This window comes from Cryptomeria japonica, chromosome 10 (assembly GCF_030272615.1).
Source record: "Cryptomeria japonica chromosome 10, Sugi_1.0, whole genome shotgun sequence".
NCBI lineage: Eukaryota > Viridiplantae > Streptophyta > Pinopsida > Cupressales > Cupressaceae > Cryptomeria > Cryptomeria japonica.
This window is the reverse complement of record NC_081414.1, coordinates 322,995,653-323,067,741: the sequence shown is the minus strand read 5'-3', so window position 1 is coordinate 323,067,741 and position 72,089 is coordinate 322,995,653. Positions and strand designations below refer to the sequence as shown.

General features: G+C 34.0%; 1 protein-coding gene across 1 annotated transcript; it reads right to left on the bottom strand.

Moving 5' to 3' along the window:
- Window positions 1-29,590: 29,590 nt before the first annotated feature.
- LOC131076094 (subtilisin-like protease SBT1.8) lies at window positions 29,591-31,883 on the bottom strand. Its single transcript, XM_058013141.2, has one exon. The coding sequence runs from the start codon at window positions 31,856-31,858 to the stop codon at window positions 29,657-29,659; it is 2,202 nt and encodes a 733-aa protein (XP_057869124.2). The 5' UTR covers window positions 31,859-31,883; the 3' UTR covers window positions 29,591-29,656.
- Window positions 31,884-72,089: the final 40,206 nt, after the last annotated feature.

The following is a 72,089-nucleotide window of genomic DNA, read 5'->3' as shown; positions in this document are numbered from 1 at the left end:
TCCATGCACGATGCTCACCTAACCATGGCTAAGGCAAGACGAGAGTTAAATGACCACTAAATCCGAATTCAACAGATGAAGGAGCATACTCAACCTTGCAAATTCCAAAGGAGATGAACCTTGCCCTAAGCAGTGTTGAACCTGCAATTTCCTGCACTCATGAATTCATACAAGCATGCATATACAAATACATATTCAATGAAGGCATTAGCTCAAGATTTATCACAAGGGTTAGGAACAATTACATTTATCCGAGAATCGATGCAAAAGCACAATAATAAGTATGCACAATTTATTTATATTATCTAAACTACACATTGCATATCGGTTAATCTACCATTCAAGAATGCCACATAGGAAGTCAATCAAGGTTAAACGGGTTTTAAAAGTCTGACTAGGGTGTGGGCATTACATTCTCCCCCCCTAGGTTCCGACTTACTCCTGGAAGTCGCAAAGTAAAACGGAAGTCCTACAACACTTATTAGTCCTTAAACTCAATTAACAATTATCAATTTGCACAAACAACTATTTTGTCAACAATTTAAAACATTATTCTTCTATAAAAATGCATCTAACATCATTCACACCTTCAAATATTCTATAATTTACACTCAATCATAGCAAGGATAACGAGACTTTTCCCTTTTTATTTCACCAAATTTAAAGCAATTAAAATATATAAGCACAGTTTTCATACTCATCTATCAAACATGGCAAGGAAATGTGCTCTCAAGGTCAATTTCTTTCACCAATCCATCTCTTTCACAAAATTTTATCGCATAAAACTAGCTTCAATAAAACAATTTCTACGACCAAGTTAACTTCTCAACAAATAAGAACAACGTAAGAACTCAATTGTTTACATTTTTCAGACATACAAGAACCTTTCCAATGACTATGCCCCATAACATAGTAACAAGTTAATACCATTTAATCCATGATTTCACATAATATCCATCCACAAAACTGGTTTGCACAACACAATAGGCCACATGTGAGCATGTCTAATGCTCGGTCAAAGGTAACATATATGATCCACATCTCTATGTCTGCTCTCAGAATAAATACATGATCAACAAATGTCCATCATCTCACTCAAGGGCTTGATGGTGCTAGGGTACACCATAGCGGTGCCACCTTCCATACAAGTCCCTCGTGAATATCCCTTGTTGTGTAAGGTGTTTAGCCTCCAAGAGATAGTCACCACTCATAGGTAGGTAGTGGATCCTAGCTGTTTTCATAGCCTCACATACCTCCATCCTCAAGGTTCCTTGCGTCTACTTCCTTGTATACACTCATCCAAGCCCGTCTCCTACGTTCTTGGAGAGGAATTCACATTACAACACAAGACCAGCATACGAAAACAACAAGGATAAACCGGTTTAGCCACTAAAGTACAAAAGATTAAAGGTAATAATTGTCAATTCCAACAATAAAACAAGAAAATAATTTCCGGATTTGCAACATCAAATCAAGTAAGATCAAAATTGCAAGATCGTGGCTAAACTGTCAAGGTCAAAGTAAAATAAATTGCTGGTCCACAAGGAAATAAAGAGATAAATAAAAGAAATTCATAAGTGCACATTACATCACTACGTGACTAATAGCTAGCCACCAACAAGGAAGGAAGGAACAATCGTCTAGCTATCCTAGTAGCTCATCATGTGGTGTGGCCAAGCCACACATCCACATGGCATAGCAGTGTGCACCTCGGCATCACCCCCCATCACGTCGTCACGTGGCATGGCTCTACCCTATACCTATCGGTAGGCCGCATGGAAATGTCTACTACATCCCGCATCGTGTCTCAGAACGGCATGGCAATACTCCAAGCGGACAAGGCACGCAATGGACGTATCCCGCATGGCAGTGTACCCCGCGGATAAGGCACGCGCTGGTCACACTCCGCATAGCGATGTTCCTCTCAGGATACTCGCCGTAAGCCAGAGGTATACATGGCTAAGGTCTACCCACAAGTCTACCAACACTAGTTAGTTGGCAACTTATGTAAGAAAGTACCACGCCTCTCATGAAGACAAGGCAACAAATGCTCCAATATGTAAGAAAGTACCACGCCTCTCAAGAAGACAAGGCAACAAATGCTCCAATGGTATCCAACAATATGCTCAAGATAAAGGATAGGAATAAGGCTGGCACACATGAACCTCATAAATCGGTTCATCACAAGGGGAAGTATTGAGTACACCTATGTTATAGTTTTGTTACAAAACCATACTTTTCCTCAAAATAGGGAAGCTAAAGTCGCTTCGCGTCGACATTACTCGTACGCTGTTCATACTATTCAAGGAATGGTGACTTCTACTACTACCCCTTCACATACTGACTTATCAACAACCCGTGGGTTGGCACTCAGTAAGGAAACAAATAAGCAACATCACATAGATAGGTATGGTTTTCCCATACTCATAAACAAACATTTTCCCCATGGTTGATTACTTCACCATCCCATGGGCACACAAAGCAAGTACGGGTTTTCTCACAACACACACAGAATAGCACCATTACTGGTTTAGTCACATTTACAGGGAGTACTTTACATTATGCTAACATATACTTAACGGAAGTTTTAATTATGCTTTACACATGAATCACCAACAAAGTTTACTCTAGATCCACGTACTGAAATTTTCAACATTTCAAATTTACACAACGAGATAACATCATTCTAATATCTTTCTCAATCTTCCCTAAGCATTTTCATTCACATTATTAACTATGCAATTTCCCTTTTCAAGATGAAAAACTTTCCCCTTTCAATTAGAAGCCCAAAGCAACATAAAATTTCACATGCATTATAGCAAAACTTCTTCTTAAATCATTGCATTCTAAATAGTGTTTCAAAAACAACAATTCCTATATTTTAAACGAGAGGAGGAAGAGAGTTGGAAAATCAACTATTTCCTACGAATACACAAGAATTTCAAAATCACACCATATGCTCGGACATAAGTTTATCATTTGAGTTGCACGGTTTTCATTTTGCTTTCTTTTAGGAAGGTGTCAAGCATCCTAACATGACATTTCTAATCATTACTGCTGCACTATAATGTTCTAGTTTTCCGAACAAGAATTCAAAATGACCAAATTTTCTTTTTGTAATACAAGTCTTCTAGAGCACAATCACTATTCGTAATACAATACAATACAATAATACATCAAATCTAACATTGGAAATTCATAATATAACAAGGAGGTAAATGAAGAGCTATCTCCTAGATTTTTTTTACACATTTAGTGCATACAAATCAGCAAGTCTTTTATTTACTCATTTCGAAACATAATTAAGACAATTACCCATATCCAAAGTAAGTTAAAAGTGCGCCACTTAATAGGTCCTAATCACACTAGTTGAGTAAGAACATAAAACAATCTTTTGAGGAGCACATCAATTTACTCTTGAAGCTACTACAACATGTCCCCTTTTGGTTTTCCTTCCACATCAAGCAATTTTCACAAAATCAACTTTACGCATTTTGAAGCACCTTACTTAAGATGAAATTTAATTATATTACTCCTACCAAGCACATGGAGCACCCTTTAATGCAACCATACAATTTTCTATCATTAACCAGAAATTAACTCCTAAATCAATCCTTTTCACAATCTAAAGCACAAAAACGTTATGAAGCTCACACAAGGCTCAAGAAATATCATCCTTTCTCTTGCAATTAGAAACTTAACTAAGAGGTAACTACACATATCAATTCATTTTAATTTACTTAGAGAAAGAGAAAAGAAGATGAGTCATAATCACTCAATGTACTACATGATAAGCATTAACATTTGTCATACTAGTCTTTCAAGTGGACAATCATTAAAATAGATCAAAACCATAAACAAGCACAATTCGTACTTTTAGGTTCAAGATATTAACAATCAACTTAGATGGATTAGTCACAGAGTAAAACAAGGCAAGAATGAAGGTACATATGACTCCTTTTTCAAGTAAGAAAGATCGTAGACCAAGACCTCATTAAGCAGACAAAACACCCATAATTATTCCCAAAACACCCACACCAGTAAGGTGAAAACAGGGTGTGAACACACACGTTACACACAAGTAGGGTTTGTTAAATCGCACCCTCGCAACAAGGTGGGCAAGCATACAACATAAGGTAGACACACACACACCAACTAAGAGCACAAGTCAAACCAGAGATCCCAGTGTTGCAACATGGGCTCTGATACCAAGTGTAATGCCCCGCCAGGAAACCCCTAAGGGTTTAAGTTAAAAACACTCAATTAGAGTGTAAAATTTTTTTTTTTTTTTTAAATAGTAATTAAGAGCGTTAATGCAAAGTTACAACATTAAGATAGTTGAAGTTAACTCAATTCATAATTAGACACGACATTAAAATACAATGGAGATTATCTGTCAACTTAGATATCACAGCGGAAGGCTCAACCAATCCTAAGGAGTTTCCCAACGCGATTACATAACCTTACACCTAACTCAACCTGCGTCATTAGATTCATTAAACTGGATATCTTATTTACGAGATATTACATAGATCTTGATTATGTAAGTGTTCAACAGTCTGACCTCTTATAATTTTAGGAAGCATTCATTTACTTTGGTGGTTAGGAGGCCTTTGGTAAATTATTTATTTCAATGCACTTAAATTCATAATTTCTTTTAGAGGTCTCCAATTGGTTCCAAGCGTTTAATATAATGAGGTTCTTTCAGTAGGTCTTAAGATAACCATCCACCCTTGACGTCATCCTTTAATGCTATAAATATGCCTAATGAGATTCATTCGTTTAGGGTTAAACTACGATTAGTAAAACGAGGATTCCATCATTTGATTCTAAAGTATTCACTCACATTTGATATATAGTTTTTTTTTTTAAATATTAAAAGGTATGGTTAATAGGAAGAATTCGTTCCTTAAGGATTATCTACTATTAATAGAGTGAGGTCCCTTTATTTGATTTCGTGCATAGCCAGCTAATGAGTTGTAGTTCTTATATGATAGGTATGATGTGAGTAGTCATGGAATTTCATTTGATGTTTTAAGAAATGCAATAAATGGACTAACTTCATTAAGATGGATATGCAATAGGGCAAACGGAAGCATCCTTGAAATTAGAGTATCGTTAACTAGATGACATTCACCATTTCAAGATTAGAGTAATGAGATCATAATAAAGTCCTTCTATTAGGATTAAATTGCAATTATCTTATTGCATATCTTTTTTTTGTTAAATGAAAATAATATGAGAGGGATTCTTTTATTAGGTTTAATGTATAAACAACAAATCAATTTATTTTTCCAATTTAGATTAACTTTAGCAATCACGAGGGATTCCTTTTTATAAGGGATTAAAAATGTGGATATCTAATTGAGTTCACCCAATTATAAAATAAATCTGGTGAGGATTATTGATATTAGTTACAACATAAATTACTAAGTGTATTCATCCAATATACAACATGAATTACCTAATTGAGTCCACACGATTGTCAAATTACTCTGGTGAGGATTATAGTTAAGGTTAAAGCGTGAAATAACTTAGCAACCCATCCAATGCAATGAAGCATAATTAACAAGGCGTGGATTTCATTCACTAAGGTAAAAGATAGATGTTTATATGATATGCATCCTTTAGATTTCAATCTAGGAATTGTGACATAAATTTTAACTTTGTTTCCCTCTTACATTCATTCCATTAACATGCTTATTAACGACCTCATCCAATGAAGAATTCTAGCAGGATTCTCTCCACCATTACAATTTAATTTAACATTATCAAATTCCTTCTTCCACAACTTTAATTGCATTATTTTAAATACTTGCCATAATCATGATTCACAATGTTTTATGAACTTAAATAACTACATTAATCCAGATGCTTAATGTTATGCACTTAAATTTGAATTCATTAAATTTTCACCATACACTTATGAAGGAATACAATCATTCATGATAATTTTAAAACATAAAACAAAGCACGATATAAACATCGCATAACACAGATATGATCTCGGAGTTCACCCCGGATGGGCTACATCTCCGGGTCTGCTAAACTGCAAGACCCCTTTGGTATTATATTGTTAGGAATACATAATTTATAAGTCTTTTACATCTTGCCACTTAGGCGAATACAATCAATATACAACAGACACCTCGGACGTTACTTACATAATGATCCCTTTGTAATGGATCCTACTAAATACATCAAGTAAAAGGGACAAGGTTTTCTTAACAGTTGGTACCTTAAATGGAGACTAGATCGACGTTGGACAGACCGAGGCAATCAGATGACGGGGACCCAACAAATCTTCCAAAATAATAAGTCATGCACAAGCGTTAACGAGAAAATTCAACACTTTCTCAGGTTGACATATACGTCTAACCAAAATAATTAACCCTTAGATCCCCACTAATGATAAGATGGTTTTACAAGATACTCTAGCCCCCTTTTAACTACACAAGGATTACCTTGTTACTACATAAGAACAAAATAAATAAAAAGTAAGTAAAGAAATGGGAAAAACCGTTTCCGAGCTAAATTAGCTTTTATCGCATGCATAAAAACAAATTAAGGACTAACACCACCATTTCGATTTACTCATTAACACCTAACCGCGAGTCCTATCATTTCCCACTTAAGAGAATTATAGCCTAAATGCACTTTTCAACATTTGCAAAGATGATGAAACTCATTTCCACATTAAATTTCAACAAGACAAAATCAATATAGGTCATCTCAATATATATATATACAAATTAGATGATTAACACATATTTTTACGTATCTATCTATATATTTCTTATTTTTTTAAACTTTTTTTACATTTAAAATAAACATCCCTTACTTATTAGATGTTCATCTCAACTCAAATCTTAATATAACGTATTGCTTTAAATATACTTATTTAAATAAGCACCCTTTTGTTTTTTTGATAGAATAAAATAACACATCATAAAAACCATTTTAAAAAAAAAAAAAAAACTTACTTAAGAAAGAACTAACCAACATTTAATAAACCATGGCAAAACGAAAATAACAATTTTCATGTTTGCATCGGCCAAACCCTAGCCGAGTCAAGCCGAGCCCTAATGCAGGGTTTCCATGTGGCGGCGCCACTGCGGTGCCCGCAGGTCCACGGCGCCCTGCGGCCACCGCAGTCACTGGCCAACCACACACGCGGGCGGGGTGAAAACAAACAGAAAACGCAACGGGAAACGGATGGGGATGCGAGCGGGGAAGGGGAGGGGAGGAGGAGCGGGTGGAGCTCCGCTCCCCGCCCTCCAACCCCAAACCGAGGGTTATAAAACGCGCACAGTCCCGCTTTCGGACAGAAAAATAACGCATCGTCCAATATCAAATTTTTGTAAATTTTTTTTTTTTAGAAAACACAGTTTGATAAATAACAAACAATAAACCCATTTCAAGTTTGGATAAAGAATTTCGGTTTGAATAGAATCCGATTTTCAATGATTATGTTTTTTTTTTTTTGGTATGAAGTTTTCCCTGATGATAATCACCCATTCCAAACACAAAAAAAAAGGGTTTTCAAGCACCCAAATAGCAATGAGGATTAACATAAAATGCATATACAGTCACAGCCATCACTTCTCCATTTTTTGTTTCTTTTCAGAATAACCAAAATATCAAAATGGGGAAAGATTTCAAATTAACAGTTCAAGGTTTTCTTCCGAACACATTTCTTATGGTTTTAAATGCAAATACAAGATGCACAAGAGACCTACCTCCATTAGCATTCCTGGCATGAATTTGAGGAAGAGCTCCACCTGCAACTCCCAACAAGAAGGAAAAAACTCCATTTTCTCCCACCTTTTCCCCCAAAAAGAGAACCCCCAAAATGTCTCCAAAACTAGGTTAAAAAGTGAAACCCTAATTTTGCCCTAATTTTCAATTTCGAAATTAGGCATTTATTTTAAAAATAAAATAGATGAAAATCAAAATGGGAGTCATTCATTTCCTCTTTATTCATTTTTCTTTTAAAATTTAAAAGCTTCCATTCCTTATTCAACTCTAATATTTTTTAAATTTTCTTCATATCACTTTAGCCAACACTTAATACTTTGATTAATTTAATTTTCTAAAAATCAAACTTTTATACTTTATCCACTTGACAAGTAAAATGGAGCTAATTTCTTTAAACAATAATAATTTACCCTTTTTCTCTTCCAAATGCGAATATGATTAATTTATTCCCATCTCCCAAATGACTTTGAATTTTTCCTTTCCAAAACGCATAACTCAGTAAATTCATTATTTTAAATTAGCTGTTAATTTAACTCGCTATCATAATAAGACGACATTTTTAAATAAATGACTAATCTAATGCAAGAGTCTTATTTATTCTAATTTCTCAACTACAAATGCGTAAATGTTGCAAATGCGTAAATGTGCACTCTAACCCCAGTTAAATACCTTAAGCTTGCTACAATAACAATTTAAAGCAATCTCTTAAATTAATGATTAATCATATAGAAGAAACTACCTATTTAAATTTCTAAATTACTAATGTGCTCGTCTACTCATAAATTTGAATTTAATACTTAGGATAACAAACCTCACTTACCTCGTGCAAGGCACGCAAATCGAGGGAGTCCTCCAAATCTCTCGACACGCATCCCAATGAAAAGCAAGCTCCACGAATCCACGCACGATGCTCACCTAACCATGGCTAAGGCAAGACGAGAGTTAAATGACCACTAAATCCGAATTCAACAGATGAAGGAGCATACTCAACCTTGCAAATTCCAAAGGAGATGAACCTTGCCCTAAGCAGTGTTGAACCTGCAATCTCCTGCACTCATGAATTCATACAAGCATGCATATACAAATACATATTCAATGAAGGCATTAGCTCAAGATTTATCACAAGGGTTAGGAACAATTACATTTATCCGAGAATCGATGCAAAAGCACAATAATAAGTATGCACAATTTATTTATATTATCTAAACTACACATTGCATATCGGTTAATCTACCATTCAAGAATGCCACATAGGAAGTCAATCAAGGTTAAACGGGTTTTAAAAGTCCGACTAGGGTGTGGGCATTACACCCCTTAGGACACAATACGACCCATAACAACACAATTTCATCTGTTAAGGGGTTATATGGTGTCCTAGGGGGTCGTACAAGACAATAGGACCCCTAAGGACAACATAGGACCCATAATGACCCAATATGGTGTCATAAGGGGTTATATGTTGTACTTATGGGTCATTTGGTGTCCCTTGACACCTTAGGACACCATATGGTGTCATAAGGGGTCATATGACCCATAATGACATCTTATAAATTCATAAAGGGTCATATTGTGTTCTAAGGGGTCATACCATGTCTTTAAGGGGTCATATGACACAATATGGCCCCTTAGGACACAATACGACCTATAACGACACAATTTGGTGTCTTAAGGGGTTATATGGTGTCCTAAGGGGTTGTAGGACATAATATGACCCCTAAGGACAATATAGGACCCATAACAACCCAGTATGGTGTCATAAGGGATCATATGTTATTCTTAGGGGTCATAGGGTGTCCCATGACCCCTTAGGATATGATATAACCCCTAATGGTGTCATAAGGGTTCATATGATCCATAACGACACCATTGTAAAGGGTCATATTATGTCATAAGGGGTTATATGGTATTTTAAAGGGGTCATATGACACCATATGGCCCCTTAGGACACAATAGACCCATAACGACACAATTTGGTGTCTTAAGGGGTTATATGGTGTCCTAAGGGGTCATGGGACACAATATGACCCTTGAGGACACCATAGGACCCATAACAACCCAATATGGTATCATAAGGGGTCATATGTTGTCCTTAGGGGTCATATGGTGCCTCATGACCCCTTAGGACACCATAAATATGGTGTCATAAGGGGTTATATGACCTATAATGACACCATATAGAGTCGTAAAGGGTTATATTGTGTTCTAAGGGGTCATATGGTGTCTTAAAGGGGTCATATGACACAATATGACCCATAATGACATAACTTAGTGTCTTTAGAGGTCATATGGTTCCCTAAGGGGGTGTAGGACACAATATGATCCCTAAGGACAACATAGGACCCATAACAACCGAATATGGTGTCATAAGGGGTCATATGTTGTCCTTAGGGGTCATATGGTGTCCCATGACCACTTAGGACACCATATGACCACTAACGACACCATATGGTGTCTTAAGGGGTCATATGACCCATAATGACACCACATAGAGTCATAAAGGGTCATACTATGTCGTAAGGAGTCATATGGTTTCTTAAAGGGGTCATATTGTTTGTGTAAATAATTATTTATGTTGGATATTATTACACCTTACTTAAGTTTACTTAGGTACATGCATTTCATAGTAGTTTTGGTATGAGACACTTGGGTGCTTGTGACACATTTGGATAGTGTGTATAGGAGAATTTCCACCTTTTATGGTGTTAATCTTGTTACTACTCTATCATAACCACTTATTGTGGAGTGATAATTCCACCTTCAGTCAGTGATCCACCTCATGTGGAATATTATATTGTTTCTCCTACCTACGATACCTATTTCCTACCTAACCTTGTTTGTTTCTTATTGAGCCACATGTCATGTTTGTGTGCTCACATATCCATATAGCTTTTCCTATATAAGAAGGCTCATATTCATTGTATGTAACGCTTGATGATCCAATTGATCAATATTTTCTCTTGATAGAATACAATTTATTCCTATCAACATTTTCTTCTCTTTTATTTGTGCTTTTCATTGCCGCTTGATCTTGGCAAAATATCACATGGTATCAGAGCCATTAGAGTGTCATTGGTTTTCCAATTGAGAGAAATTTGATGGTATTTGGGGTTGTGTATTTTGGAGATTTCTATTGCAGGTTATTATTGAAGCTTGATGGGTCAAATCTGAGGTTACCATTGGATTGAGGAGGTCCAAGAATGTCAAATTTTCCTTTTGTTTCATCCAAATTGGACTTTGGAGGCCAAATCTAGAGGGATTTGAAGTTTGAAGCTACGACGGAATTTTCCAGAAATTATAATTTTGCAGACAATTTTCAAATAGTGATATCTCACTCATCTAGACTCCTTGTTTCCAACAATTTTTTTTTGTTTTGGGGTAGAATTTCATGATCTGTACAGTGGTGTAGGATTTTTTGGATTTTTGGATACAGGTTTATTAGAAATCATGAAATCCCAATTTTTACAACTTTGGAGGCTTTATTGGGCTCATATGGACTCCTTTTCAGGTGCTATTTTTTTTTAAAGTGCATAATTTTTTGTCTACTTTCATAATCTGCCATTAGTTTGTAGTGATTTTGAGTGGATATTGTACTTTCACTATTTGGTCATTTTTTGGCCTATTTGGTACTTGTATTTTGCTTGGATCTCACTTTAGATCACTAGCAGTATTGGTTGAAGTCTCTTATATCTTATTTTGAGAAGTTTTAAGATTGAAATCAGAAGCCCACCTTGCCTTGTTTTGCAAGTGGCCCATTGTATATGCACTAAGTATAAAGTGCCAAATCACCATTTTAGGGGGGGTTTCTTGATTGAGTAATTTGGGGGGGTGTCTTGTGTGATTGTGTCTCTCTCTATATTGTGTTTTCTTCATTTTGGTGCTATGGGTTCTCCTAAATTTCCACTTTTAACTCCTCATAATTATGCCTCATGAAGATTAAGTCTTGGAGTAAACTAATGGAAAAAGGACTCATTCATTATGTAAATAGAACTATTACAACACCACTTGATCCTAAAGTTCACCTTGAATGGCTCACTAAGAATGCTATGGCACTTGGAACATTAAGGAAGTATGTATTAGATGACCTCATTTTTCAAATTGATAAGTGTACTACAATTAAAGAGGCTTGGGATATTTTTGAGAAATTGTATGGTCAAGTTGATGAGATTAAGGTCTACAAGCTTGATAGTGAACTCACAACTTTGGATCCCAAGGATTTTGATACAATCTAGGATTATGTCATAAAAGTAATTAAGCTAAGAGAAAAGCTAAAGGATTGTGGAATTGACAAAAAGGATGCTCAATTGGTTTATAACTTGTTGGACAAGCTTCCTTCAGAGTATGAAACCTTTGTATCTAGCTTTCAAACCCATAGGTTAGCTCAAGGTTCCTCTCCCTCATTTGATTCATTCAAAAAGATGTTGATACTTGAGCAATCTAAGTTGACCAAGATGGGGATTGTCAAATCTTCAAAGTCACAAGCTTTGGTGGCTAACAAAGGGAATCAAAGAAATCAAGGAGAAGACAAGAATCAAAAGCAACCTAAGTCAAAGCCACAACAATATGGAGCACAATCTTCCTCTCTACAACAAGATGATTTCTCACCTAAGAGGAAATCATATAAGGACAATCTTTTTTCTTGATATTGCAAGAAGTTGGGATAGGATGAACATCATTTTTACAAGAAGGATATTGATGAGTTGAAGAATCTTCTTGAGAATAAAAAAATCAACCTACCTTCTAGAACATCTACATCGGCTTCTTCCAAGGATAAGGATAAAGGAAATGATCACTCTTTTAGGATAGATAAAGGAAAGGGACAATCTCTTTGTGCTACTACAAGTCATGATTCAGGGAGATGGATTCTAGTTTTAGGGGCTTCTCATAATATGACATCTTCGGAGTCTATGTTCTCTTCATTTGAGCCTTGCACCATGCCGCAAATTTTGATGGGAAATCATACATGCATGGATGTGATTGGGAAATGATCTATTTCCATTGGGGATAACTCCTTCAATGATGTGTTGTGTGTACCCCACTTGACAAATAATCTTCTTTCCATCTATCAAATCACACATGGCGCAACTAGGAACACTATGGAGTTCAAACCTGATTTAGTTATCATTAGAGACTTGGAGGATAGAGCTATCATTGTGACTAGGCTGGTTGATCATGTATCTCAGATGTACTCCTTTTCACATTTTGGTCCTATTGATGAGGTTGATTCTTCCTATGTTGATGATTCAGATTTTGAGGAGAACTTTAGGTACTTGAACTTGGGGATTCTCACATGTGACCCCATTCTTGAGCCTTCCATTGTATCTCCTCCTATTGATATCACATCACCTATTGCACCTGATGATGCATCTAGTGGGACAATTTTTCCTTCTTGTGATTTAGTGCAGCAGGATATTTCATGTCTTCTAGCTTCAGTTCATTGGGATGCCTACTTGACAGACATTGCAGGTTTGTTTGTGGAGTCCTAAATTCCATATTTGGGAGACTTCATTGATGACATTCATCTTCTCTTTGATGAAGATGTTCCTTCTTTGATTGTTGCGAGGGAATACTCTAACCCTCTTGTACATTCTCTACACGATCATTCTTTAGAGGTTGACATGATTGTGGATTGTTTTATACAACAATTGGAGGAGGTCTCTTTATCCTTAGAGGAGACATGTGATTCTTTGGATATTGTTCTACATTCTTCTCCACTAGATCTTGGAGTTCTTTTTTCAGCAGTGTGGAGCAGTTCACCACCTTTGGAGGTGGTATCTTTCAACATTGACATGGGGACACTTGAGTAGTTTTCATAGATTTCATTAATCATGAGTATTTTTCCTACATCTTCTCTTCATGATTGGGGAGACTTCATGGATAAACCTTTGGTTTTGTTTCTTCCTAAGGGGAGGAACATTGTTTGATGTTCATGGACCAGTTTCTTCATACATCTTCGAGCTTCTATCATTGGTGTTGATTCTACACAGAGCGGGACTACCTAGTCTCTCTTCTTCTCTCATATTGGGTGGAATTTTTCCTCACATGGCGTTTTGTTCCTCACATGCTTCTATGAGAGTTCTCTTGTATATTTTTCATGTCTCTTTTGGGGGAGGGTTTATTCCCATTGGGTTTTTCTTTCTTTCCCCACTTTGTGAGAGATTTCATTGCATTAGTTTGCATGCATTTGCATTTGTACATGGGTACCTAAAATGGCCTTGTAGTCGAGACCCATCTTGCATTGCTTAGTTGCATTGCAGACTTAAGTGCATTCCCCTTAGTTGCACTTAAGGGAGGGTGTTGATGTAAATAATTATTCATGTTGGATATTATTACACCTTACTTAAGTTTACTTAGGTACATGCATTTCATAGTAGATTGGGTATGAGACACTTGGGTGTTTGTGCCACATTTGGATAGTGTGTGTAGGATAATTTCCACATTTTATGGTGTTGATCTTGTTACTACTCTATAATATCCACTTATTGTGGAGTGATAATTCCACCTTTAGTGGGTGATCCAGCTCATGTGGAATATTATATTGTTTCTCCTACCTACCACACCTATTTCCTATCTACCCTTGTTTGTTTCTTATTGAGACACATTTCATGTTTGTGTGCTCACATATCCATATAGCCTTGCCTATATAAGAAGGCTCATATTCATTGTATGTAACACTTGATGATTAGTTGATCAGTGTTTTCTCTTTGTTGGTGTAAATAATTATTCATCTTGGATATTATTATACTATACTTAAGTTTACCTAGGTACATGTATTTAATAGTAGTTTGGGTATGAGACACTTGGGTGTTTGTGACACATTGAGATAGTGTGTGTAGGTGAATTTACACCTTTTATAGTGTTGATCTTATCTTGTCATTACATTCTACCTCATGTGAAAGATTATATTGTTTCTCCTACCCACCCATACCTATTTCCTACCTACCCTTGTTTCTTATTGAGCCACATGTCATGTTTGGGTGCTCACATATCCATAAGCCTTACCTATAAGTAGGCTCGTCTACATTGTTTGTATGGGCAATCAATCAACATCTTGTAATGATCTAGTTGATCATATTTTCATCTTGATAGAATATAGTTCATTCTTATAATATATTTTGTCTCTCTTATTTGTGCTTTCCATTGCCTCTATATCTTGGCAAAATCTCACATGGTATCATGGCTAGGTCTAGGATAGGAGCCCCAAACACACGAGAGGTGTGGCTTAAGGGGTGGTGTTGGTGTTGGAAATAAGCCACATTCGAACTGATGATGGACTGGTCCAAGAGCGGCTAGTAGCTTAGTGGTAGATCACTCCAGCAGCATATGGAAGGTCCTAGGTTCGAGTTCTAGCTGGTCCATGTCTCAACACTCTTGATAGAATATAGTTTATTCCTATCAACATTTTGTTCTCTCTTATTTGTGCTTTCCATTGCCTCTTGATCTAGGCAAAATCTCACACATATGACACAATATGGCCCCTTAGGACACAATATGACTCATAGTGACACAATTTGGTGTCTTGAGGGGTTATATGGTGTCCTAAGTGCTCATAGGACACAATATTACCCCTTAGGACACCAAAAGACCCATAATGACCCAATATGGTGTCATAAGGGGTCATATGTTGTCCTTAGGGGTCATATGGTGTCCCATGACCCCTTAGGACACCATATGACCCCTAACGACACCATATGGTGTCATAAGGGATCATATGAGCCATAACAACACCATATAGAGTCATAAAGGGTCAGATTGTGTCCTAAGGGGTCATATGGTGTCTTAAAGGGGTCATATGACACAATATGACCCCTTAGGACACACTATGACCCATAACAATACAATTTGGTGTCTTAAGGGGTTATATGGTGTCCTAAGAGGTTGTAGGATACAATATGACCCCTTAGAACACCATAAGACCTATAACAACACCATATGGTGTCATAAGGGGTCATATGATCCATAACAACACCATATAGTCATAAAGGGTCATATTGTGTCCTAAGGGGTCATATGGTGTCATAAATGGGTCATATGACACAATATGACCCATAATGACACAATTTGGTGTCATAAGGGGTCATATGGTGTCCTAAGAGTTGTAGGACACAATATGACCCCTTAGGACACCATAGGATTCATAATTACCCAATATAGTGTCATAAGGGGTCATATGGTATCCCATGACCCATTAGGACACCATATGACCTCTAACGACACCATATGGTTTCATGAGGGGTCATAGTGTGTCATAAGCTGGCAAGATGAACCATTATTGCAATATAAAAAGCAGTACCAATTTTGCTTACAAAAAAAATGACACCTAAGGGGTCATATGGTGTCCTAATGGGTCATAGGACACAATATGACCCTTTCCCCCTCCCTCTCTCTCTCCCCCTCCCCCCTCCCCCCTAATCTCTCTCTCTCTCTCTCTCTCTCTCTCCCCCCCCTAGTCTCTATATATCCCCCCTCTCTCTCTCCCCTAATCTCTCTCTCTCTCTTTCTCTCTCTCTCTCCCTCTCCCCTAATCTCTCTATCTCTCTTTATCTCTCTCCCTTTCCTCTCCCCATCTCCCCCTCTCTCTCTCTCTCTCTCTCTCTCTCTCTCTCTCTCTCTCTCTCTCTCTCTCTCTCTCTCTCTCTCTTTCTCTCTCCCACACTCCCCCCTCTCCCTCTCCCTAATATCATATACTAATTTATTTATAAATTTTTATATTGTATATTAATACATTAATAAACAATAGATTAATTATGTGCAAATTTAGTTATTGAACGAACTTATTAAAATTAGATATCCGACTTTTGTTATACAAATTTCAAATTTGAAATTTTGGCTCGGGAATGCTTTGGGATTTGGCTTGGAAGTGACAAGCCTGGAAAGTCAATTGAAAAAATGTGGGTTTTAGTATTCCTTTATTTTCTAGACTTTACACTGGTGGCTGATGAGTTTTTTTATAGCCAAAAATGATAAAACGAAAAGGGTTTTTTAAGGATGTTCTCAGCTTTCCAACAATATAAGGCTTGTCTTATTTTGACTTTAATAAATAATTATTATTTATTTTCTAATTGAATTCTAACAAAAGTCCTGATTGATAGACTGATTGAAATTTACTCATAACTTTTGAACGGTATAACGTTTTTTGAATTTGAAACATGCATCACATCCTATGCTTTGTCTACTATATGTAAAAATAAAAAAAATTAAATTTTTTGATCAAGTTAAGGTGGTCAGATGTAGGAGTTTCTGAATTTTTGAAAAGCTGTAGTAAAAAATTCATAAATAATTATTTACTTTATAAAAAAATTGAAAAATATGTGTCACATTCAGACATGACTCTAATAATTATATTATAAATATTATAAAAAACATTATTATTTGATTTTGATTAGGGTGGTCAGACATAAGCCTACTTCTTATCTTATTCTTGAAATTTTAGTACCACTACATTGAAATTTGAAATTTTCATCAAATACGATTTTTTTTACAAAAAACAACTAGTAGATTAGAAACTACATTCAATTTTCTATAGATTTTCTTATTACATATTTTAAAAATAATGTTCACAACTTATTCAAATTTTCATGTCAAGTTGCATTTAACTCTGATTTGCTGAAATTTCATTGCCACTTAAGGGCCTGTTTTGGCACACCATGATCCTGCACATACCCATCTCCATCTTTGTTTCTTATCCTGGGACCCGTTTCTCTGATTCTTTTATCTCTCTGGCATAAGAATTACTTTGAATTTCATTCCTTTCTTATCCTAGAGAAAAGATTTATCCTTCTTTATTTATTCTCACTAAAACCCAAAATCAAGCCGCCACTATGCCTTGTGTTTCCTCGGGATAAGATTTTCACTTTATCTTCCTTTTCTATTTTTATCCCAGAGCTTCAAAGGATGCACCTCCTAGCCCCTCGGGATAAGCCTTCTATTGTATTTATTTTTTCCTTTTTATCTTAGTTCTCTTTTCTTTGACCTTTGCGACCCTCCAGGATTAAGATTCATTGCTCATTAACTAATTTTTTAATCCCGGAGCCCAAGTATCTATGTGCATATTCTCACTGAAACCCAAAGTATCACTCCATATATGGTCTTTATTCCTCCGAGATAACTTTTTCTTTGATCCATCTTTCTTCCTTATCCCGGGACCACAAGAAATGCTTTGCTAACCACCATGGGATAATATTTTCTCTCTCCACAACCTTATATTGTTATCCCGAGACCCAACCTTTATTATTGATAAGTCACCCAAGGAAAAGAAAACCCTCTCCGTTTCTTTCTAAAATTATCTCAGGGCCCATTTCTCTATCCCCTTTTTACCTGGAGAGTAAAATTCCCTTCATTGATGATTTTTTATCCCAGAGCATGGACCGCCAAAGCTGATTCACTTAAGACCCGAAATAAGAATGTAAGGAAACCTTGAGAGTTTAAGACTATGGTGCGGGTCCACTCCTTAGGACCTCGTGAATAATTAGACATTAATTAAATACCATAACCAAGACAAAGGGTTTTCAAGGGAAACCGACTCGACAAAAGGTTCTAACACTCGGGGTTAGTAAAAGAACTACACAGACCCCTTAACATGGAAACTTAAAAATTGGGAACCGTCATAAGTAGGTCAACATAAAATTAAAACAACACCCAAAGGGTAAACAAAGACTTTGAAACAAGGAAAAACCCATGTCCTTAAACCCTAAACCTTAGGATTTTCAAAGTTCTTATAGGCTATCCAAGGAGGGAAAAAACCATTCCAACACCAAGGACACAAGAATAATCCCCAAATCTAAAGGAGAACACTCCCTCTCCATAGGAGTCACACAAAGAAGGAACAACGGCATAGAAACACCATCTCACAAAGGAGAAACGAGAATAAAAAGGGCACTAATAGAATTGAGCACAACCACAAAAACAATAAGACACTAAAAAAAAAATAGGGAGAACAAGAAGCCAGGTTATGCCCTTGAAAATTAGTAGCAATAATCTGACCAAAATAGAAAACTAAGGGACCACAACAAAAGACCCCACACAGAAAGGACCAGCAAACCAAAAGACATAGAAAAAAACAAAAAGGGAGCCACCTGAGAGAAATCCACAAAGGAAAAACCAAGGCCTAAACATAGTCACGACCGAACGAGAGAAGGGAGACAAAGACAATAGAAGAACATACACATTAAGAAGGAACAAAAGAGCACAAGAGAAAAAAAGATCAAACATGGGTTACAATATAACAACTGAGGAAAAGCAAAGCCACAACATCATTGACAAAAAATAAAAGTGGATAAACCCAAAAGCAAAAAATTGAGACCATAGAAAAGAAGGAACACAACAAAAGAAAAAGGGGCAGAGCCCTCCCAACCTCGTCAGGGTCATCTTCATTGGCAACATCAACCTTTTCACCTATAGCTACACTCCCTACTCCTCCAGTGTTTAAAACCCTAGCACCCGTACAAATGGTCTTGGTGCTAATCCTATTTTTCATTGGTCCCTCACTGGTTCTCTATTTTTGTCTTTTTTTTTGTTAATCAATCTTACTCCTTGTTGTATTGTTTAATTTTCCTTGGTGTCAAATAGGTAAGGGTTCCAAGCCCTTTCCCATGCTAATCTAATCAAAATAAGAGACAAGCTAAAATATACCTATATGTAAGATATGTTGGTATTTTGGTATGGTTTTGTCATTGATGTCAACACCTACTAAAACACTAGCACTTTGGAGATCCAGCAACATTCACCGACAAGCAAGTAACTATTGCATAGTTATTGGTATATGGTTCACCGATAGGATATAATGATCACCGACACTTGGAATGATATGGAAGACACTTGGTAATGTTGAAGACATCATGTGGATAATTTGTTTTGAAGAGTTAATCATTGGTATATTCATATTTTCATATTTTCTTTTACTAGCAAATAGCTCCAGGGTTACCTAGGGTTACACCGGCAGGTTTATCTTTTCTAGATCAGTATGGCACACTATGGAGATGATTAATTATTGTTGTAAATGCTTTAAGCCGACATGTTTAATCGGTTATTGCATCGGATATTATATTATTTGTAAAATGTTTTATTGTAATATCTTGTAGAGTCGACCTACTAAAATTGGTCTTAAGTTATGGTATAAATGTAAGATCTTATTTGTAAGATCGAATGTGGAATGCAAAAAAGAATTGTGAGAAGGTATATGCGAGATTAAGCAGAGCTATACATGAAGACATCATTTGAAGGTGAAGCTAGGATTTTGTGGAAGCATATCAGCATTACATCAGTACTAAATCTAGCATATGAAGATGCCATTTTGTGCAATACATTCCTATTGGATTTAACCATCCAACTATAGTCAGTGTGACTCCCTTTTTGTGATTGAGCAGTGAGCTCTAGGCTGTTGGCCTTTCTGCATGTGCAAACCCCATTTATGTACACTTACTATCTGCAGTAGTATCATTTGATTGTGGGTAAGGTTTCCCACCGTGGTTTTTCCCCTTATAGGGTTTCCACGTACAAATATTAGTGTTATGTGTTGTGGATGACTTTGTGTTTATGTTTCATGCATTAATCTTTATTGATATAGCAATTAACTGTTAATACTGTCTACTGACATACTTATCTAGTTTACTGGTATGAAGCATTAATTTGGTTAAGTAGTTTTTGGTTTGAATTTATTAAACAACTGATTCACCCCCCCCTCTCAGTTGTCACTGGGACTTAACAATTGGCATCAAAGCTTAATCCTCCTTTTGCAGAAGTTTAACAACTTGAGGAGATCCAATGTCTACTAATTATTTCAGGAAGGACAGTCCTAAACATGATGGAACCAATATGGAATACGGAAGATCAAAATGGAGACACATCTAAATTGCATTGGTAAAGACATCTGGGAAGTTACATAGAAAGGTTATACTGCTGCTGTAGCTGGTCAGCCTAGTCCAACTACGTTAGCTAAAGATGAGGAGAATGATTGCAAAGCAAGAGAAGCACTTTTGAGTGCATTATCAGATCAACAAATCATGGGATTATCAGATAGGTCTACTGCTAAAGCTATTTTGGATCATTTGGAAACACTGAATGAAGGAGATTCCACAGTCAAGATTGCAAAACTTGAAAGCTTCCGAGTCAAGTATGAACATGTGAAAATGAAAGAAGATGAAAGGATTTCTGCTTTTATGGAAAGAGTAAATGAAATTGTTTTGGGTATTAAATGTTGTGGAGGAACCTTGAGTGGGGATGAAATTGTTTCAAAAATTTTAAGAGGATTGCCACCGGCATATAAAATAAAGGTTACTACTATAAATGAGTTGAGAACAATGCCTAATACATCAGTAACTAGGGATACATTGATTGGAAAAGTTTCAGCTTTTGAAATTGAGGAATTTGGTCCTATTGCTACTATAAAGATAGATTTGGCCTTTAATGCATCAACATCATCTGCTCCATCATTTGACAAATCAGATTGGAAAGCCTTTTATGCAAGAGAGCTTGAAGAAACTAGGAAGGAGAATAAAGAACATGAAGAACTTGAAGCACTATTTGCAAGGAAAATGCCTAAAGGTCCAGTTGGAAGTAAGTATGAAGGTAAAGCACCCTTTAAATGTTTTAACTACAATAAGATTGGTCATATGACTTTGAGATGCCCTGATAGACATGCTAGACTAAGAGAAGAAGCTAGAAGAACAGACAAGCCTAATCCTGAATATCAGAGATACAGATTTAAGAAGAAAAAACACAAATCTTTTTACATTGCTGATGAAGGTGTGACTGATGATTCTGATGAGGATCCAGTAGACAATGGATGGGTTTTTTTTGTTATAACAGAAGATCAACCAACACCTACTGCTCAACTGGTAAAACAAGCCCTAGCAGCTAAAGTTGAAGTAAAGGATGAATGGATCATTGACTCAGGATGCTCACATCATATGACATGAGACAAAGGTAAATTCTTGAACTTTCAAGAGTACAATGGAGGTTTAGTAAGATTTGGAGATGACAAAGCTTGTTCAATCAAAGGTAAGGGTACAATATCTCTTGATGGTAAGCATAACACTGACAATGTCTACTATGTTGAAGGATTAAAGCATAATCTTTTAAGTGTTGGTCAATTGGTTGAGAAAGGATTTCAGTTACAATTTAAGAATGGAAAATGCAAAATCATGAATAGAACTGGTTTAGAAATTGCAACCGGTAATCAGACTAGAGGTAATATCTTTCATTTGAATAATAGTGAAAAGGCATGCTTGATTGCACATATAGATGAAAGTTGGTTATGGCATAAGAGACTCTATCATGTAAACTTTGATTGCATGGTTAAGATCAATACTTCTAAGGCAGATAGAAATCTACCTAAAATTGTCAAACCTTAGAATACAATTTGTAAGGAATGTCAATTTGGAAAACAAGTTAGAGCTAGTTTCAAAAGTATTCCAGAAAAATCCAATAATGCTCTTGATTTGGTTCACACTAATTTATGTGGTCCAGCTAGAACTAAAAGCTTACAAGGTGATAGATATTTCATGCTAATTATTGATGATTATTCTAAAATGTGTTGGGTTACTTTTCTCAGAGAAAAATGAGAAGCACTTTGAAAGTTCAAACTGTTCAAAGCAATGGTTGAAAATGAAACTGGTAAGAAAATCAAATGTTTAAGATCAGATCAAGGAGGAGAATTCACATCTAAGGACTTAAATACATTCTGTGAAGTGAATGGAATTAGAAGACAACTATCAACACGTTGGACACCACAGCAGAATGGAGTTGTTGAAAGGAAAAACAAAACTATCTTGGATGCAGCAAGAAGTATGTTATCTGAAGCAAATTTACCACATGTGTATTGGAGAGAAGCAGTCAGCATAGCGGTCTATACATTCAACAAAGTTCACATCAAAGGTGAAACCGGTAAGACCCCTCATGAACTATGGTTTGGTAATACTCCTACTCTTAAGTATTTCAGAATTTTTGGAAGTAAATGTTATATTAGAAGAGATGAGTATATTAGCAAATTTGATCCTAGAAGTGATGAAGGAATATTTCTTGGTTATTCATCTAAGAGCAAGGCATATAGATATTTTAACAAGAGATTGTAGAAAATTGTTGAGAGTACAAATGTAAAAATTGATGAACAATTCAGAGGAACTTCAAGGTATATAGACTATGAACTCGCAATAGAAATTGTGACAAATGAACCTACACTAAATCCATCGGTACAAAATGAAGATCCAATTACCCCGGTATCATCTGAGGATTCCACAGTAATTGAAGAACAACAGAAAACTAAGACACCCCAATATGTAAGATTGAATCATTCTAAAAATCAGATAATTGGAAACAAATTTAAAGGAGTTATGACAAGAGGAAGATTGGAAAATAAAGAGTTATGTCTTATTTCTCAAATTGAACCATCATCTGTTAATGAGACATGTGAAGATAAATTTTGGATTAAAGCTATGGAAGAAGAATTAGAACAAATTAAGAAAAATAATACTTGGACATTAGTTCCCCGACCTAAAGATAAAAATGCAATTGGAACAAAATGGGTATTCAGAAACAAACTTAATGAAGATGGTAAGGTTGTCAAAAATAAAGCAAGACTAGTGTGTAAGGGATATTCTCAGAAAGAAGGAGTTGATTACAATGAAACCTTTGCACCGGTAGCTAGAATTGAGGCAGTCAGATTATTCTTGGCTTTTGCAGCTCACAAGAACTACAAAGTTTATCAGATGGATATTAAATGTGCATTTTTGAATGGAGATATTGAAGAGGAAGTATACATTGAACAACCTGATGGATTTTCTTTGACAGATGACAATGATATCGTTTGCAAGTTAAGAAAAGCTCTGTATGGACTGAAACAAGCCCCAAGAGCTTGGTATGCAGGATTGGATAAGTATCTTTTAAAGATTGGTTTTACTAAAGGAAATGAAGACAACAATTTATATTACAAAATAACTAATGACGACATCTTGATTATAGAAGTATTTGTTGATGATATAATCTTTAGAGGAGAAGATGGTTTATGTAAGGAATTTTTTATTAAAATGCACCAAAAATTTGAAATGTCTATGATTGGAGAAATAAAATTCTTTTTAGGATTGCAAATTTCACAGACTGACAAAGGTATATTTTTGAGTCAATCCAAGTACTTAAAAGAGTTACTAAAGAAACTTGGGATGGAGAACTCTAAATCAGTAAGCACACCTATGACTACAAATGACAAATTATCTCAAAGGGATGAATCTACACCTGTTAATCCAACTAGATACAAATCTATGATAGGAGGTTTACTATATTTGACACAAACCAGACCTGATATTATGAATGCAGTATGTATTGTTTCTAGATTTCAAAGTAATCCAAGAGAAAATCATGAATCAACTGTAAAAAGAATTTTTTGGTACTTACAAGGCACTACAAATCTTGGATTATGGTATCTTAGAGATAAAATTTTTGATCTATGTGCATACACAGATGCAAATTGGGCAGGAGATGTAGATGATAGAAAAAGCACCACTGACAGAGCATTCTTTCTTGGAAAGAGATTAGTTTCTTGGTTGAGTAAGAAACAGAGTTGTACATCTTTATCAATAGCAAAATCAAAATATATTGTAGCAACAACTAACTATACACAGGTACTATGGCTTAAGCAAATGTTGAAAGACATAAAGGTAAAATGCAAGGAACCTATTACTATATATTGTGATAACACTGCAGCAATTGATATATCTAAGAATCTAGTATTACATTCTAAAACAAAACATGTTTCTATCAAACTAAATTTTTCTAAGGGAAAAAGTTGAAGAAAAAGAGATAAAACTGGTTTATGTGAATACTAAAGAACAACTTGCAGATATTTTCACAAAACCTTTGCCTAAGGAGACTTTTGAATATCTCAGAGATCATCTTGGAGTCATACCATCACCCATAGAGAGTTAGACAATTGATGATTGTCATCAACTGGTAGAATTTACAGAGAAATCTTTTACTCCAATCTTTGAAGAGGAAGCTACTTCTCAAGGGGAGAAGTTGGTACATTGAATTGATTGGTATTTTTAATATGAACTTGATTTTATTATTGTAACTTTGGCATTTGATGTCAAAGGGGGAGAGATATCTATGGAAAAACACATTATCCTTTTAATGAGAGATTGGTATTGAAAAAATTTGGATAACACATGTTGCTCCCAGGGGGAGAGATTGTTGTTTAGGGGAGATTGTTGGTTTTTGGTATTTGGCATTTTTGTTTTGGCACTTTGATGGTTTTTCCATCTTGTGTTAGTATTTTGGTATGGTTTTTTCATTGATGTCAACACCTACTAAAACACTAGCACTTTGGAGGGCCAATAGCATTCACCGGCAAGCAAGTAACTATTGCACAGTTACTGGTATATGGTTCACCGGTAGGATATAATGATCACCGGCACTTGGAATGATATGGAAGACACTTGGTGATGTCGAAGACATCGTGTGGACAATTTGTTTTGAAGAATTAATCATTGGTATATTCATATTTGCATATTTGCTTTTACTGGCAAATAGGTCTAGGGTTACCTAGGGTTACACTGGCAGGTTTATCTTTTCCAGATCAGCATCGCATGCTATGGAGATGATTAATTATTGTTGTAAATGCTTTAAGCCAACATGTTTAATCGGTTATTGCATCAGATATTATATTGTTTGTAAAATGTTTTATTGTAATATCTTGTAGAGCCGACCTACTAAAATTGGTCATAGGTTATGGTATAAATGTAAGATCTTATTTGTAAGATCGAATGTGGAATGTGAAAAATAATTGTGAGAAGGTATATGCGAGATTAAGCAGAGCTATACATGAAGACATCATTTGAAGGTGAAGCTAGGTTTTTGTTGAAGAATATCAGCATTACACCAGTACTGAATCCAGCATATGAAGAAACTATTTTGTGTAGTACATTCGTATTGGATTTAACCATCCAAATGTAGTCAATGTGACTCCCTTTTTGTGATTGAGCAGTGAGCTCTAGGTTGTTGGCCTTTCTGCAAGTGCAGACCCCATTTATGTACACTTATTATCTGTAGTAGTATCATCTGATTGTGGGTAAGGTTTCCCACCGTGATTTTTTGCCTTACAGTGTTTCCACATACAAATATTGGTGTTATGTGTTGTGGATGACTTTGTGTTTATGTTTTGAACATGCATTAATCTTTACCGGTATAGCAATTAACTATTAACACTGTCTACCGGTATTAAGCATTAAGTTGGTTAAGTAGTTTTTGGTTTGAATTTATTAAACAACTGATTCACCCCCCCCCCCACCTCTCAGTTGTCACTAGGACCTAACAAGATAAACATAAACTAATTTGTAAGTTTATCTTCTTGTGGTTGGCACTTCTAGTTTTGTTTTGATAATTCTTTGTGCGCTAGGTTCCTTTGGTTGAGGATAAGATGAAGGTCTACCCTTGTACTACAATTTTTTATGTGTATTCTTTGATTCTTTTGTTAGTAGATATGTTATTTTAGAGGTTGGAGATTAAATACATAGAATTTGCATCCTCTCTTGATTAATTATTAGAATGCATCCTTTAATCCTTCAAAAAAATCTAGTTAGGTATGCTTACTTGGATGTTATTACCTTATCTCCCCTTAGAGGTCTAGTGTATATTTTCCTATGAGGTGATTGGTAGTTCTTTGTATATATTTCTGAAGGTATATTCTGCTATTACAAATTTCTATAGCACACCATTTTCATGTATATTGGTGGAGGTTTATCTATTGAATGCTCTTACAAGTGAGATTGTATTTTAGGTGAGAATGTTTCTTTTCTATGAGAAATTTAGCCTCTAGTTTTCAATGTGGTTCTCACAAGTCCTATTCATCATCTTGGTGGACTAGTTATCTTCCCCAACATCTTAATATGTATAAATATGATTCAAGTGATGTTTTAGAGGATTATAAGCCATTGTATTTTATTCTTGCTCTAGTTCCCTTGGGTCCTAACATTGCCCATTTTGACCCAGTTGTTAATGTTGTTGGAACTCATCTTACTATTTCCCTTCTTGAGGCCGGTGTATTGAGGGTTGAGATTGACTCAATATATGGTCATGATTTAGTATTAGTTTAGATTTGGATACATGATATTTTATAGTTAGTGGGTAGGATATAGTTTATTGAATTGCTTATTAGGAATCTAGATTATCTTTATTTTGGATTTAATGATTTAGATTAAAGATTGTTACTAATTTTTTTGGTAGTTGGAAATATATGGTAAAGATTTATTGAATAATTAAGGTGGCTAGGATTTAAGGTTAGTTCCATTAGAAATTTTAGAGATTTTTAAATTGGAAAATATAGATGACGTGGAATTTAGATTTTATAGTAAGCATAATTTTTTTTAAAAGAATAGGGGAAATAATTGATACTTGATTATGACATTAGATTTGATTGAAGAAATATAATTTTTTAATTAACTTCTACAGGAAAGGTAACCCAATTAATTAAATAGTTTATTTAATTAATAAGTGCTTCAGACAACATATAATTAAAGATGAGAATTAGTAAAAATATAGGGAATGGTTCTAGATGATTACAATTTTATTTTCCTTGAGATATTTATATGGCTAAGAGAAGTGTCATCATGTAAAAAAAAAAAGAGAAAAATATAAGTTCTTACTAAGGTGGTAGAATGCCATAATTATACAAGGAAGGCTAGAATTTATCAATAGATAGGTGATGTTCTCTTTCAAGAGTAAGAAAGAAAACTAGTATCAATAGTCTCTCAAAAAAGGTTTAAATACTTAAACAGGTGAAAATAATAGAGAAAAACAATGTAAATAGGTAAGAAAAGTACTAAATAATTTAAAGCGATGAAAAATGATGAAGGTAAAAAATTTAAAAAATGGTGAAGTGAGATAAATAAATAATCCTACGGGATAGAATATTTTATTTTAACTTTATTTAGTAGTAAAATTATGTGTGGTAAGAGTATCAAATAAATTAACAATGGAATGCATACTATTCCACAAGCATTATTGTGAGCACATGGGGGTCTATAATTGGGAGACAAGGTGAGGTAGTATGATAATTATTTAAAAATATATTTTTATGAGCATTTTGAAATTCACTAGATATGGGTAGATAAATATTGTGAAATGCATCATCCAAGATAAGATTTAAACTAGAGTGCGTGCTAATGTGCATGTGTTGTTAGACGTTATGATGACTAGATCTATATAGATGTATGGGGATTGTAGATGACTTAATCCTTGCGGTCATGACACTTGTCCATGGAATTTTCTACACAACAAGGGAGGCAAATATATATTTTTACCACATTAGTAGATCATGTTATAGATATGATAGAGGATAAGACCATTGTTGCTTGGTATCCTCACAACGTAACTATAAATGGACCTAGAGAGTATAGTGCTATAACAAGAGGGTGCCTATGTGTTTCAAGAGGATGGAGAGATATACATGTCTAGTTGTGAAATGTGTTAGAGCCAAAATCAACTAGTCAAGTGATGGAAATTGGTGGAGCTACAAAAGTCATGCAATAGTTAAAAAATGAGAGCATGCAATAGATGAAATAAATAGCTCAACGAAATGAATAGAGGTGTGTATGTAATATATAAAGTAGCCTTATATAGAGGAAAGGTAGTAGTGGTAGGCATGTCAAACATAATGAATTCAACTAACCTTCAAAAGATGGAACACTTGTGAACTAACTTGACAAGTGTTCTAGTGAGTTGAAGTGTGTATGGTGAGGTGTCTTACAAAATGAGAACAAATTAAATACATAATTAATCACCAAATTAAATGTCAGGAATTGAAAAGGTTGAGACACTTGAATCCCAATAGACAGTGAAAGGGTCAAACTCTAGTTCACTACTAGTTTTGGTGCTAGTTCTAATAATTTTCATGAGGCTATAGTCATTTAACAAATTATTCTAGAAGCTAAACTAGGGTATCTTACTAATCTCATTTTAGAATTTGACTTTAAAATCTTGCTTGATCATTTCAAAAGAAATTATTCCTCTAATTTGTGTAACTTACATTTAAATGAATGCAAAGATGACATCAACATCCTTATTTATGTTCTAAATGTTAAGAAGAATCATACTAGAATAGTGAGAAATTGGGTTATGATTTTATTTTAAATCAAATTTTAATTGAAATGACATCAATTTTAATTTTGGAAATAACGAAGATTGCCTTGTCTAAAGCCACTCTAAAGTATGACTAAAGACTTTGGATTTTGTGGAAGGACTGAATTTTTTGTGAATGCTAACTATAATTATCTTTGAATTCTTTATTCACATTTTTTGTTTTTCTTTGTTTTCTTTCAAAATAAGAATGAAGATTACTTCTAATACCCAAAGCATATACAACCTTAGGAGAATAAGTGTTGATGCATTGACTATGATGTTCATAAGATTTTTCCTTCCTTATTGATTGTCCATTTACCATTCATTTATATTTCTAGATTCTCTAAAATCGATGTATGACATACGAACTTTATAATTACTTATTGTTTTAAAATTTTATGTACATTTAGAAATACTTTTCAATTTTTTTCCCACATATTAATAAAAATACTATTCATATCACACAAGTTATCGCTAATTTATTCCAATTAGTAAAGAAAAGTTTATTTGATTCAACCATTAAAATTTATTAACCTATATAAAAGTCAAATAAAAATCAATTTGAATGATACCATATCGTCTCTTGGAAACAAGGATGCACATTTGATCATATATTTTAACTAATTAAAAACTAAAATGTAACATACTTCATATTTTCAATTAATTAATAAATACAATTTAATGTGTATCCTGATAGACATGCCCTACGATTCAGCATGGTAAAGGCGTAGCAACTAGCAGGTTTTAGACAATGGTATTTGGATTGGGATCGATGCTTCTTACAAGAATGAAAATGTTATGATAGTTCATACCAGATGATTGATATGGGGCTTCTAACCTGGTAAACAGGAGAGGTGGTATTGGAAACCCATGTAAGAGAACCTTGGACAAATGAATGCGCTGCTAGAGTTGGTACCGTGAATGTGATGTTGTAACTCTGCCTTTCCATAACTTCTGTGAAGATTAAAACGGGCGGACTAACATTAACCTCCACTCCAGGGGGCGCCTCGATGCTAGCCGTGTATGTTGATTCCGGCGACCCAACATTAGTTACTGTTCGCTTGAAGGAAGTTGAGACCGGCGCTAATGTTGTGTCGAAAAGAACAGAGAAAGACGGGTAATTTAAATTTCCTGGGCGAGTGCTTTCAGGGTCAGTAGGGCAAGTCACACTTGTACCCACGATAACCCGAATCTGGCTAGTCGTGTAGTTTAGGCCGCAAAGGTAAGGAATGTAGTCGGCCGGTGTGAGGTCATAGACAAGCCCTGGGTTTGCTGCTTTTTCCGGATTTACATGTCCTGCTCCGGTAGCGAAAACGTTTGCTGTAGTGTTGGTTGCACTGTCAAGGATCGGCAGGCTGTTCTTATCGATAACGCCTGCCGTAGTCATGAGGGCAGATTTGATGGCAGCCGGGCTCCAGTCTGGATGAGCTGCTTTGATCAAAGCGGCGAGACCGCTTACATGGGGACAGGACATGGAGGTCCCCGAAACTATATTGAACTTGACCAGCCTGTGGTCCTCGGGGAGGCCCGTGGGGTTGAGGTCGAAAGGCCATGCTGCAAGGACATCAACTCCAGGGCCAATCACGTCCGGCTTCAGGATCTCCGGATTCACAGAGCTCGGACCCCTCGACGTAAAGGATGCCACAGCAGGCGCTTCTAAACTGCCGAACAGGGTACCCAGGAAATTTATGGCTGCAGTCGGTGCTTTGGTTGAGGCGGCGTAAGCTTTAACCGTTAGTCCATCTTTGTAACCGACGAAGGTTGCTGGCAAAACATGAGCATCTGCTATGGTTGCCTCCCCAAACGAATTGTCCGCGACCAGTATCATACCTGCGCCTCCCGCTGCTCGAACCACTTCACCCTTCGCCAGCCGCGCATTGTTGCCCTGTTCACACACCACAATCTTTCCGGCAATATCACTGGAGCTCAAGCTCCCGTTGAGACACAAGTTTCCGCTCTCTGTGGTAAAATGGACAAGCGGCAGGGATTCCGAAAGGCCGTTACCCGGGTACAGAGATTCTCCATAGAAAACCCTCCCGTCCCCCAGTTGGACATTTGCGACGAAATTTCTGTCCATGGTGCTCGCGCCGACAGTCATGATCCAGGGTGCCTCGTTTGAAAGAGTAGAAAAAGCCGGCCCGCTGTTGCCTGCGGAGCAGCTGACGAAAATGCCTTTCTGTATTGCAGTGAAGGCACCCACGGCAGTGGGATTCATGTACAAGGGCTTCGTATTTGATTCAATCGAGAGCGATAACACGTCGACCCCGTCGGCCACGGCTTGGTCCATGCCTGCCAGAACATCTGATTGCCGACACGAAAGGCCCCCACAGACCTTATACATGGCTACATGAGCACCCGAAGCCATGCCCCTGGCCGTTCCAGCGGCATATCCAAAGAGGCTCGCATTGGCAACGCGGCTACCGGCGGCAGTGGATGAAGTATGACTGCCGTGACCTTCTGCGTCGCGAGGACTTGGATTACGCTCTCCGCTGCCTTGGAGGAAAGTTCTGGCTCCGATTAGCTTGTTGTTACAGTTCGATGAGTTGAAATCCGGGACACTTTCGCACATACCCTTCCACTTGGCCGGCGGGGAAGGCATGCCGGTGTCGTCGAAGGAAGGACTCTCTGGCCACACGCCCGTGTCCAACACCCCAATTATAACGCCCTTGCCGAAGTCAGTCGCCGGCCACAGTCCTTGACTGGTAGAGAGGCCCATAAATTGAGCGGAATACGAGGTATGTAATGGCAGGAGAGTGTCTGGATACGACGCAATAAAGCCTGGCATCTCTCGCATTGCTACCACTTCTGCTTCCGTCAACCGAGCAGCGAATCCATTGAATACATTCTCGTAAGCATACATCACAACTTTTTCTTGGCGTACAAACGACGAGTACCATTTCTTGCGATCATACAAAGTAGTTAAAGCCGTCTCTGGCTGCTCAAGATGAACAATATACGTTGTTTCCTCTGGATGAACACTTCCAGCCAACAGGGCCATTGTGAAGAGCAAAATGTTGGCAACATTATTTCGATTCACAGTTTTCATAGTTTCGTAGAGCAATAGAAATAAAATGCTTGCATTCAGTTTAAGCTGACCTGTGTAGTTGTACAAATCTCACACTTACATATCTTCCAATATAGAATACCGGCTCGCGTTGAAAACACTGTGAAATTGATTCCAAGGTCTGGTGATACAATGCTTCAGGATTGCAGTCCTGTTGTTCTTCTATAAAACAAATGAATGACGAAACGGCCAAAGCAATAAATAATATTTGGCTTGTTTATGTGCGTATGTCCATTTTCTAAACGACGTGATGCCATTTCGTTTCCAGTTATGGTAAAATTGGTATAATCGCCAAAAATATTTAAAATTTCCGAAGGATTGAAAAGTCGAACTCGGTCCCTCTAAGATGGAATAGAAACAACTGCTAAACCTAAATTTTTTTATAGGATTCAATTTACAGATGTTATTGTTGTATTTTACACTAAAATCAAGCATCCTGCCGTTTAATCAACCCCTCATACTAATTCATATTTATTAGACAAAGTCACTCAAGTAGAAGTTTCATGCTTTTATTTAAGAAGACCAATTTCCCAATCGATATAGAAAATTGTTAACATATTTGATATTTAACATTTTATATGTTGTTAGTTTTATATAGATTATTTTAACGTTTTCATTTAAATAGTTAATAGACATTATATTAATTTTTATGATTAAAATAATTTATTTTAACTATTAATATATTTTACTTGAACTAAAAATAATTTTATAGTATTGATTATATGAGTTTTGAAACTTTAATTTAGAAATTTTTTATTTTATAATCAGTTTAATGTCTATTATGCGATTTTGTTTTAAATATCTATTCAACATATAACTAAATATTGTGCTATATAAATCTTATAAATTGTTATTTAATAAGATAATTATCTTTTTAATAACTTTTGAACTTTTGTGGAAACATGATTTAATTCCATTGTGAGTTCATTATTTTTACCTTTGGCTTTATTGCTCTTAACCTGTATTTCTTAACATTGCTTTCCACCTAATGTGAAAGAATTTCCCACCTGTTCATTATTGAGTGGGTTTGGAATGGAGGCAAAAGGATTGTGTCTCAAGTTGGTCTCCCCCTTTGAATCATCCCTTTATTAGAGAACTTTGATGGTAGGCTTTTTCCATACTGGCTAGTGTCCATGGAAACAAAGGAACAACATAATATTTAGGGATAAGAAGATTAGTTGGGATTCTTACGCTATTGTTATTATGGTTAATGTCAAGGTAAATATGGTTGCTTTGAAAGATGCAACCACTCTAGGCTGCCCTTCGCCATAGATTAGTAGGTGGCTAAAAACTGATGCTTAAATGATACTCTAGCTAGTTTCATATCCCTACCCATTGGCTTCAAAAACTCTAATAAATGTCCCCCTCAACTCTAGTTGGTTAAATTGAACTTCAATGATTCTTCAAACGGAAATCCAAGTTGGGTGTGTGGGGCTGGGGTCATTCACGACCACAGGTGAAATTTTATCCTTGCTTACATTACCAATTTGGGCTCACAAACTTTGAGTTTGTTGGAGGTGGCAGCTATTTACTATGGTCTTGTTATAATTAATGAATGGTAGTACAATGAATTCATCATAGAAGTTGGTTTGAAAAACACTATCCTTTTACTCAAGAACAAAGCCAAACTTGATTGGAAGTGTGAAGACCTTGTTGCCAAGTGTCAGGATCTTATTTGTGAGATTAGCCATGCTAACCTTTGTCACACAAGAAGGGAAGGCACTAAAGTTGATAACAAATTGGCTTCATAAGGACCATTTCGAACAATTTGAAAATATGGAGGGATATCAATGATGTCCTAGATTTGGTTCCTGTTGCTATCTTTGAGGACATAAAGATTAATGATGGATTATAATCCAACGATCACCTTTTTTATTTTTCTCGTTGCCCTTTTGGCTAGTCCTCTTTTGTTTATGTGGCGGATGTCTCTTTCAAACAACACTATCATTTTCCCTTTCCCTCATAAGTGCTATCAGGTTCAAATTTTTAGTTTTTGTTCTCCCCACCTAGTTTTTTCATCGAAGCTCATTGTGATTGTGATGGGAGGACCTTATACAAATTGAACCTAATTCATGTGATGAATTTAAAATTAATGCCAAGTTATGCCAGAAAGTGGTCAAGGGGAGCTTGGCTAATTATGTTGAAGGCATGCAGGGTTTTGACCTAGAATTGTCCAAGAATTTTTGCTCAGTCCTATCAGAAGGGGGAGGTGAACATTAGGGAATTTTATTTCATAATCACTCTTGACATGATTTCCACTATCACTGGTCTACCGCAAGAGGGAATACCCTTTCCAAAGAAGCCAATGTGGTCCTATAAGGAGGAATTTAAGATATTTTCAAGTCCAACAAAGGGGTTTCCAGGTTACAAAGTGGGTATAACAAAGAAAAACTACTTAGTATTTGGAAGGATGCTACCTTGTTGCCGATCAAATTCTTCACTCTATATGGGTATTTTAAAATATTTTCATACCTAGTTTTTTTTTATGCTAAACCACCTCAGGTATAGTATAAAAATGAATGTGTCATGTTATGTTTATTCTTATTTGACTCGATTGATGGTTAGAGACAAGTCCAAAAAGCCCCTCCTCCTCCATCATGGGTTGATTCTTAGAATCTACAAACTTCATCTAGCCTTAACCCCATCTAGTGGGTTAATGTTAAGTCCCCTTGGCACCTCATTGGACCCTAATTTAGTGGTAGAGCTCTTGGGTTCCCCCATTATGAAACCTAGCCCCAATGCTATCTCTACTTTTAAATCCAAGTTAGTTCCAACCACTTTAATCTCATTAGACAAGAGAAACAAAAAATGTCTCCTAATCCGCCTTCTAAGGATGTGGAGGTGTTGGAATTCAAAGAAGGGGAAGCTTATAAGGAAGTTGATTTCTCATTGGACTTGGGATTAGATTGGTCCCTTTTGGCTTTTGAGGAGGTTTCCCCCTCTCCCCCTAACCAGGAGATTCCTAATCCCGATCTTGGCCTTCCTATTTTGGATTCTAAGGTGTTGAAGCTAGAGGAAAGTATTGAGTGGTAGGTCTTGGTTATTAAATGGCTCTTCTCATAGTTTGATGTGGCTATTAAAAAGATTAATAAATTTGAAGCTTTGGTTGAGGAAGAAGCTAGGGGTGATAAACGGGCTATGGAGGAAAAACATGAATAGTTTTGGGAAGTCACTAGTAATATGGTTGGGAAATTAGAGAAATGGGACAAAGTTGAGGAGATGTTGAATGACCTTAGTAAAATAGTATCTCAAAGGAATGAGAGTAAGTTTGATGAAACTAAAGGAAAACAAGAAGATCCCGAAGTAAAAAATTAAATTTATGTCCAAGTGAAGCTGGGAGATGGCCCTAAATAATTTGACTACCTTGCATGCTATTTAGGAGGAAATTGTTCGTAGGAAAGTAAAGCGATTGAGACATGCATTGTCTCCATCTTCTACATTGGAGCCCCCTATCTTGATGGTCAAAGATACTTCAGATTTTGGTACTCCAAACTCTGTTAAGGACTCTAACAAGAAAATTTCTTTCTCAGATAAAGTTATAGGTCTATGTAAATATTTGCAAGTGGGTAACATCTTTTCCTAGTAGACCATCTCTTTGTGTCTTTGGTTGTTGGTTGGTTAGTTTTTTTTTTTTTTCTTGGTTATGTCTCTATTCTTAATCTATTTGTTTGGTGTTTCCTCATTGTTTTTTATCTTTAGCTAGGTCTGCATTCATCATGTTCCCTAGGTGATGTTTTTCAACAATTATGAAATGGTTCAAGCCTATCCTTCTTTCTATTAATCAAAGCATTGCTTTCCCCTAAATATTGACCCACAATTTCAATTGATCATTAAAATTTAGCTTTCATTAACTATTAATCAAAACTTCAAATTACTAGGTAAAATATAACATTTAAAGTTAATGAGAAGTATATATTTTTTCTTGTAATATGATATAAATAACTATACATTGTCTTTCCTTTATTTCTTTTTTTAATTTAATGTTTGAAATACAAAAAAAATACTTTTATTATAGATTAACTTTATAAATAAATTCTAACAAAGTAAAAGCTATTATTTTGAGATTCTTGGCTCCTAAATATATGTGTATTGCCCTTCCATATTGCACTCTTTATGATACTTTTGATAGATACTTATGGCTTTATTTATGCTTCTAATTCGTTTAGACATTGCATATTGACAGTTGATACATTATGGTTCTATGTGGATGATGATATTTTTAAGACTATTATGATGATGGGGCATATGTTTGGTTATTGATGCATACTCATTATATGCATGTTGTGGCTTATATCTGGTTGTGATGATGTTGTGCTATGTGCTAACCAAATTTCATTCTTTAATTGGATATGATGAGGTTATTGATGATGTTATCTTTTGCCATGATTTCATTATTGTTGTAGACATGGAAGGGATGACGTTATTCCACTCATTTATGAGTAGGGTATGATGTCATGATGCTCTTTCACTTGCTTGATTATTTTATGTTATATGTAAATTTATATGTTGTTGTGTTTTTACACACACACACACACACACACACACACACACACACACACACACACACACACACACACACACACACATATATACATACACACACACACACACACACACACACACACACACACACACACACACACATACATGTATATATGTGTATATATATATATGTATATATGTATATACACATACACACACACACACACACACACACACACACACACACACACACACACACACACATGTTTATATATATTTATAAATATATGTTATGTGTATATGTATATACATATACATACATACATACATATATATGTATACATATATATATATATACATATATATAAATATATATATGTATATATATACATATATATACATATATATATATATATACATACATATATATATATACATACATATATATATATACATACATACATATATATATATATATATATCTGTGTGTGTGTGTGTGTGGATATATACATATATACACATATACATATATATGTATACATGTACATATATATGTATATATATATATATGTATACATATATATACATGTGTGTGTATATATATATATGTATATACATATATATATGTGTGTATATATATATACACATGTATATATGTATATATGTATACATATATATACATATATGTATATATTTATACATGTGTATGTATATATATACATGTATGTATATATATGTATATATATTCATCTATGTATATGTAAATACATATACATATATATATGTGTGTGTGTGTATCTATATATATATGTATATATGTGTGTGTATATATGTATATGTATACACACACACACACACACACACACACACACACACACACACACACATACAGACACAGAGAGACAAATATTCAATTATTGGAATTATAATAAATTACTATTTATTTGGTGAAAATATATGAGTTGAGCTTTATGTTTATTTGTGCATTTTAATTAATTTAATTATTTGTTATTGTTTATTCATTGATTGATTTATTTGATTGATTTATTTGATTGTTTATTTATTTATTTATTGATTAATTTATTTAATTGTTTAGTATTTGTTTAATTAACCCTTTTATGATTGTTTTCTTGGGAGTTGTAATTCGAGGTTATTATTTGATTTATTTATTTTCTTTTGATTATTGGTGAGGGGTTGTTAATGTTATTATTATTTTTATTTCTCTGATTTTTGGTTGTGATGAGGTATGAATAATATGAAATTATTATAATTTGTAGAAAGGGAAAGTAAAAGAAAAATTTGAAGTAGGGATTTTGCAGTGAAGTTTTCCTAAGAGTATTCTTGAAGCTTTACTTTGCTTTTGAGGGATGATTTATGTGTATGCTTGAGGATTGGAGTTGTTTATTTTGAATCTAGAATGTTGCTACATTTTCATTGAGGGATTTCATTGGATTGTAGATTCTTGGCGTTTCAAACTTTATTTTCTTCATCTTCTTCAATTTTCATTGTCCGTTCTTGGTGCAGGAGCACCTAGGACATAGACTATCTAGTTTTTTTCAATTTTGGCTTGTACTAAACCTAGCCAAGTCAGTAGTGAATAAGGACTCTAGGAGGGTCCAAGAGTTAGTGTTTTGAGTCAATGTAGGCCTAGGTTGAGTTCATTCTTCTTAGGTTTGATTTTTTGTGTAAATAGTGGATTTGAGTAGGTAGTTGACCTTCTTGATGGTCAAAAGTGTCAAAACTTGGTATAGGAATTAGGGAGGGTTAAATTAGTCTTAGGAATGTTTTAAAATTCATGTGGGATGACTTAGAATAGGTCTCATGGGTTGGAGAGAACAAAAAGTGCAAAAGTGCAAAGTTGCAAAAAGTTGTCATGACAACTTTTGTCGTGAATTGGTTACCGATGGAGTTAGGGATTGTCCAATGCCCTAGGTTGACTCCACACATGGTAAAGCTATAAGTACCCTCTCTTGAATGATTACCAAGGTTGGAGAATGTGTCATGTAAGTTCAACAATCTGAAACTACTCATTTTCAGACTAGTTGGCAGCATTTTGGCTTGATTTTACTTATTTTATAATTAAAAATGGAATTAATCCATTGATCCAGAAATGGATTGAGTTTATATAGTATTTTATAGTGTTTTTGGCTTAATTTAAATCTTTTTAGATAGTTTTCATTAGTGTTTTCTTGCTTTAGTTTGCAAACAGCCAGTTTTGGCTTGTATATAGCAATTTTTTTTGTAAATATGGTTGCCCCATGAGTTCCACATGTGCTGCCATCACGAATTGTTGGTACATGGAGGGAAACAATCTATATAGTGTACATATGCAAGGGAAAGTGTTGGAGAAGAGTTTTAACATGACTGTCACCTTGTTTTAGGCAAGTCCAGGAGCAACCCAGCTAGAGGAAATAAGGTGAGAATGAAGTGCCAAGAATAGAGGTGAATGCCAAATCACTTTCTAAGTTTTTGGAGAGGTCTAAGGAGTTGGTACAGAGTTACCAATACAAGGAGGAGCCTTGACCAGATCATTTAACACTCAAACCCCAATTTGACCATTCACTGCCAACTAGAGGCCTAGAAAACCCTTCAAAACCCTTATTTTGGGGTTAGCACAAGGAATGGTGGGTTAAGAAGCCAAAACCACAAAAATATCCTAAGGTTAGATGAACCATTGAAGTAAATCCAAAATTGTTAGGGGGTCTTTTGGACCGTTTTCACTCAATTCCTAAAAAAATCGATTTTAGGAGGCCTAATTGGGGTAATTCCTTTTAGCCCTTTTCTAGGCAAGATTTTGGAAACGGTAAGAAACTTATTGATGGAAAAACTCAAATGAACCCTAAATGGATTCAAAAAATGAAAGAAGACACCTCCGCACCTCTACATCATCTCACAATGGTAGGAGGTCAAATTGACAACTTGTTCAGCCAAGAAGCCGTAATTGAGCACATGGGAAGCACTATGAATTGGTAGGGTTCCTAGCCAAAACACTTGAAGAAGACACCTTTGAAAGGTAAAGAATCAAGCCCTAGAAGAGATTGAGAAGAACTTGGAGGTCTAGAGAGCGACTAGGCCTGGTGAGTTGATGGAATTGAGCAACACTAGCTAGGTGAGGTGTTGAGCAAACTATGTGAACCCCATCAGTTCTTCATATTTATAGGTCAGTGGTTCAAGGTCCCATTTTGGTTTATGCATTTTCCTTTCGAAAGGAAAGATTGTTTGTAGAGTGTCTAAACATGTATTTTGTATATTCTAGAATTTTTGTGTTTTACTCTTCTCTGAATTTGTAATTATATGAAGGGAATTTAACTTTTATACCCATGGGAGGCTCTGAATGTGTTTGCAATTTTGTGTCTTACTTTTTTGGTTGTGGTTATTGAATGGAAGCTATTTTTTCTCTTTTCATTTGAGGCTACATTCTGGTTAAGATTTTTTCTCAAATTTTGATAGTTGTTTGTTTGCGGGAAATGTATTATTTGAGTTCTTTTTGTTGAGACTGTTTTGAGATTTGAGGTTGTGGATATTTTTTCCAGAACATTTAATCCTATAATTGGTTGTATAACACACTTTCTGATTTATGATTCAAAGTCATATTTGTAATCAGACTTTAATAAGATAGTCAATAATATTTATTTCTGTTTGAGTCATATTTTGCCTCTCTGACATATGCGCTAAAGAGGAGGCCGGATGCGCTAAGTGGAGGCTATATGTGCTAGTCTAGTAAACACTTGTGCTAGCCTATTTAATGAATGTGCTATACTGTCAAATGTATGTGCCATTTTGGTGAACAATGGTACTATTCTGAGTCATGAAAGCGCTAATTTATGCTATGTATGCACTATTTTATGTGTTATATGTGCTATTTTGGTTGAAAAAAGCACTAGAAGATTTAGTAAAGGCACCAATGAGATGAGTGAATGTGCAAGAGTATTTTGGAAAAGTGTTGTTATGTTTTTTTGACTTTTCTAGTTGTTTTCTAAGTTTTGTGTTGACTCAATTTTGACCAGAGGCTTGTTTTTGAGATTGTGTCTCCCTATGATGACTTTGTCCAGATTTGGATTTTGGATTTGAGAATATTCATATATGTTGTATATGGATCTAAGAAAGGTTGATATATCTTACATCATGAGTTGTTGGATTGATATTTCGATAATTGCATGTGATCATTGGATTATGGCATTATGGATAAAAAATTATTATGGTTCATATTTGATATGGAACCTTTGTTGAGATGTATTATGAGATTCTCTTGAGTTCTCTACATTTATGTTTATACCCTAGGTATTAGGAACATGATAGCCAGAGTGGCTTCCATGTGGGTTTTGGGGCCCTCAAGTGGCTTCTAAGAGATCTCATTGGAGGTTGTAATCAAGTGATAATCTTAATAAGTTAATTTAGGGGTTTGGGTAGTTCTCACATTAAACAAGACAAATATGGTGCCCCATGGCCTAGAGTGCTAGTAAAGGCTCAAGATGAGATTGGGAAGGCCTTGATGGCATGGCTATAATCCCTTGTCTTCACCAAAGGTTGAGTTGATTGCATGCATGGGTATCACTTGGGCGTCAGGGTCTAGAGAGAGACTGTTAGGATAACCCTTGTTGATGGGCGTCGGGGTTTGGAAATTGCTAGGATAACCCTTGTTAATAGCATGTGATGACACTCTTCCCTGTATGTGTCCTACTACTTAGCCTTTGTGTTTTGATGGTAGTCTCTCGTAAGTTTGTGCTTTGTGATTTTTTTTTGTCCTATGTTGTTAGTCCTCAATTTTTTTTGTTGCCCATGTTTATGTTCCTTGGAGCTTAGGTGCCCTAGATTTAGAGTGTGTATGGGTCCTCATGTCACTCTCTAGAGCATGGGGGGTGGACCATTTTTGGTTCCACATGGTTGGGTGGTTTGATGCCTTCTTTCATTGGGATTTTCTTCATTGCGTGCATGTGTTTGAGGATTCTATATCTCTTCATTTCTTGTGCTATGTATTCTTGGAGAAGTTTTATCTATTATCTATGATTAAGAGATATCTTTGGATGGTCATTCTTGTAATTAGGGAATATGACTTCCAATTGAAGTAGATAATGTAGATAATTGTATTGATCTTCTTTGTATGAATTATAACATGTAATATGTAATGATGTTATATATGATTCCTTTTATTTAGATATGATTCTAATTGTATTATTGGGTTTTATGGTTAATCTGAGTTAATGGGAAATGTTAGATAGAAACATTTGTATTTGGTGTAGTAAAATGAACTTATTGTATTTAAATTGGTAAATGATTAAGTAATGTTGGCTAATGGATACTTTTCCATGTTTTATGAAATGGAATGTATTAATAGACTAAGGGAAAATCACGTATTAATTTTATTTGAGGTTTTATCGTTAATTGGCATCATTCATATCTTTATGTTGTATTTAGGTAATGATGTTGAGTTACCTTGAGGAATGTAATCTAGATGATATAAGATAATTTTTCTTGTGTATTATGTTTAATGAGATCATGGTTAGTTAATGTATGTATTTACTTTAAGTTTCATTTGTTGTAGTAATCTTTAAAACAATAATAAAAAAAATCTCTATTTCCTAGTTATTTGATTAGTTTCTCTAGGGTATTCTTGGTGGGCACTAAAATATGTCTATATAGACACGATAAGGCACATTATTCATAATCATTACATACTAATTGATATCAAGATGAAATTTACTATAACATACAAGGGGTTGAATCTAATGGCATGAGTGTTTTAACAAAACTTCCTACCTTCTTTGGAGAATAGTCTAGAAAAACATGCTAAGAATCTGAATAATCCGGTCCTTCATGAAGGGATTATTGTGCTCATTATGGAGTATGCCAAAGCCCTTGAAGTTGTGCCCTCTCTCTCTGAGAAAGGCCAAATCTCTAATACTAATATTTAAGATGTCTTTGTTTTGGATATGGAGATGGAGGATAGTGGGGGCGCCAAATCTCTTATTGACCCCAATTATAAGCCGATTGAAGAGGGTGAGATGTTGGTCACTCCTGGAACCCATAGAAGCAAGAACCCTCCCAGATGGGCTGCAAGTAAATATAAATTGACCAGCAAGATGATTTCTAAAACTGAACCTTATTCCAAAAAGAAGAAGTTGGTTGCTAAAGACTATTCTCCCAAAACCTTGGACCAAGAAATCAAATTGTACATTCCTCTTAATGTCTTGAAGGAGAAGCAGGGGACGCTGCCTAAAGATGTGGATAGTCATTTATAGAAGGAAAGTTCTCTGATGAATTTGGTGATGGAAGTGACTGGAAGCTAGGAGAATTGCTAGAAGTGGGTGGGGAAGGAGATTGATACCCTCAAAGAGGGCATTGAGGAGATAATTGATATCTTCACTAATTCACTTTAGCCTAGAAAAATAGAAAAGCTCATGATCATGACCCAAAAGCTTTCCCACGATGTCGAGGTTATGAAATGTAAACATAAGAAAATAATTGAGAAGGTTGAGTAGTCTATGGAGGAGATCAAGAATAACCTTAAGAATCTAGTTGACATAAGCAAGGAGGCCATGAATAATAGTATGGAGGGGATGGAAAAGATGAATGCCATGGTGACATAGCACATATCCAATCCTATTGACAGTAACAAAAAGAAAGATCTGGGTGGTGAAGACTCTGTCATTGGTGGCAATAAAACTATGGTCCCTAGTTCAAGGACCAGAAGAAGGAGAAACAATAAGGGTACATCCAGGTTCATTATGGAGGAATTGGAGGAAATCAGCAAGGTTACCATCGAGAAGAACAAGGATCTAGTGTACTCGCTTAATTGAGTGTTTGTTTGTGTTTTGTTGGCTATTGTTTCTTTTTGCTTTTGTGTTCGATCTAGGCTGTTCTCGGTGTTCCCCTATTTTGCTATTTATTTATGTTTGGTTGGCTGATGGGCAGGTTCTGTAAAACTCTTGGTTTCGGGTCCCTGTAAAACCCATTTATCTTTATAAAAAAAAAAATCCTACCTTTCACCTTAAATTTTGAAAGCCATTTATATGTCAAAATAAGACCATTCAATACAAAACATAATACTTTCAAAGTAAGAAACTAGTTTTAATGTAAATAAAATAACTTTTATGAGAAAAATATATCTCCCATGTATCATGAAATAGTCTTACTATGGCTTGATGAAAAGGAATTACTAAGATCATGAAGGAATATGTGACAATATTTTATTTATTTAAGCCACTATATTGTTGTGTAGGTCATGGCTTGAATGAATATTTACTATTCTTATTCAAAAATAATTTAGGGTATGGAGGAGAAAAGAGAAGGCTTAGTTTCCTAGACACATGGAACCAAAGTGAAATGATTCTTATTTATTTATTTTTCCACTATATTTAAAAATCTATATAATATTTCATCTTGTTGGGTAAGGTATAAGGTTTATTTTTCTATTATTTTACTACTATTTAGCCATAGTTTTAGATAAATTTAAATAAGTTTTCCTAGTTTCTAAGAGTAAGAAGAGTTGTTTAGGTACTATAAATTTATATTAATAAAAAATTTATTATGTTAAGAGTAGAAGTTGTAAATTTGCTAACCCAACCCAATAAAGATCAGACAAAATACATAAAAACCAAGAAAGAAGGACAACAAAGATACACCCAAGTAACTTGAGGACAAAATTACAAGGTTTAATCAGCACAAACCAACAACCATTACTGAAATTGAGAGTTATGATTGAGAAATGGCTCAAGAATAATACTTTGAGACACTTAAGTTAGAAGAGAATGACCCTTTTTATTTCTCCATCCAATTATTCACAAAGAATCCTATTTCTAGATAAACAGGTGAAGAAACCCTAGCACAACCTTTTGAAGTAGTAGATGAGTCAAAAAGACAAGTCGCTGAATCCAAAAAGAGAATATAACAATCTAGAGAGAGGGAGTCATAGAAAATGGAGGGGATAAGCTCAATGCTTGAAAGAGAAACCAAAGGAGATAGGAGAGAATTAGTATTCTACAAGGAAGGAAAAACAAGTGTAGGGGTCGCTGAGATGATAAAAGAACCAACTGTTGAGATAGGGGAAGCCAAGGTAGGGGTAGTAGGGGTTGAGTAAACACGAACCACCAAAGTAGGGACAATTGAGGGAGAGAAGGAAGCTGAATCCATAGGAGAATTCAAAGTCAAGTTAGAATCCACTAGTAAGACAATAATATGACAAATTTCAACATCTTTCCACCTAGTGGGAGAGGAGTGAAGCCAAGAACTGTAAGGATTGGATGAGTCCAAGTGCCCAATATAAAACAAGTGTAGCTCACCAACCTAAATAAAAATCTTAGCAAGGAGTAGTTTTGAGAGGTCCACATCCACCGAAATTCTAGCAAGGGATGTATTGGAGGAGAGGCTTGTATTAGGGTTGACTTTGGTGAAACAACCCTATTTGTTGCCATTGGAGTTTGTTGAAGAATAGGCATTTAAATATTATTGTATTGCTTGCAAGAATAATAAAAATAAGCCTCTAATCTGAATGCATAATTCTAACAAGATAAAATAATATGCATTATTATCTCTATTATGGATACAATAAACATAGTGATAGATTTCGATTGAGAAAATAATCATAGACATTATTTATTAATTTTGGCTTGAAGAAATAAAGATTGTCAAAAGGTTTTATAAATATAGTTTGGTTATAATCTAAGAGATGTATTTATAAATGTATCCAACATGTATTATATGCATTTAATCATGACTAATTATATTACTTCTAATCTTTCCATGTATGTTACACCTAAGAGGACCTTCAACAGTTTAAATGCTACATTTGATAGTTAAAGAGTAAAATGTTAAGTTAGATGTTCAAGGAAACAAAGGTAGGACAATATCTATCATCCCAAGCTAGGCTCTTTCTTGGTGATAATTCATAGCATGAGAAACATCCCCTCACATATGTGTCCCTTTGAAAAGGGAGGATCTAGGATTTTCTTGTAGGTACACTTGAAGTATCTACATTTGGTTGATGTTAATTCATGTACTAGAGGAGCACTAGGTAAAAGTACAAACTTGTGTCTCACTTTTATAAAGGAAAAGGCTAACAACAACAAAACAATTCAACTTCAATGGCACAAAAGTGATATTTCTATTTGGTATTTGAAGATGATGTAAACTGATGAAATGTGTATAGCTAGGTGAAGTTTATGCCTATTATTTGAAAAAAAAATTAGAACAAGAATTGATATATTTTTTTAATTATTAAAGTTATTTTTTCAATTATTGAAAAATACTACAAATCGGGGGTTTCACCTCCCACCACAAAACTATATGTAAATAATCTTGTTTTCCTTTGATTTTGGAATATGTTTTAGATGACATCCATAGCCAGTGCAGAAAAAAAATTCTGATTTGATGTTTATTTTCACCGTTATAACAATTCAAAGTTGAAGTTTCTCGAAATTGACAGTTTTCGTCTCCCACCAAATTTTCCCTATCAAAACTATAGAAATCCCCAAAAAAATTATATATTCTTGAAGAGAACTCCTCTAGTGTTATATATAATTTTTAAATTTTTCTGATATGATTTACTAATTTTTTTGTTTTTTCGAATCAGAGTCTTCTCGAATGTTAATATACCTACCTATAATATTTTGTAATTTTAATATACTGATTCTAATTGAAATTATATAAAAATTATATGAAAACATTCCTCACTCTGTGCTCTCGAAAAGGGTATTTTTAGTTTTTAAAAAAAAAATTAGATGGTCAAATTCTTAGCCGAACTTGAAAGTTTTGCAATTTGGGGGAGTTTTGTTGACTAGGTTGCCATGTGGGATTCCACATAGGCAACCTCAGTCGAGTGGGACTTGTTTGAGTCCTGGAAGTGACAGGACCCTCCGCGAGTGTTCGCGTGCTCACTTCCCTACCCTTTCCCTCATATATTAATGAGGTGATTTTTTAATTTTGTAAAAACAAAAAACAAAAAACAATTCATATAATCTTCAATTCTTTTTCTAGGAAGTTGCTTTTTTTCAAGCAAGGAGGCAATTTTTTCGAAGGAGGTTATTTTTTATCGAGGAGGTGATTTTTTGCAAAGGGCTTGATTTTTTTCTTAAGGAGTATTCACTTGCAATTTTAGGAAAGAAAATTTCAATACTTTGTGTAATGGGGAATAACAAAAATAGAGAAAAAAAATATGATAGTATAAGGGATGATTCAAAGAAAGGTCATACAAAATTTAATCAAGAGCAACCTTTTGATGTTGAAGAAGATCCTATTGATATTGAAGATGATGCAACTGAAGTAGCAAAAGAAATTGGTACTAGTAAAGGTACGAATTTTTCTTCTTTCATGAGAAATTTGATGGAGATGAATGCGGATTCTCTTTTCAGTTAAATTTCATCTGAACTCATGGTACCTGAGAGAACAATTAAATTGCATTGCAAAAAAATGTGGGAGGAATATTTTGAAAAAAAATCTATGGTCGAGAGAGAATAATTATTTGTAAAGTTATTTAGAAAAAGAGAAATGACTCCTATTTTGGAATTGTTGGGTGTCAATAATAGCAAAAGCTCAGGAGGTCATGTAAAAGAAACAATAGTTGAAAATTTGCAAGATGCATTGAACCTTATTGATACCACAAGTTGAGGAGTTGATTCAAGTGTTGCACATAGAGCATTGATGACTACAATTTCTAGTAAGAGGTTGTCACATAAAAGACAAGTTACAACACTTTCTCAATTACTACATAAGTCTAGAAAAATTGTTCAAATTTATATTAGGAGGAGAAATATGTTAGATGAAAACATTAAAATGAATTGGGTAAATATTTGTAGACTTCCTCGAAAAGACCAAATATATGAAGATGTAAGAAGACTGGTCATTGAATATTGAACTAGCCACTCCCATGTTTCTTCCAATAGAAGAGACACTATACAGATAAAAGATGAAGAGACCAGTATGAAGATTTGACATCCTAAACATTTTGTAGATACAACACAAATTAGTGAACTATTTGAAGCATTCAAGGAAGAATTTTCAGATTTGAAAATATGTCAGAGAATGTTTCAGAGGTTGCACCCTTTCTTTGTACGCATAAATAAGGTACATGAAACTTGTTGTTGTCAAAATAATGTTGAGTTTGATCTATACTTAGAGTCATACAAAATATATGGCAGTACTTAATCCAGATATGGTCATCCCTAGAAGTACGACACAATTTGTGAAATCAATTTTATGTGACAAATCAGAAGATTTAGATGACTTCAATGTACAATGTATAAAAAGTATAAGCATTCATTGTGGATATTTGCAAAAATTTCCATTACAAGTTGAGAATATTGATATTTCAATGCCAGTTTTGTGGAAGAGATTTTAATAGGAGACATATCGAACTAACTCAGGAGATGAATCCAAAAAAATTGCACTGAAGGAGAGTGAATTGAGCTACCTTGAATTTATGAACAAATTCCGTACTATGATTTATCCACATATCCAACATTGTCATGGTGCACAATGGCAAGCTAAAAAATTTTATGATTCTAAAAAATGTTTTCCACCTAGTTGTATTCTTTCAATTGTAGATTTCTCTGATAACTATACATTTTCCTCTCAATCGCAGAATCAAGCTCAATATTATCATTCTGATCAAGATGCAATATTTGTGCAAGTGACCTATAGACATGCACAATTTGATGTGGATGGGGTAGAAAACTATATTGATCCAAATAAATGTAGTATCATCAAGGACATTCATTTCTATATCAGCGATGATGAGGTTCATGATAGGAGCTATGTAGATCGTTGTTTTGCAATATTTTTTGAAGATCTTGCAAATCACGGGATAAATGATTCACAACATTGAATTTGGTCGGATAGCTATGCAGGCGAGTACATAAGTTTCAATTCATTTTCATTTATATGTAAATTTGTATTTGATTTCAATTTGATAAATTTTATTTTAAATGTTCAATTGTACATGTACATGACATATAACTTTATGGACCAGGACAATTTAAATCTACAAAAGCCTTTAATTGGCTATCCATGCAACATGCTAGAAACAATGTTAAGTTTCTATGGAACTTCTTTGAAAGTGGACATGGGAAAGAAGAGCACGATGGAGAAGGAGCATGTGTGAAGCGTGCACTTCACCAACATGAACTTGTAGGTACTATTAATTTTGTTTTCAATTTGTTTGTATCTATTTCTTAATATAATTTTATTTAAGAAGAAGTGCACATAACAATATCTCTAAGTGCTTTTATGTAGGTAATAGCATAGAAAATGCAAACAAAATTGTTGAATGGTGTCAAAGTCATTTTGTCGGGACATGCCATACAACAATGAACAAATGTTATTTTTGAGAAGTGAAAGGTAAAATATTTGTGTTCTCAAGAATTATTAAAAAAATTTATCAGCTCTCCATTTCACTTTTATCCTAAAGTTGTTGATCTTAAAATGTGCAAATTTCATATCATATTTGTAATAGGTATTGATCGATCTAATCATTAAAATTGTCAACCAATTGTTGGTATTAGAAGTTTACATCAAGTGATTACTACAGGATACCACAAGCCTCCATTGATTCAAGTAAGAGAAAAATCATGCTTTTCTATTGACTATGTTGAGGATAATCCAATGAATCAATGCGAGAATATTGCAAATGGATATCTCATAATGGGATATGAAAGAGTTAATCAGAATGCCTCCTTATGAACATGATGAAAATGACATAGACATTCATGATCCTATATATTCATCTGATTATGAACGTGTTTCTGATTTAGTCGTTATAGGTGCGTGTGTGCATACATGTTCTTTTATTTAGTTTTAATTTAGATCATGTAGTGACATGCTCAAATTTTATCTACATCTTACCTCTATTTAAATTTATATGGTGTCATTTGGATGTACATACATGTAGGTGATATTTTTGCTGTGGTTGTGGATGCTGACAATGTGGAAGGTGTACATTATTATATACTAAGATGCCCGAAAGAAAAATTGAAATTGCCAGAAGTAACTATAGACGGTTATGGACAGTCATATCCAACTGGTTCAGTTGTTATATAAGGCACATATTATCGGAAAACTAAGATAGACAAAAATGGTATTCAATTTATTGAATGCATGCCTCGAAAAACAACTCTACATTACAATCACTTGGTTATAGCGACAAAGTTGCAATTTGAGACATTGCCAAAAAAAGGACATGGCAACCAAAAGTGGAGGTTACCTTTTGAAGAACATGAAATTTTTTTGGAGATAATAAAAGATAGAGAGGATCCAGACTATATGTATTAGGAGCTAACTTAGGCTATCTAACTTGTTTTTGTAGCTCATACTTATATATTTGAACTAGAGTTTGAACTCATGTTTAATTTGAACTAGGACTGGATATATATATATATATATATATATATATATATATATATATTGGACAATATTAAAAGTTAGATATGATTTTTTAATATTGGATCATATCTAGTTTTTTTTTTTGACATGGTGAACAATGGTTTTCATATATTGTTATGCATGCTCAAGGTTGAAATGCTTGTATATTTATGATTTTATGCATTCTTCAATTACATACATACATGTGCTTTTACATGTTATACATCCCCGTCAGACATGCACTTTGGACATCCCCTTAAGACATCTTCTTTGGATATCCCCTTAACACATCCCATTTGGACATCCCCTTAAGACATCCTAATATGTCCTAACTTTAGAACCCCTTATGTGAAGTATGCTAAATTATATAAATTGTTACATATGAATGCTTGGTTGAAAAAATTTTAAATGTATTATTTTATGTTATACATCCCCTTAAGACATCCTCTTTGGTCATCCCCTTAAGACACCCTCTTTGGACATCCCCTTAAGACATCATAATAGGTCCTAATTTTAGATCCACTTATGAACTAAGTATGCTAAATTATATATACATTGTTATTTGATTTTTCATGAGTTCACACACATGTAAATTCCTTTCTTTGTTACATTATATTATTAGTGATTATTTATATTACTTGAATTAGATTATTAGTAATTATTTATATTTCTTGATTAAGAACAAGGCACTAGTCATAATTGAATTATTCATATTTATTAATGATTATTCATATTACTTGATTTATAAAATACATTTCAATTTTTCATTGACATCCCCTTAAGACATCCTCATAAGAAAAGTTAGGTATAGTCCTAGGATGTATTCCTAGGATGTATTCTTAAATAATGTTAAACTCTAGATTAATATCAAACTTAGCTCTTAGTTTAGTACTAGTTGTGAAGAAAATAAAGCATCCCATACTACTTGTGGTCATCACCATTAAAGTAAGTGTTACAACAAACAAAACATGTAATATTGATAATATTATTTCCACAACCTACTAAAATGATCCATTAACCTATATAAATACCAATACCAATACCAACCATAAAACCTAGTATATATCATTTGCATATCAATTTAACTGAAATGTAACACATGAAATTTGAACATTGTAACACATAAAATAAACATGTAACTCAAAATTATGAAATTTATATAAACATGTAACACAAATAAGTAGACAAATTCAATAATAATGAGTTCAAAGAAATTGAATACTAATTTATCATGTATTATGATCCCCTTAAGACATCCCCTTGAGACATCCTTTTTTGACTAAATTATGCACTAAATAATAAATTATAAATATTAAGGAAAGGTGTTGATGAATTAGGAGAGTGAGAGTGTGCACCCAATTTAGAGTGAGATCTCATTGTACCACATAAAATAAACATGTACAAAACATGAAATGTAGATATAAAAATGTAACACGTGAAATGTCTAGATAAACATGTAACATGTATGAAATGTCTAGGTATAATGTCTAAATGTCCACAACATGTATAATAGCAATAGAGTGCATAATAGAACTATAATGTTCACAACATTTATAATAGAAATGTCAACAACATGTATAATAGAAATGTCAGATATACATAATAAAACAAGAAAGCATGTAAATAACAATATAATGAACTATGTCGCGCCCTGTCCTGATCCCCGATTTGATCCATCGCTTGATCGAGGGGCCTACATTGTGTACACAATTTCCATGTTAAAAATACATATATATATAAATATATAGTGAATCCTGATGAATAGGAAAAAAATAATACACATCAATTTAAATTTAAATTTAAATATAAATTTACCTATGTATCCTAATGAATAGGATCATGTGGTGCCTGCAAATCTCCATATTTCACGTCCATCATAATCTCTTGTAATATATATTTAAAAATAAAAAAATATGTCAATGGCAGTGAATACATAGAAACTTTATATATACAACTAAGTCAAAATTGAAATTTGGTTTCTTACCTTACTCCTCTCCTCGAATGCACGCCCCATGCCAGATATCTCTGAATAGTGTAATGACACAACATCTAGATCAATAAAGTCATCCATAAGAAGAGATGAAAAACCTCATTGTCGAACTCCTGGAGTCTATGGTTTAGGATGCACTATAGTCTCAAGAGTTGTAGGAGGTAACGAAATATCCTCCTACCTAGAACTACTAGGCTCGAAATCTCCTCCACCATGGCTGGTACTAGTCGAGGATCTCTAATGTACTTGTCCAATGAACTCAGGAAACTATTGAGGAGTGATCCCATGTAATTTAGAGAGAGCCTGATAAGAATCCACAAGATCACTCACTAAATCGGAGCTCATCTGGTGTAGACAATCCTTCAGTAAATGCGCTATCTCTATAGGCAATAGTAGCTCATAAAAAATATATGGGTCATAAAATGGATCCATCTCATCAACAATAGGGGTAGTACAAGAAAACAATATATATTTCCCCATGCGATCATAAGTCATGTCATCAACCTGAGTAGAAATGTTGGAAATGCTAGAATACATGCCAATGTGTGCCTCCTCAACTACCATATCACCAACACCACCTATGACCAAATCCAAACCTTTCAGAAAAACTGAAAGGTTCTTACCCACCATTGCCCTCTTACTAGGGGGCTTTGTATCATGGTGTCTAAATCTGTTAGCAAATCTGCCCCTACCTTGCCCAGCATGTCATGGAAAGTTTGTGCAATCAACATCATATCCTAGATGAAAATTTGCATACAATTGTTTACAGAAATACTGTGGTAGCTCTTCCTTCTACGACCACCTAAAATGTGTTGCCAACCATCTAGGATATATAAATGGTGCTAAAATAGGATCCTCACATCTAGTGACCTGATATCCTCTAACCACAGCCATTTCCATGTAAAATGGGGACATGGATTTCACATTCACTGCAGAAACATCTCTATCTATTGTTTTCCATTTAACCGTGCCATAGATAGTGTAAGATAAATTCCTATAAAAATTATCAATGTGAGGGTCATTATATGGGTTCTATGATTGAGCAATCTCAATCATACACATCAGCTCATCTCTAATACATTATAATTTATCCCTATTGGCTAGCACATGAGTGTTATTTAAATTTTTCTATAACTATGCTAGAGAGGACTGCATTCTCAAAATAGTTTGAGTACAAGCAGTCTCTGAATTCTCAAGAGTACTCTCAGGAGTCTTAGACCTACTTGAGGTCTATTGAGGATCAGGATGTACACTCTTCTTAGAAGAAAAATGTTGTGAACCACTAGAAGCCATATCTAGATGTGATGTGAAATGTAGGAATATATATATATATATATATATATATATATATATATATATATATATATATCTGTGTGTGTGTGTGTGTGTGTGAATTTGCATGTATACATTAAATTAAATTAAAAAAAAGTTCATATACAATGTATGCCACAAACACGATGAAACATTATACAAATATGCTTGAGTTAAACATTTTTAAAAAAATGAATCAAATGAACTGTGACCTATGGACATTGAAACTTAAAGATTACATTGCAAAAAAAATTAAATGAACATACAGATGAAGTTATTTAACATAAAAATTATAATATTCATATGCGATTACACCATTATAGATAATGATTATGGTCATTTTATTAAACTAGAAAGTTATGCCAAATATCGATAATAATAATCATTCTAGCATAATTGTACTTCAAATATAAAATTTCATAATAGGTATATAATGTTGGAGTAAAATAGACAATCACCTAATTTATTAATAAATCATTAATTAGGTTCCTTTTACTTTATCTAGGGTTTTCATTTTTCTTTTATAAGCAAATTCTTTAGTGTAAAATGTAATCTAGTTAATCTAGTTAATCTAGTTTAACTTTCACGATTTGATACAAAACTCTTGATCTTTGGATTTAATCTGTATGAGTTGTTGTTAAACTTTTATTCACTATCAGAATCCAAAGTGATGTTATGTGGTGAAATGTGATAAGCTACATTGAGATGCTCCTACATCATATCTACACAATAATTTTGAAGAATACTTTTATAAATTACTACTTTTTATGTGGCGAGCACATGCACATGTTTCCCTTGGATGTAATTTTAAAAATATCACATTTTTATTTCTTTTACATAAATACCTTAGATTATCATTTAAGTATTAGAACAAAAAATAACATTTTAAAACTAGATATAAAATTTTACACCATGTTAATATTCTATCTATAAGTGCTTCAAATCTTTACCCCAACTATAGAAAATTCCCCCCTTTAGGATGTTTGTTAAAAAAAATTCCCATTTTCTAGCCCATTACCTTATAGTTATCGAATCAACCCACTAGCCTACTCCCAAAACCATGGTAATATGACAAACAAAATCAAACTCACACAAAAGGATTGAACCAAAGATCAAAGGACCAAAAACATTTAGGAAATGTCAATGAAGCTATTAAAATGTTCTAAGAATTCTAATCAAAATAATGATTAATGGGAGGGAAACAACATTTAGAATCATGATTTGGGGGTAGAACTTAAGAGAAGTAGGGGATATATGGAGCCAATACTTAGATAAGTAAAGTTATAATTAGAAGTTTAAATGATGAAGTTCACTATATAGTAGTTATTGCACCAAAGGGTTCTAGGACCTCAAAGGGTTCCACAAAGTGATATGCAAGTTTGGAAGACAAAAATTAATCAAGCTTGTGAGTGGCTAATTTATTAGTTATAACACTCTCTTCGATACATGACTATTTTGATGTATATATATTTTTTAATTTATAAATTTTCTAAAAATCAACTACATTTCCCAATTGCTAATCAATCTAAGTTTGGTCTTCATCTTTTCTAGTTCATTTGGATCCACAACTACCATGTTTGAGCCTATTTGTTAAGCATACAATACTTGATCTTATGAACCTCTAATGAAGAAATGAGAAGTGTGTTTATGGTTAGTGTTATCATATGTAAACTCAATTAATGGTAAGTAAGTTCCCATATTTTTGTTCACAAGTCCTGAATAATTTGGTTCACTCTCTTTTTGTTGATTAATATTAAGGTGATGGGTTGATCTATAGTCCAATTTACTTCCCAATTATGTGTATGTTTTTCCAAAACCTTGACATTATCCAAGTGTCTCAAATACGATCTTATCAAACTTACCTTTATTAAAGATGATATTCTTTGGTGCTCCATGAAACTAAAAGATCTCCTAAACTATTGGAAGGTATAAATGGATGCCTAAATGTAAATAGAGAGATTGTTTGTAAATTATATTCTCTTATATTGTTTGTAATTATATGTTTTTTTGGTTGTATTTCCCATATGAAGATACATTGATTGATCCATTTAAAACCATTGAATATATTTACTATTGCTGAAAGATGATTTTGAAATCCCTCCAACCTTAATTTAAAAAATTAAAACAATATATATACATATATTATTATTAAAACAATTAAAAAATTAAAAATCTATACATATAGATTATTAGAACAATTGAAAAAAAAAAAAAAAAATTAAAGTAAAAAAAGCCTTTCGACCCTACCTTGCTTGGTCAAAAGACTTCTTAGCCCCCCTCCCACTCTAGCTATTTTGAACTATGGAAATGGGGGGCTAAGTGCAGTCAACAGGTATATGTAGGGCCGAGTAGGACCCGACTGAGTACCCCACCACAGGTCCTCCACATAGGCACCACATAGACTTGGTCGAGCCCTAATCGGTTGATTCCTACTCGACTGAGTATGATTTCTTTTTCTCTCGCACTTAGCCAAAAGTGTGACACAACACTATGCTTTCACCCCACTTGGTTGATTCTCAATTATACAGTAGAGGAGGGATTTTTCCATAGTATTGCAATTATAATTTCACATACTTGAAGGAGATGTGGAATCTTAAAGGGGATTTTATCTCTTATAGATAGAATTAATAAGAAGAAATTTGAGACACTTAGAGGAGATGTTGACTTTAAAAATAAAATTCCTCTCACATTATACTAATCTCATTTAAATAGAAAAAATATATGAGATGAAAGGGATATGGACAAAGAACTGTAAGAGCTATAGTATTTGTCATAAGCTATGATGATTAAGATTTCCTTCCTCAATGAAATTAGAAAGATGTATATGGTAGACATATCAAATATTTATTGTTATAGATAGATACGTCTAGTTATGAATTGATGTGATATTTTATATATATTTATGGTGCTTTATTTTATAATTTTACTATTATATATTTTTTGAATTGGTTGTGTTTATGATGATTTTAAGGATGATATGCCTTATGATATAATGTAATGGAGGTTATGTAGAGTTTATGATGCCCTATTTATGAAAATGGTTGTAATGAATTATAAAATATGATGTGGTCATTATAAAATAAATGTAAATTTGAGTATGTTATGTAATTATTAAATTATTTTCATGGTTTTTATGATGAGATGATGATTCATGTGTGATTTTTTATACATTAAAGAAGATTCAAGATGTGTTGAATAACATCATTATTATAGAATAAAATAGTGTTTACCAGGATATAAAAATAAATATGATATGTTTTTATGTGTATTTAAAGACTAATATAAAAATGGGTTAAGAAAAATAAGGTAACAAGATAAAAAGGGAACATTGTATGGGGTTTATGGTCCCCTCAAAACCTGTTTATCCTAATAAAAAACAAGATAAAAGGGGAACATTGTAAAAAATATGGTATACCTAAAAATATATTTGGAGTGTCATAAATTGTGGACCTTAACAATTTTACACTAGGTTTAGAACCTTTTTTAGCATGTCTACCTAGTTTATGCAATATTAACCTCATTTTTGGATCATTTCTATAAATTTGGTTTATTCCCTATTTTTGGATTTTTTAAGAGCACATTTTGCTAGGAATAGACCACACAACACCCTTGTCTTAACAAAATGGGCTCAAATTTAAGGATAAATTTCAGCCTTGTGGTTTGCAAGATGAAAGTTCAATACAACTAAGTTTATCATTTGAAAAGGTTGTATTCTTATTTAATTTGGTAATGAATTTACAATCAAGCTGATATCTATATTCAAGGAGAGATAATTTATGAATTGAAGTCTTCTACAACAATAATGATTCAGAATATTCACATTGAAAGCACACACTAATATGTTGCAAGACTTCAGGAGCATCACAAGAAGCCTTTTATGAGATTACATGAGATGCTTTTAAATTTAAGGTAATATCTTGTCAATATGACATTTCATTAATTTTTTATCCTATATCTTTGCAAGGGCATGCTCACCTATCACATTATTAGCCATTATGAAAGTGGGAACACTAATACATGGTTTGACTTAGGCAAGCCTCTACTTAGCACAATGATTTTACCTTATTTTTCATGTGTGTAAGTTCATATTTTATAGTGGGAAAGACATAAAAGAGTAGAGAAAATAATGATTGATAGTGCTAGACTTTGAATAGATGGAATTATTTAGACTACCACACCCAACAACCCTTTTTCCTACTTTGACTTATATTTTTAGGAGACATATGTGCAATGATTCGTAATTGCATTATTTTCCATCTTTCAAAGCTCTTGTCACCTCAATAAAAAGTGTTACTATATTAGCTAGCATCACATTCATTATCAAAATGTAACTTGGACATTTACGTAATAGTACTATTTAAATTAAAAAATCATCACATAAAAGTGATCAACACATTACTATATAAGAATTGTTGTAAATGTGATGATTGATGGTGTTGATATGTTTATCATGGTTGTCATTAAGGTTTGTCATTTATGTCAACACATGGGTCTCTATAAGGGTTTTTGATTCTGTGATCCGACATATGCTTTCTAATCTATTTGGTACTACAGATGATGTTAAATGCTGACTGGTAATCAACAATGTTGTTTGTGATATGGATTTATTCATTTTCTGGATATGATGTTGATTGTGTGGATTCAAGGTTATATTAGTTTCATTCTCACTTTGATTAGTTGAGAAGTGTTATTTTTTGTTTGGTCCAATCCAAAATTGGAGGTTGTGTAATGACATTCATGAAGCATCTGAATTTTTGTGATGTATGTGTAATGTGTTGATGTAACTGATGAAGTGTGTTATGGTGTGGTCCACTTCTCATTCCATCCCAACATGGGAATGCTTAATGTATACCTATTTCAAATTATGTTTGGCCAAAATAAAAGGTTATGTACTCAGGAGGATAGTATAAGTAAAGGATGACCATAATGAATAATGCAATGGAAGATATGCGAGATTGAAAAGTTGAATCCAACTAATGATTGATGTGAGAATTTGTGTGAAGTTGTGTAGTGTGTTGTTGGGATATAGAAGTTGTTCTAGCATTGCATCTTTATGACAGTTGTATCTCAATGGTGGTTTTTCTTTTCTTTCTTTCTCTTCTGGCAGTCAATCTTTCTAGGTAGTGAGCCCTCCTATAGTGAGAATTTTGGTAGTGAGCCACCTTTGTAAACAATCACCTTGACCAGTGTCATCCTAACAATTTTTATGTATTAAGAACTAACATTCTTCATGGTTTTTCCCTTCTAGGTTTTCCACATCATATCTGGTGTTCATTGTGTATTATTTCTTTTTGTATGTGTATGCTTTCATGTTTACATATACTTTTGGTAAATAATTTATATGGTGGTAATTTTGAATCTGTGAAAGAATTAAAAATATTAATTGGCAATTGATTCACCCCCCAATATTATTTGTCCATGCATTCAACAATTGGTATCAGAGCTTTGGTTCCTTGGAAAAGAGCTCAACCACTTGAGGTAGATCTGATGGCACATAAACTAGCTATTCCTATCTTTGAAGGATTTTACAATGGCTTTTGGAAAGTGAAGATGAGAGGTGACCTAATCTCATTGGATTAAAACACTTGGAAAGAAGTAGAAACTAATGATGTATTGTCCGCAAATGGTCTTATTACTCTAGATGAGATTCATGATTATGAAGAGATTGAAAACAAAAGGTATGCAATCTTTAGTTCTTTATCAAATACTGAATTGACATAGGTTATTTCATTGAATACTGCTTATTAAGTTTGGGAAAAGTTAAGGGAAATCTATGAAGGAAATGATAGAGTTAAATTATCAAAGAAGCTGACAACTAAGCACAGATACATGGGAACTTGAGAATAGAAGAACAAGAAGATATAAGAAGTAATAGTCAAAGGGTCGACAATGCAGAAAATAAAATCAGAAAACTTGGTGGTACCATCAATGATGAAGACATAATAGAGAAGATCTTGATGACTCTACTAGAAATCTACAATGAGAAGATATTTTCTATTGAAGAAGTTTATGATCTGAAGAAGTTCACTAGAGAACATCTATATGGCACTTTGACCGCATTTGAGATGAGGAAGTTTGTAAAAGACAAAGCTAAATCTTAGACGACCTTTAAAGCTACTAAGGAATATCTAGATGATGAAAGTTCGGATGAAATGGAATAAAATTTTGTGAGGAAACTGAAGAAAGGGACTGGGAAATATAAAGGTATGTTACCTCTTAAATGTTTTAGATGCTGAAAGATTGGTCACATAGCTACTAGATGTCTAGAAAAAGGATCAATACAAAAGTTTAGAGAAGGTAAATAAAGTTTAATAAGAGAGCCCATTATGTTAAATATGATGGTGGTATTTCAAATGATGAATCAGAATATGAAGAAGGTGACTATTTATTTTTGGTAGAAAAGGATGTACCTAAGACTGATGTTTCTAACGTACTATCCTATGAGACTATTAAAACCATTGCCACTATTTTACATGGTAGAAGAGATAGAAATGAATGACTGATTGATAGTGGACGTTCAAATCATATGACTAATGATAAAATTAAGTTTTTAAAACTTAAAAAGTATGATGGAGGTTCTATTAGGTTCGAAGATGATCAGATAGCACAAATTGTAGGAAGCAGTTCTATTACCTTTGATGGAAAGAATAATATTGTCAGTGTTAACTATGTTAAACGTTTGCATCATAATCTCCTAAGTGTTGGACAAATGTACGAATTTTTTTATAATATTGTGTTTCAGGATAATGGTTGTGATATCTAGAAGAGATTTGGAATTCTTATTGAAGTAGGGGAAAGGACTAGTGGAAATATGTATCTACTAAGAGCTACAAGACATTGCTTTTTTATTTCAGTTCAATGATAGCTAGCTCTTGCACAAAAGGATGTGTCACATCAACTTTGATAATTTGGTGAAGATTAGTTTATACATTCAAAATAGGATATGAATAATTAAATAAATATTTATTAGTTATTTAATGTTAATTTCCTCTATTAAACAATTAAATTGATAAGTTTAATTATTTAATTCATTTTAATGTATAATCTTCAATTAAATAATTAATTTGAAATGATTAATTTATTTAATTCACTTTTATGCTTATTCTTCTATTAATTAATTAAATTGAAATATTTAATTAATTAATTCATTACCCATTTCTTCTAAACCAATTCAATTAAATATTTAATATTTAATCATCCCTTATCCAATTCTTCTATAGTCTTGTCAATTAATTAATTTCTTAAGTATTTAATCTCCAAATCCAACTCATCTCATCTCCACATCACTTCCTCTTTTGCCAACTCATCATTTATGTGGCTAAAGATATTAATATTTTTAAATATTAATTGATCAGTTATCTTCAACTTCTAATTCATAAATAAAAGAATGTGTATGTACACACATTTTCAATTCTTCTATATTCTCTTCATCCCTAAATCTTTCAAGGAAGTTAAATCCACTTGTCCTCATATCCCTAAATCTTGTCCAACCATCCTATATTCTCTCAAGTCTTCAACTCTAGTCAAGGTGAGCAATCTGACACTTGGCTTCTCCTTCCACATTTTCCTCCATCTTGTAGGTGTAAGAGGAACATCTTCCTCCTTGTTCTCTCACATACCAACCAATCTCTTCATAGCCATCAATCTTGCAAGATTTAATCTCAACTGTTAATATCTGCCACGTGGGATTTATTCTCATGAAAATCTCTAAAAGGGAATTTTGTAAGCATTTTAGAGCTAATAGTCATCTAGGAGTTATCTTGCATTCACATGAGTTTTAGCAATCAAGAATTTTAGCCATTTACAGCATGCCTTTGACATTTTAGCTTTAAATTTTCATATAGCTTTTGCATAATCAATTAGTTTACCATATCAACAACTAGTTATCAGTGTTTTCATCATTGTCATCTTGGAGGCAACCATAGTGCATGTCTAAGAGAAAAACATATGCAACCAAGATCAAATGGTGATAGGACACAATGAGACAACAGGATAGAGGTATATGCTTTCAAGTTTGGCCGAGACCTCCCTAATTTGATGAACGTTAACTTAGGTAATGAAATTGTCATTTTCCCTCTTGAAAGCCTTGGAGAGATTAATGTGTGGTTCCTCTATAGAAAAGAGGGACATATTGGTAAAAGTTTCCCAATTATAAATAGACATAAAGGAATGGAGAAGGCCCACAATGATGCTAGCAACCCTCCTCTGACCAACAGTAATAATGCTCCTCTCATGGACAGTCTTAACTCCCTTAGTAAAAAAATCAATAGAGTTATAATAGAGAGAGTAATAAAATCTCTAAGATTGGAAAATTAGTTAATTATGATATACCCAATATTATCCCCTCCCCTCATTCTACAATTTTGGAAGCCTTGAAGCAGATGGGAAAAAGTCAACAAGATGGTTTTCAAATGGTGGAGAAAAACCCTAGGAAAAGGAGAAGGAAAAATGCCCAGCAATTAGCGTTGGAGAAAATTAGGGAAAATAACCCTAATAATTTTTAAAATAGAAAGGATAAATCCTCTGTGGCTTCACCTATGGAGGATGATGTACAAGATACCCCTGAAATGAGATTCTTGATTTTGAAAGAAACATATTCCAGTGATAAAACCATAGATCAGGGGTTCGAAGTGAGGAATGATGTCAGTAGTGAGTTAGGTAAGAGAGGGAGCTCTAGTGGGACAGTGAATGTTAAGGCTACTCATAAAAACTCTGTTGATATGGATGTGTCCTATGAGGTAGCCTCAACATGTGTCACTGTTAATACAATAGACACCCCCTCTCTTATAGAATCCACTCTTGATATGGTTGTCTCCCTCCCCCCTAAGAAGTTTGTTGAAATTGAGGATAGCTATGTGATTGAGGTCATTGCTGCTAACCCTAATAGTTGTGATGTTAGGTGTAGTAAACCTTTTTCCTTTGAGGATGAAACCCTAAAATGTTGTAATAACTTAGAGGCTCACTGACCCTGTTCTGAAAATGGAAAAGCCCCTAATCATCCTGGTCCCAATAAGGACCTTGATTCTGAGGATGACTCTCAAAATGATGAGTACATTAGTGAAGAAGGGGAATTGATGATGGATTTAGAGAACCCTAAGGCTATTACTAGAAGAAAAAGAGGTATACCACGGGGTTGAAAGAACAAGGACTCAACTAATAGAAAGAAAAATGAAGAGAAAAAAGATCTCCCTAGATGTTTTAGCAACTTCAAAGCTTCTAAAGGGTAAAGAATTCACACTGGTAGATTATGAAGTGCATCTCATGGAATATTAGAGGTCTGGAGTCTCTAGACAAGAAGCAAATAGTGAGAAAGTTTGTTAACCAGTACAAAGACATGGATTTTGTCACACTACAAGAACTAAAAGTAGTTAAATTTACCTTGGAGGTCAATTCAGATTTCATCTAGAAAGACTCTGTCAAGATCTGTTCAGGACATGAAAAGGGTAGAGGAGGAGTTGGGCTCCTCATTAACTCCAAATGATAAATGGATTTGAGAATACAAGGGGTAGCCCTTGCTACAAAATGGATATTTCAGGCTTTTGATGGCATTAAACCATGGAAAATACTTGTAAGAAATAACATCCTTAGAGTTGTGCCGAAGAAGGGTAAATCATGGAAATCTCTTCCTTTTTGTGACTTAGTGGCTGGAGGCTTTGCCATCTCAGTACAATGTTTGAGTGTCTTTAAGTCTATTTGGAAAGCTTTGGAAAATATTAGACCTTTCATCACAAATAATGGGGCTAGCAACAATGACCACATCCATGTGGAAAGGTCTATCTGGTGAAACCTTCTCCACTCGTCTAAACCTCTTGCGCTTATGCAAGGCTACTCTACCAAAGCATGGGCCATTAAAGGAATTCAATGCTTTACAAACATTATAGAGAATGATAAGCTTCTTAGTTGGGAATCCCTTAGAGATAGATTTGAACTACGAAATTCCCAGAAGAGAACCTATAACATGATGAAGTGTGCTTGTTCAGACCTGTAGTTACCCAAGAAATGCAAGATATTTAGTGAAAGTTGTACTAATATAATGTGGAACAATGTCTTTTTTGTGTCTAATCTCAAATCAATTTACGTTTGCAGAATTCTCAGTGAAACAGTGGAAGAAGATATTTTCATGACTATGGACCATCCTAGCACACCAAAAAAAATGCTTTAGATGGCTCATGATAATTAACAAACTAACATTAAGAAAAAGATCATAATAATGCTGACATATGCAAAGTGTGTAGAGTACCTGAGTATGTTAGGCACATTTTCTTTGAATGTAGTATTGCTAGAGAAATTTGGCTGTTATTTGGTATATCTATTCCTAAGCAAATTCTTGTTCTAGATGTTCTCACTAGATATATTAAGGGTTTGAAAAAGGCTACTAACTTATTCTAGTATATTCTTTCCAGTGAAATCTTATGGTATAAATAGAAAATTAGAAATGAAGATATGTTCCAAGGTATAGATAGGGCCATTACTGAGTCATTTCATGGATTCACCCTTCATCTAATTCTTCTGCAGGTATCGGTGATGATGAACATTGAGAAGCATAAGTTCCTCAGGTTCATTAAAGACAGAAATGCCAAGATGTACCTACATGAGATGGAGAATGGATACAAGTGGAGGCAGGTCATAGGAAAAAAACAAGCCATTGACCTAGCAATGGAGAGCCTGAGAGTAGAAGTTGGAAAAATCAGAGACCTAGTGAAGGATCACATGCAGATGCTTACCTAGCTCTTTGATGGTAAGTAGGTCATGTGGATGGAAGGCCCACTAGGGTGGATGACTTGGATGGAGGCCTTTCAAGATTTTGATCAGTCTTGATCCTGCCTTTGACACTTATTTACTCCTCTTATGTTCTAGTTTTGATAGTATTTTCTGTATTCATATGTGATTTTTGTGTAAAATCTGTGTTTAAGCCTATGCAACTTCTGCATACATATGTAGCTCTATGGATCTATGATCCTTATGTATACTTAGCTATAGGTAGTTAAACTCTGGTTATGACAGTTTTGTAACAACTTTACTCCTTCTATGCAATAGATAAACAAAGCACAAAATTGTGTCACGTTCCAAGCTAACTTATCAACACAAGTGAATTTAAGTAATTCTAACTAAAAAATAATTTTAGTCAAACATATGATATATATTGATTCATTATAACTAAGTTTTATATGGACCACAATTTTTCCAATTGGAAGTGTCTACTAAATGTATATTTTATACCACTTTGGGTCTAATTGCCAAAAATAAATAAAAAATAAAAAAACTTGATGTTTCAACAACTCCTACTCTTTTAAATAATATTTTTTCAAAATGTAAAAATACCCTTTTATAGATCTATTATTGAATTTAATTTTTTTTATATATTTTATTATTTTAATTTGTTTCTATATTTTATATTTTATTTTTATTGAAATTAGATCATTAGCACTAAAATATAAGGTCGATTTTCTTATCAAGGAAAAATACAAAAAATTATTTAAAAATTTTGAAAAAAAATATGATGCAGTAGAGAAAGGAATCTATGTCAAGATGATATAATTCTTTTCTAATTTGGATAAATATTTAAGAAAAACCTCGTGGGAATTGGAAAGAGTTATATTTCAGCACACACAACTTTTTAAATTTATTGAAAAATATATATTTATTAAAAAAGTAAAAATTATATCCGTGCACTAAAATTTCAAGTTATCAATATACACAAAAAAATTAATGAAATAAAAGTAAAATTTACTAATTAAAGTGTGGTGGCTTATGTAACTTCAATTTCAGCATTTTATCAACAACTAAATTATAGTGTTTACTTTTAAAAAACTACATTCAAATAATCTTTTAAAATTTTGTTAAAATTACATACGTAAAATATACAAAAGAATAAAAATTCTATTAGTTTACATCATTTCAAAATTTAAAACATATATTTCAGTTTCTATTGATTTAATTAAAATATTTGAATCAGCATTGACCATTTCCTTTATAAAAGTGTGACATAACTTTGTACTTTTACCCTTTTGTACTCTTTTATTTGTTTCATTGGTGAAGTTTGGAGTTTTCCTGTAGCTTTTATCTTTATTATTTTTGAAAACTAACAAGTTGCAAGTATATTCTGAAGTGAAATTCCAAGTTGACACATTTTGGCACCTACTGTGGGGCCGAGGCCTCACACTTTCTATTATCCTATCTTTTTCTCACAATTTAGCAGTTTCATGCATTCATTTAAATTAGCAATGCATTTGTAAGCCTTTTCACATATTTGTCACTTTTGGTAGCGTATTTGCATGATTCAACAATGGATTTTTTTAGTTTAATAACACATTCACTTTTTTTGATCACACATTTAAATAGTTTTCACGGATATACACTGCAAGATCATGCATACACTATGCAGAGTCACGCATTTATTGAATTAAGAAGAACACTTATAGTTTTTGGTCGTGCATATGTTCTTTCTATGCATTCACTCTAACAGTCTACAAAGTTTTCAATTTTTTCACAATCTATTAACTGATACATTTTGCAGATTCGATCATCGAAGACTAAAATTTGTTAAAACTTCTAACTTGTGCTTTTGCATGATATTTCTCATGCATATTCTCACATTTAGTTTAACTAGGGGTTTTGTAATTCACCATCCTTGCTTCACATAATTTAACTAGAAGGTCAATTAATAGCATGCAAACTTGCATCTTTGTGTCTTCTTTAAATTAGTTGCACTTAGATCAATTTTTAGGGCTTTAAAATTAACATTTGTTTACTGTGTTTGCACAAAGTGGTAGGTTATTATTCTCTCACCTTAACCAAGTGATTAGAAAACTAGACCCACTTTCTATAATATGTAACCTTTAGAGGGCTTGCCTCCTGAGTACCTCTTAGGGCTCAGTGAGAGGGAACGACCCAAGTTGAAATGGGCTAAAGCCCAACTCTTCTGATCCACTATAAATAAATTGTGTTTTTAATGAAAGTTAAGAGCAACGAGTGTTGATTAGTCCATACTAACATTATGACTCCCCATAAACCCTATAGAGTGCAACCTCTATAGGTTGGGAGGCCTTCCTTAATGGAGTGTAACATGCCGCATATATGGCCTCTCAATCAGATGCCCTTAATAAAAATTCTCTTATATAGAAGCCAAAATCCTTCTAGTTGTTGGTACAGGAGGTCGGACATCTGATGAGACACACACACATACAGTTCTTAGTAGAGATACGAAGTTTTCCATGAGGATTTTTCATGAGAACTGATGCTTGGTTGCCTTAGACAAGTGAGTGTTGTGGAGTGCAGCTAGTGGGGTCAAACATCTAAGTATCCACTTTGAATAGCATATCCTTAGGGAAACCCACGTGAGATTGAACAACTATTTTCTTGGCTTGCCATAAGAATTATGCTTATCTTTTCAATTATATTTTCTGAACATTGTGTCTGTTGTGTTTGCATTACATTCTCAATCAAAACTAGAAAAATGAACAACTTAAAATTGGAAAACATTTTTTCCAAAACATAGAGTTATGCATTTGCACCGCAGAGCCGCACATATACAAACCTTGACAATGCAATCACATAACAAAACAACACATTCGAATAACAAAGTTTCCTATATACGATATTTGGTAGTGCATTTATCAATAAGTTGTGGTTTTGCAAAATTTTGTCACGTATACACTGTGCAGAGTCACACATATGCATAATAGAACATCATATTTGTCAAATTTGGTAGCGCATTTACATAATTCGATCACGCATTTGTTTTTGTGCATTCAAAATAGAGAGCGTTTCCACTTCTCACAAGAAAATTTTTAAAACGGATCTAGATACCAATTTTCAAGAAGATCTCATTTCAACTATCATAGGATTCGTAGGTAGTCAAACAAATAGGATTCTTGAACATTTTGAGCATAAATCTAGATCACACCTAAGGTTTATACAAGTATTCATCTCAACAAGTTGTAGATCCAACATTCTAAAGTGCACAATCGCTTATCTTTGATAAATTGAGCTTATAAACATAGTTTCTCATCAGGATATATCATCTTTTATCATGAAACTAAAAAGATTCATCAAAGTAACCTTGTTCTTTGTATTGGATGTATCATTCCACTTTGAACTAGGTTATATACAAATTTCACAAAATTTTCACTCTTATTAGGATCAAAAAATTGCAAATTATCACAATACTTGTATGACCATTTCATGTCATCTCAAAAAGAGGAAACTTAGTTATAAAGAACTCTTTAAAATGAGAAGGTTTCTATACATAAACCATAAAATTATGTTGAAGCATCACATATTCCTACACCATTTTCATGACTATCTATGTGGTCGTGGAACTGAGTTTGACAAAGAAACCTTACAAGAATGTTCTTTTCAACAAAGAGATGCTTTATCTCAACGTACCAATAGATGTGGTAGAATCAACTTAGCTTATTTTCCTGAACAATTGATCACCTATTGAGTTACATCTAGAAGATCAAAACTTGGGAAGTTTCAAATTGATCATGTACCAGTTAAGACTAGAGCTCAACATGAGCAATTGAGAAAACAACAAAAACAAAGAGAAGAAGAAACTCTAATGTTTCATGAATTTGGACACACAGATGTTGATGAAGAAGAAATCGATAATACCATTAGAGACCTTCAAGAAGATTCTAGATTTGACAAATTTATGGAAAGAATCTTGGAAAAATAAAAGTAAAAATATTTCTTAATGTTGGCAAATTGAGGAGAAAAATTGCCACAAGGTTTTAGTATGGAAAGTTTGAAGCAAAATGCTAAAACAAGTCATAATCAAAACACTGATAACCACAACAACGATGACTTGAATCGGGTAAACCATGAAGAAACAAGAAGAGATAGAGAATAAACAAGAGGAGATAGAACAAGAAGAGATCAAGATGATACCACAAAGAACCAAGATGAAACAAGAAAGGATCATGGTAATAGAAGAACTAATGAGGATACAAGGAGAACCCGTGTTGATAATCCTCTATTAACTCTTACTCAACAAATGCAAACTCTGCAACAATAGATACATGATATGCAAAATGGAACAAGTTCTAAAATATATTCCTTGGAGGACATCTATCCATATCCTTTTGACAAGACTTTGAACATGACCATTCCCACAACATTGTGAAATACCAAAATATGATAAATATGATAAATATGATGGGAAAATGAGTCCTCAAGATCACATTAGCGATTTTTGTACCATGATTATGTAATTTGTATATAATGATACCTATCTCATGTGTTTATTTCCCAAAAGTTTGAGTGGACAATCAATAGAATGGTTCTCTAAATTGCCACCTAGGATTAGATCATTTGAGGAGCTCCTAGAAAAATTCATCTCACAATATTCATATAACATACAACATGAGATAACAATGTTGGATTTGTGTAATATCAATCAAAATAATGGTGAACCTTTCATGGTTTTTCTATAGTGATGGAGACAATTGTTTAATAGATACCCTAGAGAGGTACTAGATCAAGAGAAAATGGGCATATTCATTAATAATCTTACTAGTGAAATGAGTTATAGACATAAATTCCAATGTCCTCCTATTTTTGAAAAGATGATTGAAAAAGGTTTAAAAATAGAGGACGCTATGGTTAAGAAAGGAGAATTAAACTCTACAATTCCTCTAACTACAACAAAAACAACAATGGTAACAACAACAATGGAAATAATAGCAACAATGATAAACCAATATTTTGGATGAAGAACATAAATGTTTCTAATGAGGGAGTATCTTTTAACAATGATGCTAAACCACAATAACCCATTTTCAATCTATCAAGTCAAACACCAGTAAACAATGAAGAGAATACTAAACCAAAGTCCTTTTATTCCAACCCCCACAGAAAATTTACAAACATTAGGGAACCATTGGAATTAGCTTTAAAAACTCTTCTTGCAAACAAGTTGATCACATTACCAGAAGCAAGAGATTTTGAGCCTAACGTTGAACCAAGTTGGTAGAATGACAATCATTTTTGTGATTTTCATAGAAACAAAGGACATCAAACCAATGATTGTCAAAGACTGAAACATCTCATTTAGGACTTGATTGATAATGAGGTTATCATAGTGGATGGTCATAAAATGAATGAATTGTTAGACAATTCAAATAACTGAAAGACAATTGAGAGGGGGGGGGGGGTAAATCAGTTGTCACTAGATTATAGGAACCTTAAGCAATTTAAACTTTAATATCAAAACCCAAAAGCTCAATGCTAGAATGCATAAACCAAATACCAAAATAGCAGACAAACCAATTAAGCATAAGAAATAATCAAAGAATAAATACCATCCACATGACACCAAGATTTATACATGGAAAACCCGATAAAGGGAAAAACTACGGTGGGAAGCCCACACACAGTCAGATAATACTTCTGCAGTAAGTATGCAAATTACAATTCAAGGGCCTGCACTTGCAGGAAGGCCAATAGCCTAGAGCGCATTTCTCATCAATAAAGGAGTCTCATTGACTACATAGAAATCTAGACTACAATCCAGAGAAATGAATGAACTATAAAGATACCATCTCCTCTACCTAAATGATTATTACATTATTTGCTCCTTACATATCCATATCCCATACCATGATGATCTACAATGAGATCCTACATCATATATATACAAACCCTCAACCATAAACAATCACGTCGGCCACCAGACAATAAAACAATTACATAATTACAAAACATGTCGACCTAATACCAAACAAATAATATCCAATCCATAAGACATCCCAGAAACACATCGAGAGGTCCAATCCACATGTTACATTAAGTCGGTCCATAACCTAGACACACCAAGACCAAATATAGGTCCATACATGCTAGAGCAATAATCCCAATCAACTAAGTCTCGAACACAATCACCATCAGAATGCTACATCTTCACCACAAGCCACACCAACACAACTTATGCATATCATCAAAGATGTTCATCAAAGCTCTGTCAGTGAAACCCTCGTCGAAACAACAAACCAAGGTTTCTAACAAATAAGATAGCATCCAATCACCAAAATAAAATCAATTGACTGAACATTAATCAAAGTAGCATGAATAAGCCAATTGCATAACCCAAACATATCGGAGCATACTGGGTCATGTTGGATCAAAATTAACCAGAAACCAAACATCCTACTAGGACCAAAAGGGCATCGGTAAAGCATCCCAAAAAACTACTATTAACATTAATGACAAAACATCAATGCAACACATAATCAATTCCCCCAAATGGCCAACAATCTCCCCCTTTGGCATTGATGGCAACACTAGATGTGAAGAACATCCAAGTGCCAAGGAATGCCAAACAAGTCTCCCCCAATGGAAGACAACCAACAATCTCCCACATAAAGATATAGCAATGAAGTTCTGAAATAAAGACCAAACTCCTCTTGTGAATGATATCTCTGTAAAGCTCTATTTTTCACATATATCTCTCCCCCTTTCACATCAATGCCCAAAATCTGACAAAATTATCAAAGCAAAAATAAAAACCACTGAAACTCAAGGCTAACTACTCCCCTTGAGCAATAGCATCCCCACATCAATGCCAGAATGAATAATATCTCAGATAATACATACCAGACTGATTTCAAATAACATCAATAAGTTCTCTTCCAAAAGGGAAGAAATCCCTAATTTGTCTCTCAGGTACTCAAATGATTCTTTAGGCAAAGGTTTAGTGAAAATATCTGCAATCTATTCTTTAGTATTCACATAAACTAGTCTAACTTAATTTTCTTCCACTTTCTCCTTCAAAAAGCTATACTTGATAAATATGTGCTTTTTCTTAGAGGGAAATACTAGATTCTTTGATATGTCAATAGCAATAGAGTTATCATGGTGAATAACTACTAGTCCAGTGCAGTGCACTTTAATATCCTTCGACATTTGCTTCATCCATAGAACCTATGTACAATTAGTAGCAGCAACAATATACTCAACTTCAATGTTAGATAAAGAAGTACATGATTGTTTCTTGTTGATCCATGAAACAAACTTCCTTCCAAGAAACAAAGCTCCACCGGAAGTACTTTTCTGGTCATCAACATCACTAGCCCAATTTGCATCTATATATGCATATAAAGTAAAGTCATCATCCTTAGGGTATGAAAAACCATATTGAGATGTACCTTGCAAGTATCTAAAAATTCTTTTCACTACACTCTCATGATTTTCTCTGGCATCACTCTCAAATCTAGATGCAATATAAACAACATTAATTATGTCAAGCCTAGTCTGAGTCAAATAAAGCAAACCTCCAATCATAGATTTGTATCTTGTAGGATTTACCGATGCAGAAACATATTTCCTTGTCAATTTATCGCTTGTAACCATAGGAGTACTTACTAGTTTAGAATCTACCATAACCAATTTCTTCAACAATTCCCTAGCATACTTAGTTTGATAGATGAAAATACTTTTATCAGTCTGAGTAATCTGCAAACCTAAGAAAAATTTCATTTCCCCAATCATAGACATTTCAAATTCTTTCTCCATATTCTTAGAAAATTCCATGCACAACTTATCTTCACCTCCAAAAATGATGGCATCAACAAATACTTCAATGATCAGTATATCATCATCAGTGACCCTATAATATAGATTACTGTCAGCATTACCTTTAGTGAATCCAAGCTTCAAAATATATTTATCTAACCTTTCATACCAAGCTCTAGGTGCTTGTTTCAATCCATATAAAGCTTTCCTTAACTTGCAAACCATGTTTTTATCATCTGAAAGTGAAAAACCATCAGGTTTCTCAATATAAACTTCCACATCAAGATCCCTATTCAAGAATGCACACTTGACATCCATCTGATAAACCTTGTAGTTCTTATGTGCATCATAGGCAAGAAATAATCTTACAGCTTCAATCCTAGCTATAGGTGTAAAAGTTTCACCATAATCAATTCCTTCCTTCTGAGAGTATCCTTTACAAACCAATCTAGCTTTATTTCTTACAACTTGTCCAACTTCATTCAATTTATTCCTAAAAACCAATTTAGTTCCAATAAC

Coding starts and splice junctions, on each gene's coding strand:
- LOC131076094 (XM_058013141.2), bottom strand. CDS start 31,858: ATGGCCCTGTTGGCTGGAAGTGTTCATCCAGAGGAAACAACGTATATT.